Raw genomic sequence first — 72,089 nt, forward strand, 5'->3', positions numbered from 1 at the left:
TTGTCATTTATACTAGAAATTCATCAAATAGTTCAATAAATTATAGAAAGGCGTATAAAATATTAGAAATATAACAAAGTGTATAAGTGTTTCCTTCTTTTTTTAGTCATTTATTATTACAAAATGTATAACTATTAGTCATTCATTTTTGTAGCCATTTGATGATGGTTGTAAATGACGCACAATTCACTGTAAATAAATTTTTAGTCATTTATTTAACAAATTTTACCAAGTGTTTGATTCTTTTTTTAGTCATTCTTTTTATCGTTGATGCCTACTATTTCTTAGAATAATACTTTTTATATTATATTACTTACAATGGCACGATCAGAGGAGAAGCAGGCCCGATTGGACGAGGAATACCTAATGGACTTGATTACTCAAGGTCGCACGAACAATCAACCAAACGAAGAGGTCAATCACAGCCAGACTGACATCTACCTCAACATGTCTGGTGATGGCAATGAGAAGGAACCAATCACTGAGGGAGGCAATGATGGGCAACAAGGTGAGGTATAGCAATTAGTAGACGTAAACATGATTTGAGTTCTATACTTATCAAGATTATTGGGAATTAATAGTTTTTCGTTCTCAGCCAACTTGATCGAGCAGGCCTAAACGGAAAAGAGGCCCAAAGAAGAAGCTAGAGGGATGTATCATCATCACAAAAATTAATGAAGAGGGTGAACCAACTGCTCTAGACAATACTAAGACAAAATTAGTGAATCAGATTGGATTTCTTGTTAGGGATAACATCCCAATAAGCTTTCAAAATTGGAAAAGCTATAAAATTGATAAGAGCGTGGTCCCCATACTCGAGGTCCTCATAAGTATGATCCCTGATGGAGAGAAGGAAATGTTATGGGAGCAAATAAAAGAAAACTTCAGGTTCGAAGGTGTAGACGTAGAAAAAATGAAAGATTAAGTCTTTCGGAAGGGTGCAGTTGCAAGAATACGTAGCTTTGACAGAGGCAAGAATGGAGGAAGCAATCAACCATCATGTGGCTCTAGCTCTTCGCAAACAAGCTAGTGAACAAGCAACTGCATCATCAGGGGCTAATGTTGATGTAAGCCCCTCTCATCATCGCTTCCACGGAAGCCCCAACTGGAGGATCTTTTGACATGTTTGAGGACAACCAATGCCACCCCATGGATGACATCACTGGGAGAGCCCCTTGTGAGCTTGTTACTGTTGGAGGTATGCCCTAGAGGCAATCATAGAGATGATGATATTCCATGTGTATCCATGATTTGTATATTGTGTTCATTGAATATCCATTAAAGGCTACTTGAATTGATTTGCAATTATGTGAATTGTATGTGAAACTCTTTACTTGTATGGTTATTCTAAAGTTGTCCCTAGTCGGAGTTCATGTGAGGACACACATGAATATTAGACTAGCACATGTGTTAGTTGACGACTATGTTTCACAAGTCATGGACATGGAGATGTTGAACTAATAGTGTGGACACATGTGGAGACATGTGCTAGGACTGACCCAACACGAGAAGTAGTTCTCTCTTTAAACAACATATACGCTTTGTCCTTAGACCTGAGATTGTCGCATGTATTCAAGATGTGGATCGGCCTACTTAGGGGCTATCAAACGCTACGCCGTAACAGGGTAGTTATAAAGGTAGCTTTCGGGTTTGTCAAGAAGCATGCTATGAGATATGGTCAATCAAGATGGGATTTGCCCCTCTCTGATTGAGAGTGATATCTCTGGGCCCCTCGAGTGATCGGATCCGAAAATGCATGGCCATGCTACGTACGGTTAAGAGTTAACCTACAAAGGGATTCCGAATCACAGGATCGAGAAAGAGCGGTCGGCTTAAAGCTAGACCAAATATCGTGAGGCAAAGGGAATAGCATGTATATTATGTTGTGATGGTTCGTCTGATATGATCTTCGTGTGCGTATAGGAGTTGGCACGTCTTGCTAGAGGCCGCTACCGACTATTGGGCCGAGTAGGAGTACTCGGGCCATGTCTATACGTATCCGAACCCATAGGGTCACACACTTAAGGGGCTGGAAGCCCAATTCGGATCTGATCCGAGTTGGATTAGGTTTAAAAGTACTAATGGGCCTCGGACCTAGAGGCCCGTTAGGAACCTCTATAAATAGAGGGGTAGGGGCGCCCTAGGGTTTACACCTTTTTGGTGAAACACACCTGCCGCGCCTCCCACGCCCTCGCCTGTTGCAACTCGCGGATCTAGCAGTCCGGCTTGCGACGCTTCCTCCCTGCACGTGTGGATACCTTGGAGGTGTTGCGCCTGCAGCACTTGGACGAGCCGCCGACGAGCTACGACGAGCCGCGGCACGAGGGCGATCTTGCTGCACGTGGACGAGCTGCTGAGGAGCTGCTGGACGTTGACGTGATCGACTACGTACGACTACGTTGATCGACTGCGTACGACTACGTGATCGTCTTCACTGCATCGACGCATATCTACATCTTCCGCACCAGTAGTGCGTCGAGTGGTAATCCCGTGATCCTTATAGGGCAGCTCTTCCTGGTTTTACGCGGTAGAAATTTTGATTTGCGCTAGTGTAGCCTACCTCGTATCCCTACAGTTACTCCCGTGAAAAACAAGCTCATTGTGGTAGCTTATGGTGTGGAGATTCCAGCTCGTGGTTACGCCAAAGTTCTTAGGGACTAAGTGGTTGACGGTTGGGATGACCTAGAACTAAAGATCTCTGGAGGTGACGGGGAAAAGAATCTAGGAGAAGCCATCCATGGTTGGATTCTATGCCCCAAGCACTACATAAGGATTACGCAGCCAAATCCCCTGATCTTGGGATCATCTCCTCAAGGTTCAAGGGTAAGATCACCTACGTCATCTGCTAAGGCACCCTCTCCACTATCAGATAAGGATCCTTGCATGAGTTCACTAGCTGACATGTATCCTATTATTATTTCTTCGTAACTGCTACTTGTTCATATGATCTGTAGGCTCTTTCAAATTTCAGCTTAGGAGAGAAGTTTGCGGAAGACATGGCACACTATACAAAATCTGTAAGATTCCTGATGCTGGTGATGAGCTGAGCAGGCAAAGCATTCATCCCGTCTCAGACTGTACGGTGATTAAGTGCCCCCTGGCATCCTTACCTTTTTTGTCGTCTTTCCATTGCACGTGGTGCACGCGCAGCAGCAACTTAACCCAGGACAGAGCTATGCCATTTGCCGTTGCCACGAGACAGGGGGGACAGACAGAGAATTGAAATCCCACAAATAAAAGCCTACAGTACTCACATATTGATTAACACGCCTAACACGCTTACACGCCTAAGGGGGTGTTTGGATACGAGATACTGAACTTTAGAACGTCACATCGGATATTCGAACACTAATTATGAGGACTAAACATGAGCTAATTATAAAACTAACTGCAGAACTCCTATACTAATCCACGAGACGAATCTATTAAGCCTAATTAATCCATCATTAGCAAATGGTTACTGTAGCACCACATTATCAAATCATGGACTAATTAGGCTTAATAGATTCGTCTCACGAATTAGACTCTATCTGTGCAATTAGTTTTATAATTAGACTATATTTAATACTCCTAATTAGTACCAAACATCCGATGTGACAGGTACTAAAGTTTATGAGTGTGTTGCCAAACAGGACCTTACACGCCTGAACAACCCGCTACTACCTAAAGGATTTGTAGGAGTGTCCTCTTCTTTTTAAGAGGGTGTCAAAAGAACACCTGCCTCTACAACATTATGAGTACACTGTAGCATTTAGCTCGACTAAAAATCGATCTGCAGAGGCGGTTGAAGGGGTGGTCCGCTCCTGGAAATCAGCTCCATTTCAAGAGGCGGCTCATCCTATCTAGGCGCAGGGCAGCTGTGCGGCGGTGGCTAGCCCGATGGTCCAGGGGCGCAGGGCAGCGGCCAGCCCGATGGCCCAAGGACATAGGAAAGTAGCGCGACGGCGGCAGCTTCGGGAAGCGATACGCCGGTGGCCAAGGACGTGCGGCATGGGCGCGAGCGGTGGCTGCCTTGGAGTGCGGGACAGCTGCACGCCGACAGCCGGCACGGGCTGCTGGACACCAGCACGCTGGCATGCGCAGGGCCCGACAATGTGGGACCGGCGGCTAGGCCCCTCGGGCGGGGTGGCCATGGCGGGAACCGACGGCGGCGCCTCGAGGCTCTAGCTAGGGTGGGGTGCTGGGGAGGGGGGGGGCGCACGCCCACAGCAGCGGCCCGCAGTGGCAGTAGTAGCCTCCGGTGCGACCCGCGACGGTGACAACCACCTCGCGCGGGATCTTGTGTGGCCAGCCTTAGGCCCCTAGGGGATCCCTCGTGGCAGCCGGCAGGTGTGGCAGTCGGCCCTAGCGAGGTCACGACAAGCGGGGTGCGGGACAGACGGCTGCCCCGCAGCGGCCGGTGGGGCAACTATTCTCTGTTTTTTGGTTTTTTGTTTTTTAAATCGGTTTTCAGGATGCTATTTTACCGCTCCTACAAATGATTTATGTAGTAGTAATCCAAAATAAACTGGTAGCCCGTGAAGCCGGTTTACTTTTTTCCCTTCACCAGATGCTATCATTCTCGTCTTCCAGGAAAAACTCAGTACCCAAATGATTGTAAAAGGCTAATCAATATACAACGTTATTTTTTTTAGTTCTATCAAAAAGTTATGGACAAATCTGTAACAAATGTGCATGCAAATCACGATAAGTGACGTAAGCTATCCCGATACTTTTTATATGAGCGCTTATCCTTCCATTTATTTCTTTCTTTTTTATAGGGCTATCAGCCCAGCCTTCTTCCTATTCCGGCCGAAAGTTTACTTCCCTCCTAGCTAGGTTCCCCTTATATTTATTTACATCTCCTCCATTTTTCTTATTGGGCCTCTTTGAAGCGCAAGCAGCTGCTTTTCGACCCAGCCCACCAATAGTTTTTGGCCCAGCCCACCAATAGTTTTGTTGATAGTCGATCTCTCTCATGTCAGCATGTGGGCTTGCATTTGTTTGGTTTAGTCTACATCAAGCTAGTGTCGGTTTGGTTTCTTGTAAATGACTTAATTATAACTTTCGAGCAACAATATACTTTTTATAATTTAAAGATTTAGATACATCATTAATGCACCTGGTTGACGAAGCGTTAATTTAAACACACCATTTCCCTATTTGCTTGTTTAGCAGTAACAACTTTTGCATGTGGGTGCAAATGGGTCATTGACCTGGGGTGCATGTTGGCAAAAGTCACCATGTTGGTAGCCAACATGTTAGCTGGTGCGTTTTTAATAACTCAGTCCATCTCAAAATATAGCTATATCTAATTGTTTTTAAAGTAAAATCTTTTTAATTAGATCAATAATATCTTTAAAAATATTTTATTTCAAATAGAAAAAGTTACATATTATAATAGTATAATAGTTGGTTTTATGGTAAATCTACTAACATCATTTTTATGTTATTAGCCTCTATGATTATTTTACTAATCCTAGTCAAAATTTAAAAAGTTTGACTTTAAAAAAGTCTCAATGTAGCTATGGGGATGTTTGGATACGAGCTACTAAACTTTAAGAGGGTCACATCGGATGTTCGGACGCTAATTAGAAGGACTAAACATGAGCTAATTATAAAACTAACTGCAGAACCCCTATACTAATTTACGAGATGAATCTATTAAGCCTAATTAATCCATCATTAGCAAATGTTTACTGTAGCACCACATTATCAAATCGTGGACTAATTAGGCTTAATAGATTCGTCTCGCGAATTAGACTCCATTTGTACAATTAGTTTTATAATTAGACTATATTTAATACTCTTAATTAGTATCCAAACATTCTATGTGACAGGTACTAAAGTTTAGACCTATATTCTGTAGGGATGGCAATGGGTCGGGCACGAGTAAAGCAAATACCCATTCGCGAGAATACTTGAAACCCTAAGTTCTACCCTTACCCTTGAAACGTAGCGGATAAGATTTCGTACCCGTGCCCGTACCTTGGGTCACTACGGAATAGACAGATATGGCCAGAACACAAACGTTGCTGTTGCCACCCTCGGCATCCACTAGGTGCTTGGCGACACAGAGCGCAAACGCACCGAACGAAGCTACCCCTCGTGTTTCCACCTTCTCTTCCGTTGCCTCCGGATCATGCCCTCGGATTGATGGAATTGAGTGACTGCAAAACTCGCAAGGATCAAAGTTTGTGTCTAGCCGACTAGCCGTGTCCCGAGCTGCTGGTACGCGGGTCTAGTCATGATGATAGCACAAAATATATATCATCATATGTATAAAAATGAGTATAATTCGATTCTACCGCCCACACAAAGTTAATGTAAATAGTAATAAAAATAGAAGAACTAAACATTTTATTTTCTATTGTGTTGTCTTCATTTCATGATCTACTTTCTACTTGGATGAAAACAATTGCATTCAATTTCGAGTTAAGTATTTCCAAATTTCCTCTTGAGAAATTGCAACAATTAATGGTACTATAAAATAAAATCTCACACTCATATTTTAAAGTTTGTGCAATCTTACATATTGATTCGAGTTCATGGGTTTACAAGGTCACAATACTTGTATAAAGTCTATATTTCTACATGGCTAAAAAATATAAAATAAGGCAAAAACAAAGTCTATATTTCTCGTTGACCATGGGCATTGTATAAACACAAAAACATTGACATTTTTATTGGTAGATCGAAAAGAGGATTAGAGATCCTATGGTTACGTTAATGTTGAGCCTTCCGCGCCTCAGATGTGGGGCTAGTCGAGATTGTGGCGGCAGCTCCGGATATTCCATGGTGCATCAGATCAAGCGTCGGATGAAATATCGGAGTAATTTTGGGAAGGGGATCCAACGGCTATATGCTTCAGGGGGCACCGGATGATCCTATACCTACCTAAAGTAACCATCAGATCATCCGATGCTCACAGTTTTTATTAGCCGTTGGAGCAACAGCTCTTTGAGGTCATTGGGCTATTTATACCCCATCTAGCCGTCCATTTAAAGTTGCTGAAGTGTCCAGGTGTCCATTCAAGACCAAGACACATTAAGAATACGCCCATGCCACCAAAAGTGATAAAGTGGTAATCCAAGGCTTAGCACAACCTTAGAGAGTAATTAGTGCTAGGATAGGCCTAGGGGGAGTGAGTGCAATGTGTTGCTACCTTATGATTGGTTCAAGCAGTGAACCACCATTTGTAAGCTTGGTGCGCCGACACCTTAGAGCCTTGGTGGCTCACCGGCAAGTCTTCAACCCTCCAACTTAGTGTGGAGCGGCAATGATGACCGTGTGTGGGATAGGAGGAGACCCCTTCCTTCATGGAGAAGCTCCATAGTGGAGATGACATCAAGGTGACTAGAAGAGAGGGAGTGATGAGCCTTGCCTTTGTGCCAAGCTTCTCATCCGGATTAGCGGGAGCCTTTGTAGTGAGTCTGGAGAGACTTAGTAACTGGGAGCATATCCTTGTTGGAGCTCCAACGTGGACTAAGGGTGGCATTTGCCTACTGATACCATGGGATAAATCATTGTGCCGAGTTTGCATCCCCCAACTCACTCCATTGCATTTTCACATTTCATCTTGCAATAGTGTGCCGAGTTCTTGCTAGGATTGGCTATAGGTTGCAAAACTCTTTGTGGGTGGAAGGGCTGCGCCGCGTTCAACCTCCCAGAATAGAGTGACAGTGTGTTCCCAGTCAAAAATAGTTTGGAAAATTATTTTGTTATGAAGGGAGAGTGAGAATTGCTGCAAAAAAATAGTTTGGTTGGACAATGACATCATTTGTTGTGGGTCCACCAACCTGTTAGGACTGAGAACTAATATGGTATTAAGACTGGCTACATGAAAATTGATAAGATGTGTACATTTCATCTCGAAGCACATTCGTTTTTTAGAAGCGCTAAAAACTGTTGGTCGAAGTCAACTTTTAGACTTCCTTTACACTTAAGTCTTCACTTTTCTTAGTTTTGAGGTAGCATTCATCTGGCATGACAGTACCGTCATGCCCACATGTTGGAAAATCCACAGGCGGTGCAGGGAGGGATGTGTCCACCGTTGGACCATCCTCTACGATAAACACTGCCGCCAAGCCCATTGATAAATGAAAATCAAAGTGGTAATGGATGAACCATACTCCTGTGAAACATAAAAGATATGGCCTCAGATGTAAGGTGATCCTAGCTTGTTCATTTGTATGTACATATGTAAAATTTAAAATTATTAGTTTTAGAATTTTTATGCTCATGTATATTTGAGGCACTGACATTAGCCAAGTGAAAATAAAATTCATGGATATGAACAGGTCTCTAGCTGTGAATGAGGCCATCACATGTTGTAGGATAGCTATTCATAGATCAACCAGTTAAATAGAGAGGGGATTTCTTGTTTAATTCAATTTCTATCTTTACCGAAAAATCTTATAAGCACCTGGATTATCTGTGACAAATCGGATGGCGACCCATCCGAGCCTTGGGACTATTGACACAGTTTTTGACCAGAGTCAGGATAAGGTTCTGACAGCCGATGAAGGGGAGAGAAAAGGGCCGCTGATGAAGCCACGTTGACCAAGACTGATTGCTGTTGACCACGATTCCGGGAACCGATGGAACACCAGGCGGGCCCAGTCCGAAGCAAAATCGACTCCACCAAATAAGGGAAAGCGTGGAGACAAACAAGATTATTGCTTCAATGTAGGCACACATCCATCCTCTATTGTCGAGTGGTGTAGAATCTTCATCTTTCTTGGTTGTTGGGGTCATCATCAGGGTGAGGTAGATTGGAGAATAGCAAGCAACAAGGTAGCAAAGAAACTTGAGTAGGGCCTTCTTTTCTTCATCTTGCTTCAATCCAGACGGTGGTGGTGATGATAGCATCTGCTTGTTCAAGTTGGTGTTGCCCTCACTTTCTTTCTTTATGTCCTCCATTGGAGTAGGGAGATAGAAAGAAAGATGATAAGGATATGGGAGGTACAAAAGAAGAACCCCACTAGGCAACTGATGTCATCGTAGGTAGAAGACCCACAATACACCAATAATCACTACAAAGAAACAAATCAGACAAATTCATAAAGACAAGCATCATCATGCAAACACAAAACTCCACCACTCAACACACAGCTAAGGAGCGATGCTAAACGTTGTTAATAAGGATGTAAGAGGATACTTCCTACGCATGGGTCATCTCTTCCAGCTTCAGCATTCTTGAGTGAGGCATCCTTCAACTTGTCCAGCATTGACTCCAGCTTTTTTGATTGTAGTGGCGGTGAAGGGGCATAGTTCTCCTACTGTTGAGCTTAACTTCTCTGGTGGTGAGCTGGTAGCCCATTCTTTAAATGACTTGGACAGGCATTAGGATAGGTGGCACAGATGATCTAAATATTTTGAATAAAAGGAGAGTAGAAAATCACTCTAGAATAAAGAGCCAAGGGAAAGAATCCAAAGTGACAATACATGAGAAGCAAAGAGAGGTACAATGAGGCAGATTGACATATTGAAATGAGTTCAAGGAGGAGAAGGGATTATAAGTATAAGTAGGTAGGAAAGGGAAAATATAAGGGAGATAAGTGAACAACAAATAAGGGATTTAGCAATATCACCAACAAATCAAGAGGGTGAGATGCTTGAGATAGGAAACTCATTCATCAAAGGAGATGTATGATCAAGATCAAGATGTCATCAAGGAGACAGAAAATGAATAAACAAGGATTGAGGGTTTAGCAAAAACAAGAAAGGGTAATTGACCAAAGGTCAAGTAGCAAAAATAAGTTATCAAGGAGAGAGTAAGTCAATGGACAAAGATTGAGGGTTTTATATTTGCAAAATGAGGAAGTGCAAATGAAAAGGGGGTCAAGTGGGAAAGGTGAATTATCAAGGAGGACTGAGAAAAATAAATGATAAAAGAGTGAGAATATTCCTAAGAGAGGTCAAGGATAAGGTAGGAATTGTTTTTATAGTAAAATAGACCTTAGAAAGTGACAATTGCTATCTAGGCTTACGTCCTACAGTCGATACAGCTCTGATACCACTTCTATCACACCCGGTTTTAAAACAAAACCAAGTGCTACCTATATGTATGCCAGGATCTAGTTTCATACATATAGTGACATTATTAGAGAATAAAAACAACAATATCATGTAAAGGAATATAAATAAAGACTTACGAGTCTATCAAAGTTATATAGCTTAATTTTGAAAATAGAGGCTCCAAACTTCACAGGCAATCGACTAGGGGCTGCGTACACCTAGAACTCAGCGTCATCTTTAGAAAACTTCACACATCTTTCTCTTCTGAGCAGCAGTAAGCAAGGGTGAGTACACTTATGGTTGGTACTCAGCAAGGCCACAAGAAATAACCAGAATAACGATTTAAGTCTATCTTCAAGTTCAATTAATCATGTAGGGTCCAGGCCACTCTTGACCGTGAGCACGGCTGATATATCAGTTTTACACTCTGCAGAGGTTGTACACTTTCACCATAAGTCACATAAAAGTTCAGAAGAACTTTAGACCCAACCATATTGTGCTGATCAGGCACTCATCACACTACCGAGGTGTGACTACATAGGGACGCTACGAGATCTTTACAAAGATTCTCTAGTAAGTAGTAACCCACTAAGGTTTCAAGTCGAAGCAGAGCATAAACCTCCCTAGTGGGCATAGTATCTTTGCAAAGCTCACTTCCCAAGAGGACCGGGTTATACCCCATCAATGCCTTCCCTCTTGCCCTTTCGGTAAGATTACCCCAGACTAGAGTCTCTAATTAATTAGCCAAGACCAGAGCCATATAGTTCTTGTGGTTGTACTATTTTCCCAGGTGGTCACTCCATGTTCCAATTGAAATTATCATGATATTATAAACAAAGCATAGGTAGAAGGATGGTTAGGGACACTTGCTTTTCTCTAAATAAAAGTTACTCTTACTACTCTTTAGCTCTTGCTCTCTTGAAACTCTTAATCTTCAAATCTTTCGAACAACAATCCTTCTACTCGAAGCAATCACCGGTACAAACATACACAGCAAACAAACAAGTACAACTAAAAACAATATACCAAACAAACGAAAAGTTGTAAAAGAGCGTACTAAAGGATAGGGCTCGATTCTAGGATCATGCAAACGTATGAAATGTTGAGAACGGAACTATGGCCGACAAGGCAAAACTATCGAGAGGTTTGATTTATAAAAGAAATAACAAGACTATATGCTTGATCCATTTTAATTAAATAAAACATGCACATAGGTTATTTCAGAGAAATACCCTATTTGGAATTAAGAAAGTTATATTTAATCATTGAAAACATGATAAACTTAATCATATTTTATTTGTAAATATTTAAGTACAAGTTATGCAAATTTAACTTTAGAAACACAGAGTATGTACAAGACATCTAATCGAAGAACTTTGTATTTCGTGTTCAACTAAAACATATTAATATTGAAAATGCATTTATAATATTATTAAGCATATTAACTTTATTTATGAAAAACGATGTATAACACTAGATATCTTTTATTTAGAAAAGCTGGTTATAAATAGGAATTAATCAATTAAACCTTAGTTTATGAAAACCGGGATAGAACCTAATCAACTTTTATTTAGAAACTAATTGAATAAGAATTAGTCAAGTTCACATTTAACTTTGATGTTCAAAATAAGCAACATGTAAACACACACTGCTAACGCATAAGTTAAGGTGAAACGAATGAGAACAACGAAAACAGACTACTGTAGAGCGTTGAAGAACGGCGTAAACTACGGCTTAGGAAAGACTAGTCTATGGAGACAACAACTAGGCTACGGAGACAACAAACTAGTTAAAGCTAAACTGAACTAGTTGACGGATAAACAAACTAACAAGATTGCCTCTAAAGAAATGGTTGCGAAAGCTTTGGCATAAAGAACATAGCTAACTCAGAAGGAGACAACTAGGATATAGGACAGCTATGAACTGGATATAGGATTATAAGAAAAATAGGGACAAGCATGATCAGACTACTAGGCACAACAGAAACTCTAAGATAAACTATTTGGATCACTAAAGCACACAAACTATGCTTGAAAAGGAAAAGTTTGGTTAGATTCATGAAAGAAACAAGGTCTGAGCTGGAACTAGAACTAGAAAGATCTAAAACTTTGCAGAAGACTAGATCTTCAGAAGAAACACTGAGCTAAAGCTGACAAAGAACGACTATCGAACGATTTATGTTTATGAGAGCACAAAAGACTATATGCTAGATTTATTTTATTCAACAAAACATATGTAAAGGATATTTCAGAAAGGAAATACCCTAAATTAGAATTAATACAGATTATACTTTACTTGCAAAGACCGAGGTAAATCCTAGTCAAGTTTTATTCATAAATGTTTATTTATAAATTATACCAATTACACACTTAACTTTAGAAAGGTGAGAACAACTAATCGAATAAACACATATGTCGTGTTGGCTAAACAAACCTAACTAAGGAAACACATTTAATATTGACATTAGTCATTTTATCAATACTTAAGCAAAACCGAGATATAACTTAACCATATTTTAATTACAAATATTGAAGTATAGATTATACCATTTAACATTTGACTTTAGAAAGGCTAAACTATATGAAAGAGCTAAACATATGATTTATGATTCAAGTGGATCAAATTATTATTGAAAACATATTCACATTGGTATTAATCATGTTAAGATTTATTTATAAAAGCCGATGTAAAAACCTAATCATCTTTTATTTAGGAAAGTTGATTTGAACATTAATCAAATTAAGTGTGATTATGAAAAGTTGAGATACATTCTATTTTGATTTTATTAAGAAAACTCAATTAAATAGTATTAGTCAAGTTAATATTGTTTATGAAAAACCGATGTAAACCCTACTTAAATTGTCATTAAGAAAAGGCATTCAAATAGGCATTAATAAAATTAATATTAAATTTATTTTTAAAGATATGCATGATGAAAAACATCACCACTATCGAGGAGCATTATGCTTACAACAAAGGTGTACTCGACAGTGTCTGCCATGACCGCTATCGGAGCCATGTCGGAGAGGAAGAAGATGGCAGCTGCGACAATTGTTGCAACTGTTGCAGGGACCACTAGTAGAGAAACGAGCATTAGTCTTGGTTGGGAAACCTCATAGATCTCAGTTTTCCCAACCGGGACTAATCATTCGGAACTAAATGTCCCAGCCTTTACTCCCGAGTCTTTCACCCAGGACTAAAGCCATATCTTTTCCCAACCGGGACTAAAGGGTTTTGCACAAAAAAAATAGAAATTCCCGGGAGGCCCCCCCACACGCGTACATCGCAAGACACTAGTCACACAATTTTTCACGCGAAATATGCTCGTGTGCGGTGCATGGGATTCGAACCCACGACCTGAAGCCTCGCACGACGCTTCCTTACCATCTCACCTACACAACAGATCTGACTGAGTAGGGAATGCAATCCTTCTGTAGTAACTCATGGGGGACCCTTTAGTCCTGGTTAGTAACACCAACCGGACTAAAGGTGTCTTCATGGAACTGCGTGTGGGCACGCAGGCCACGACAAGCCAAATCGAAGCCTACATCCAAATGTCATGCATGCTCAGCTCAGCCATAGTCAATGACCGAAATTTTGCAATGCCATCGCATACCTCCAACCAAACGCGCCCTATATCCTTGCCATGTCCTGACAAAACATTGCGAAGCAAACAGAACTATTCGCAAAAGTTGTGCTAGCCACTAGAGTTATAGAAATGGTAATCCCAGTCGATGGCTTGTGTCATACCCGGTTTTAAAACAAAACCAAGTGCTACATATGTGTATGCCAGGATCTAGTTTCATACATATAGTGACATCATCAGTGAATAACAATAACAGTATCACGTAAAGGAATATAAATTATGATTTACGAGTTTATTAGAGATATGTAGCTCAATCCTGGAAACGGAGGCTCCAAACTTCACAGGCAATTGACTAGGGGCTGCGTACGCCTAGAACTCAGCATCTCTTCAGAAAACTTCACACACCTTATTCTTCTGAGCAGCAATAAGCAAGGGTGAGTACACTTATGGTTGGTACTTAGCAAGGCCACGAGAAATAACCAGAATAACGATTTAAGTCCATCTTCAAGTTCAATTATCATGTGAGGATCAAGGCCGCTCTTAACCGTGAGCACGACTGATATATCAGTTTTACACTCTGCAGAGGTTGTACATCTTTACCCACAAGTTGCGTAAAAGTTTAGAAGAACTTTAGACCCAACCATGTTGTGTTGATCAGGCACTCATCACACTACTGAGGTGTGACTGCATAGGGACGCTACGAGGCCTTTATAAAGATTCCGAAGTAGCCCACTAAGGTTTCCGGATCGTAGCAGAGCATAAACCTCTCTCAGGACTATGAAGCTACCATAGAGCATATCAGTCTAAGGGCTAGGTTATACCCCATTTGCCGCCGCCCCTCTTGCCCTTTCGGTAAGACCGCTTCAAACTAGAGTCTCTAATTAATTAGCTAAGACTAGAGCTATATAGTTCTTGTAGTTGTACTATTTTCCTAGGTGGTTCTCCATGTTCTAATTAATACAAGGTATTCTTGTAAATAAGCATAGATAGAAGGATGGCTAGGGACACCAGCCTTTCTCCAAAGATATACCTGCTCAGATTATCTTCAGCTCTTGTTCTTAAAAGCTCTCGACGACATTCCTTTTACTCGCAACAATCATCGGCACAAGCATATAAAGAAATAGCAATCCCAACTAAGAACAATACATCAATCATAGGAAAGGTTTAAAAGAGCGCACTAAAAGATAAGGCTCGAATCTAAGGTTACGCGAATGCAAGAAACGCTGGGAACGAAACTATGGTTGAAAAGACAAAGCTATCGAGAGATTTGAATTATAAAAGAAAGAGAAAAGCCTACGTGCTTCATATATTTTAATAAAGAAAACAATGTAAAGATATTTTAGAGAAACATCCATAGCAAGTTATATTTATATATGAAAATATGATGTAGAACTTAGTCAAATTTTATTTACAAACATTCAAGTACAATTTATGTAAATTAAGCATTTAATTTGAAAATAAGGTATATGTAAACATCTAAGCGCATAGCTTTATGATTCAGGTTGAACTAACCAAATATAATTAAAAACACATTTATATTCATATTAGTCAAATTAATATTTATTAAAGAAAAATCGAGATACAACCGATGTAGCTTTTATTCATAAAACAAATAAATAAACATTAATCAAATTAAGTTTAATTTATAAAAAAGCTAAAGTATATCTCTAATTAGCTTTTAATTGGAAGAGTTGTTTAAATAAGAATTAACCAAATTTACAATAGTTATGGAAACGCGGGGTTGGACTCTAATTAGATTTTAATTAGAAAAGCAAATATATAAGTATTTGATCATATTAATATTTTGAATAAATTACAAAATAGAGAATATGATCAGCTGCTTCTAATGCGTAATTTAAGTTGATATGAATCTAACGCAACAAGAAACTATTGAAACGGAACTAAAACATAGTAGAATCTATGAGCTAAACAAGGTTGCAAGGACCTAGTCATGATTAACCCTAGACAACATGGAATAGAGCTCGCCATTAGGTCAAAGCATAGGGTTAGATCTGTTAAAGTGCTCAGGTTGGACTTGGTTCACGGATCCAATCTAATCAGGGACATGGATGAAAATGAAATAAGACACAAGGAAATACTAACTATTTATGGAGCTTCTAGGGGCCAATGCGCAAAAGCACCAGAGCTCAGCATCCATGACAGACGGGCTCCTGGATGGCTGGATAGCAAAATCCTCAGCGCTCCGGCGGCTAGGATCAGCGGCGAGGACGGGGATTGGAACAGGAGATCGAGGGGACTTTATGGAGGTGCTCACCGGCTGTGGGGTGGACGGATTTTAGCCAGAATTTGGCTGGCGGCAGTCGACGGCGGTCGGCGCGATCTCCTTGCCGATGCCGGCGCTCAAGCCATGGATGGGGGACGATGAGATGCGGTGGAGCTGCAGCTTGTCCTGGCGAAACTCGTGGTACCGGCGACTTGCTCCGATGGGAAGCGACACCGGTGAAATCAGGCAGAGGGGCCAGTGGCAGCGCTCTGCTCCGGCGGTGCCTGGTGGCAGTGCTGCGCATGCGAGGAAAGGCAGCGGGCGAGCAGCAGGGCACGCGAGGCCTGTAACACAACTATTTGTAGGGGCACGGGACATTCGTTGGCACGCACGCCAAAGCAAGGTCTCGCAGCGGCGCACTGCAACTCACAAGAGCTATGGTCGTTGGCCCAGATGGGCCTCGACTGGGCCAGCTGGCAGGCCTAAGCGGCTGGTAGGTCGGGCCCACGGCTCGGCCCTATAGGCCTATAGGGAAGTTTTCTCTTTTTTTAGAATTAATTTCCGACGTAAATAAAAATCCAGAAAATCTAGATAATTCATTTAAGCCACGAAAAATACTCTGAAAATCCCAAAAATTCTAGGAAAATTCCTAGAGATTGGGACACCAGGAATCCAAATAAAATACTTGGAGCTCATGAAAAGGATTGTAGAGCCCTCTAATAAATAGATTTAACTCTGGAAAAAATAAGAATAATTGCCAAAAAAATCTGGAAAATTTTCAGAAGAACCTGATTCTCTAAACACATTTTTAAACTTTTGCGCTCATGAAACACCGGAATGCATTGGCATGAATGCACCGTGCCCAGGTCGCGCCACCCGCACCCTGTATGTCGACTCGTCCCTTCTGGATCTGGGGTTGGGTTCCTTGCTGGCGCACGCGGATCGCGAGAAATGTTGCTTCTTTCAGCGATATTGTAGTGATGCGGATCCGGGATCGTTCGATAGGTAGGAAGTTCTGAATTTTGAGCTGGTTCTACATTAGATACGGGAAACTTGGCCAATGTAGTGGATTTTTTTCTGTAATTGACACCAATTCCCCAGACATCAAACAATTCCTTGACTTTGAAATTTCAACCATGGGACAGAGGAATTTCTAGTGTATAGCTATGTAACAGTAATGCTAATGCACTTTGTTCAGGTCAAGGAACTATTGGTGTCTGTTCACTAACTAGCTTGGATGTACCTTGGCTGTCAAGAAATTGCCAGGTTGCTAGAGTAGAATGAAACAACTTTGCTGCCTACGGTTTGGACATACTACATTAATTTGCTGGTATTCTTCTAGTCCAGATAGTTTTTTTTTAAATATGTCTTCCTCAAAGCGTGCTGCAGTCCAATATGTCAGAATTCTTGATATGGTTTTCTCCCTCGGAGGTTTTAGTCCGGGTTTGTAATACTAACCTGGACTAAAGGTATCTCCACAAACGAGTTTTTTATTGAAGATAACCTTTAGTCCCGGTTGGTAACACCAACCGGGACTAAATCCGGCTTTAGTCCCGGATCCAAAAATAACCAAGCTTTTCATTGAGGTTGGAAAGTTGTTTTTCTACTAGTGGATGCTCCTGTAGCACTTCGTCATTGTTGGTAGCTTTGTTTGGCTTGACTTGCTATGTGATGTGCTGTGTGTAGTAGTGCAGTATTAGGTTCTTGAATCCTGTTAGGTTGCAAGTGGGATGTGGCTGCATTGACTTAGCACAAGATGCCAGAGATCCGATCTACTGATCTGTTTCTGATAGTTCTTTAATAACGTCTTAATCCAAAAGCTCTCCTTCGCCCACGCATCTGCCATGTGCTTACATCTTCTAGCATTGACATAGACGCGCGCGCGCATGCACCATAACTATTTTTGTATTGGAGCAATAAAAGAAATCTATAAATAAACCTGACATTGACAGTGAATGCACCAGAAAAAAATGATTAAGGAAGGAACCATCCGTCATGTTCCTTTTCTACTTCAGAAATGATTTTTCAAAACAGACCCCTGCATTTCCATAGGTGACTCAAATTGTCATCCGCCTATCACTGCTGTAGAAACATTCATCCATGTCGTCCAATCCGTGCCGGCCCAACAAGAACACTCTATTGTCGAAGGCCCATCTATCCCGGCCTATTCACCGACACTGCAAGGATGTGCTGTGTCCTTCATAAGAGTTTCATGCACAATAAATGTAGTGCCACATCAGCTAATATGGTGACATGGCAGTAAATTTAAGAGAGAAGAGAAGGAACAAGTTTCATCTAGATGAAACTCTCTTAGCACGAAAACCAACTCTGAATGTGTCATGAAATTAATATTATGTGATGTCTATGAAACAACAACATGAAATTATGCATTGGAGGGGTAGTTTCAAACATAATTTTATTTTCTTCTTGATGATACGTGGCTATCTTGAAAACATCGAAATGAAATTCTCCACTAGGATTAGCCTTAGGGCCTGTTTGGGAGGGGGCCTTGGGCTAAACTTTAGCCCACTCAAATGAAGGGGCTAAAGTTTAGCATCTAGGGTGTTTGGATGGGTGGTTAAAATTTAGCACCTAATGAGCAAAATGACTCCAATACCCCTCCTTTCCTCCTCCCGCACTGTCCCTCCGGAGATTTTTATGCACCCGTGGCCCTCCGTGCTCGCATGCATGCACTGGTCGCTGGCTCCCTTTCTTGTACATATCGATTCCTCTATTCTCCTCTCTCTCTTCTTCTCTTTCTCTTTCACTCTTGATTCAAACAGAGAAGAAAATACTATGTCTATTACAATGTCCAATAACCATGAAATGAAACTAAAAATATATTATCATTACAACACTTAAATCAATTTTTATGACCTATTGTACAAGGCATGAGCTATTTCATCTCGAAATGCATTCATGTTGCTATCTTCGTCTCCTCCTTGGTTACTCATCCCATCTCCTCCACAGTTTGATGTTCCGGGCATTGGAATAAAATTTTCATCATGATCGCACAAATCAAATACCCTATCGGCAATACCATTATCTCGAATAAAATTGTGAATTGCCTTGCATGCTACAATAATTTTTGCTTTCCTTGTGCATTGAAAAACTTGGTATACCCAACAGTATCCTCCACTTCATCTTCAAAACCCCAAAGGACCTCTCAATAACATTTCTAAGGTACGAATGTGCATAATTAAAGGGCTCTTTCATACCTTTGGGCATTGGACCATTACGAAACTTCGGTAGATGGTACTTCGTACCCTTGTAAGGTGCTAGGTAACCGGGACGGTTAGGATATCCTGAGTCAACTAGGTAAAACTTGCCTACAAATGAAGACAAAATTGTTAGGTAAATGAACTAGACAACATGTATGCACAAATATAAGTTGTATTGTATAGAAGCTAGTGTACCTGTAAGAGGATGTGGAAACTTGTCACCGTATTTTTTATGCCATCACTGAACATTCTCATATCATGGACCGATCCAGGCCATCCACTAACAACAAATGTAAACCTCATATCGAAGTCACAAATAGCTAGCACATTCTGTGTGGTATATCCATGTCTCCCTATATATTGAACCACCTTATCACTTGGCACCGCAACAGGTACATGTGTGCCATCTATAGCTCCTATACAGTTGTTGAAATATGGAGCAAACCGAGGGTTTTGTAATCTTTTGTGCACCGTCTTAAATTCAGGGTCGACTGGCCTAATATTATCTATTGCTAGCTTAAGAACAGTGTATAACACTTTGTCGAATGTACGGCTTATTGTTTCCAATGACCTTACAAATCGATCCTCAACTTGCCTAAGTGAGTGTGGTGCACCAAGTATCCATAGGAATATTCCTAAGGCCTCCACTGCTGACATATCTCTAGTTGCCCTCAAACCATATGACTCAACCAATAAATCATGGAGTTGATGAAATAATGGGCAACTCATCCTAAACATGCTATAACAGAGGTCATACTTGACAGTGTTTCATTTACCCATTCAATGCCCGTCACAGTTGCAACCCTCCTTGGAGCTTTGTGTATGGAAGATTTGTAGTACATACCGAACATTAACAGCAAATTGGTGAACTTCCGATTCCTCTTACGACAGTGCATTATGAACTCCATAGTTTCATCTTCACTGGAGAAATCTTCCATAGTATGATTATCCTCATCATCACTTGAACACTCAGTTGAAGAATTAGCTTCCTAAATCATAAATAGTGCAACGGTTAGTATTGTTAGAGCATCAGGTTAGCACATATCAATCAATAAGACACCAACACACTATTCATTTCATTCAAATAGTTCTTAGCAGCAAACAACTCAGTTCATGATAAAACTAACATTACGACACCTCCAACAATGATCAACATAGCTAAACTAATACATCTTGTGTTCCTCGCACCATCTTTTTAAGAAAATCAGCCTAGCTTCAGGACTTGGTATATTGTAGAAAAACTCTTTGTGCAATCCCTCTTTAAAAATGGTCAGACAAGCATACTACTCAACGCTATCAGGAGCAGCACCACATTCTAAGGCCAATTCTTGACACTTCTTCAACTCTGCCCTTCCCTTCAACTCCTTGGTAGCTTTCTCGTCCACCTTCTTCTTCAACATCTTGTGATGTCTATCATCACATTTAACCCATTTACTCACTACCTTGTCCATAACCTAAACCATAGGGCTCTTGGACTTCTTTCCAGGACTTGTGGCAGTGGACCTAGTGCTAGTACTACTAACCCTCTTCCTGCTTTTTGTACTAATTGGGCTGTCATCACAATCAAAAGGGAACCCCTGATCTCCATCAAGTTCTTCATCTCCTTCTTCCTCTTCTTCCTCTTCTGCTTCAGGTATGAAGGAGGTAGACCCATCTACTACAACCTCATAGAATATCTCCTCTAGCTGATCAATATACTCTGGAGGACCATACTTGAATTTTTTACATTTTGATTTGGAGCCCTGCAAAACAAGTACATGTTCAGGTTACAAAACTCCATAAGGCAGCAACAAATAGACAACACTGAAATGGTACTTACCTTTGTGTTTTGATCCCACCACCAATCTGGAGCAGTGACAGTACCATTTGGAGCCCTACCCAAGCCACTATCTTTCTGCAAGCCCCTCCAGAAAGTGTACAAAGTTTTCAATCCATGTAGCCTATTCCTGAACTGCCTCCTTTCATGCTTCAATCGAGTTGCTAAGAAATATTTTTCTGCAATTGTTTTGTAACCTCTTGCGGACATGGTAGCTTTGTAACAATTTCCTTCCCTAATTTGCTCAACGCACAAATTACAGAACAAAAGTGTATTTGGTTCTAACCAAGATGCCTTGTCACCTTTAATCTAGTGCATACACACAAGGATATAAAAAAGTCATACAAGACATCTTAGCTACTCTTACTAGCATCAACACATAAACATCGCATAGTACTGCTGGAACATTGCATACCACCTTCAGTATCAATTGAAGCATGAGTATCAATTTGAGTACAACAATCAGCACATAACATGTTTAGATTAGTATCAATTGAAGCATCAGCACAACAATCAGAAACATTGCCTACCATCAATTCATCAACACAGCAATCAGAACATTGCCTACCATCAATTGAAGCATCAACACAGCAATGAAAACATTGACTACCATCAATCCAAGCATCAACACAACATAATTGCATACACATATAAGCTGCATCTCAAGTTTAGATCAGTACCTTAGAGCAAGGAAAGATCATTTCGACACCATCAGCAACATCTGGAGCGTTTCCTTCGTCAACGTCGAAGAAACCTTCTTCATCAACAATGGCTCCACCTTGACGATGCCCACCGGCACGTACACCACCGCGTCCACCACCGCTGGCACCACCATCAGACATGGATCCAATGAACAGGGACCTAGTCGCGCGCCCACCACCTCTGCTGGAGCCACTACCGCCGCCACGGATTGCGCCGCCACCTCTGCTTCCCCCGGTGCCACCTCCTCTACTCCCCCGGCGCCGCGAACCTTGCTCCCCCCGGTGCTGCCTCCTCTGCTAGCCCCTGCGCTGCCACCTCTCGTGCCGCCGCCTCCTCTGCTGCCTCCGCCGCCATTGCGAGGCACGCGAAGCCCGAGGGTGTGAGCGCCGCACCCTGGAGCAACTCCGCCGCCATCACCCCGGAGGAAGTTGGAGTACGAGGTGATGCCGGGGAACTCGTCGACTTGCGAGTTCAGATCCAAGGCCTGCATGCCAGACCGTGGCCCTTGGTACGACTCCGCCTGAGAGAAAAAGTTGATGGAGCTGGCGGGGAAGGGCGGATCTGGCTGCGAGAAGGCGTCGTCGTCGTGGCTGTCCATGAGCACGCGCGAGTAGCTCCGTGGCGCTCTTCGAGGGGGAGGGGGCCTCTGGATCTGGATCGGCGTGAGGTGGGGAGGACGCCGCTGCGCATGGTGGGGAGGGATGGACGGAGGCGGGGTGGCAACGCAAGGAAGGCGGCGGGGTGGGGAAGAAAAGGACGGCAGCGGTTAGGGGAAGGAAGAGGACGGCGGAGGCGCACCGGCGGAGGGGGCGCGGTGAGGGAAGCAGAGGTGCGAGATCCAGACAGGATGTGGAACGGGAGTGGGGGAGAAGATGGTGGCGCGCGTGCTGCTGGAGAAAAGGGATGAGGAACGGGAGACGGGATGAGAACGGGAGTGAGGGAACGCGCGTGCCGGGCGGAGGAGAGAGAAGGGGGTATGGGAGGGCAAGGGGTGGAATTTTGGACAAGGGGACCACTTTTAGCCTCTTTAGTTCATTTTAGCACCTCTTGGAGGGGCTAATGGATTATGGGGGGCTAAAGTTTAGCCCCTCCATTTTAGCCCTAATGTGTGGATGAGAAGGGTTAAAATCTGGCTAAAAGGAGGAGGCTAAAGTTTAGCCCCCCTCCCAAACAGGCCCTTAGTATCTGTGCTGGAGGTTCAGCAAACGAAAGTATCCGTGCAAGCAATCAATTAATGTCCGCACAAGTACCTATCGCATGTATTTTGACTTTAATTGCGCAATGGCATGGTTTTCAGTAAGGCCTTTGACTTTACTATACGAAATCGCGCTAGCAGGCACCACGGTGAGCGGCCTCCTTCAACAAGACCATGTCGATCACCTAGAGATAATCCATGTCATTAATTATCCTATGTGGAGGAGAGATGAAGAGGAGAGATACAAGAGCCATATCTCGTTACTACATGGCAAGCTTTGTTCCGTTCTTGGGTGCACACGTCTGATTGACTGATTCTGGTAGGAGAATAATTGGGCATCCATCCACTACTGGAAAATTCACCTTTAGTCCCGGTTGGTAAGGGATATAACCAGGACTAACTGTTCAGAACAAAAGGGGCTCTATTTACTCCCAGGTCATTCACACAGGACTAAAGACCTCCTTTAGTCCTGGTTAAATGTTCAAAAAAAATTAAAAAATGGACCCGGCCGCGCGGCGCGCCGCTCGCAGCCGCCTGTGCGCCGTCCGCTCTGCCTGTAAGAAAGGAAGAGGAGAAGAGAAATAAGGAAGAAGAGAGACTGCTACGCGAGATAAGGGAGAGGAGATAAGGGAGGGGAGAGGATAAGGTGGAGAGAGGGGGGACTAAAGGCTCTGGTTGGCGAGGCGAGACTTTTATCCCGGTTAGAATTACAAACCGGAACAAGGGGGGACTAAAGCTCCCCCGTTGTCGGTAGCCTTCGGTGACTCATTTTTGATCCGAGATTAAAATCACTTTAGTTTCGGATCAAAGTCAACCGAGATAAAAAGGGTTGGATGGAAGATGAATTCTCTAGTAGTGATCGTCGGCACTTGGCAGTGTGCTTGGTGGTCATGATCCGCCAAACCTGTCCGTGACCACACCACTCCACCAGCCCAGTTGCATCCATGCAGATGCAGTCACACAGGCTAGCTGTGCTACATCCAGCCTACAGGGACACTCCGTCGGAGATGAGCAGGATCGTACCCGCGGTGGCATTCAACTGTTGTCGCGGCGCGGCGCGTGCATGTTCGATGCTCGTCTTTCATTCCTGCGCACGCGGTCCACTGGGGGCGCCTTTTCTTTTCAATTTTGACATAAAAAAAGCTCTTCCTACCTGTTTTATATTAAAAGAAAACAAAAACCGGTACGTAAAAGAGTCCCAGATAAGAAAATACATGGTGGCAATAGACACCCAACGATGGCAAGCGCGTTCTCAACCTCCATAAGATCAGAGTTGTGTACACTCAGGTTTCTGCATAAACTCTCTTAGCTGTGCAAGATCGACCAGCTAATTAATCCAAAGTTTTTTAATTGCCTAAACATTTAGTATACAGCCATGCTTGAGCCACTTACTAGATAACAAGTAACAATGCTTTATAATTAGTGCTTAAATAATAAAGTCTACTGGCGATCAGATCAGATCAGATCAGATCACACATGTAGCCAAAAATAAAACAACATGCATGAAGCAGGCGTGGTAACAAGAAACACTGACCGAATTTTTTTCCCAATTAACCGACTTACCCATGGTGCATCACAACTGGTTTGTAACAAAAACCGTAAGAGTTTAATCTCTTGAGGGTCTTATTCCGTTTGAACCACGAAACGGCTGCAGTGGTTATTCCAAAACTAAATTGCTTCCAAATCACAGATCTAAAATTGCAGCATTCACTAGTGAACCTACCGAAAAATATTAGCAAGTGCCTACATACATGGTGATGGTGTGTATGTTCATGTGTGCAGTAAACCACTGCACTAATGTAAATCAATGGTGGGAGATCTAACCTTCGAGGCCACGGAATGCTAATGGTCAACGGTCCTTTCAATATCTTCCCTTGGGAAGTGTCATGTGGAGAAATAAAGAAACCATTAGATGTTTCTCCTCCTGATTAGTGATTCCATCGTCCAAGATCTTGATCCAGAATGAGCCTGTCATATCTTTGTGTACTGTGTGTTTGTTGTCATCTTGCTTCGGATCCCTAAGTGGAATGCCAGACGAATGTGGACGCACATGCTCTTTGGATGACAACTGATAATACTTTAATGTTTAAATAACAAAGTCTACTACTGATGATCAGATCGGATCACACATGTAGCGAAATAACAAAAAAACACGAAGCAGGCATGCTGAATTATTCTTCCAAACCATCATTTAGCTAAATTATTCTTCCAAAGGATGTGTCAGCTTCTTCAACGCTGACACGATCTGCATCCTATTCTTCGTCAACACCCAACCATTGGATGGCAAAAGATCTATATATATGTTATCTAACATATACTCATAGAAGTGCAAACGAAGAGAAAGCCAGATCAACAAAGATGCAGACCATGGAGAGGCGGAGCTTCCCTGCGTTGGTGGCCGCCACCGTCATCTTATTCCTCTCTGCGACGGCTCAACCAGCAGCCGGGGCCATCGTCGAGCACACATTCATTGTAAGCCTGATGCTCTTTCTATCAATTGATCCATTCCTCATACTGCTAACAAGCATTCATTGTGGATTTGAACAAGGCAACAAGAACATATAAATGCGCCCAATAATTTGATGGAACTTGTATGTATATATGTAGGTGGGCCAGATGAATATGACACATTTGTGCAAGGAGATGCTGGTCACCGTTGTGAACGGGCAGCTCCCAGGGCCGGTGATAGAGGTTACTGAAGGAGACACTGTCGTTGTTCATGTCGTCAACAAGTCACCCTACAACATAACGATCCATTGGTAAACAATTACTCTCTTCTGTCCATTAATACAATATGCTTATAATTTTTAGTAGGCTTAATTTGTGTGTGAACATCAGAGATCGGCACAAATGTGTTGTTTATGAGTGGGACTTGAGGGTGAATGTAAGGGCACAATACTTGGAGTACAACAAGCTTCTTAGCCATGAGATGAAAATAGGGATCTAAATACTAACAATACATATCATATGTAGGGTGTGGATAGTTGGGGTATGATATCCACAAAATACTAGAGAGCATCTCATCCATACCGTGGCTGGCACCATGAAGCTGACACGGATACGCAAAATGCATGCAGTTTCCTTTTGATCCTTTTTGTCTAAAAATTTGATCCATTATTTGGGTAACTAAATGACTTAAAATCAAAAAGTTTTCAGACATATATAGGTTAGTTTTCAGCAATAATTGAGAAACAGAAAAATTGATTTGTTTGCTACTCAATCTTTACTTTCTGTGTCTTCTTATATAGGCATGGAGTGAAGCAGCAGCTGAACTGTTGGGCCGATGGGGTTCCAATGATTACCCAATGCCCGATCGGGCCAAACAACAACTTTACCTACACGTTCAACGTCACTGGACAAGAAGGCACCCTGTGGTGGCATGCTCATGTTGCGTACCTCCGAGGAACCTTGCATGGCGCCATCATCATCCGGCCAAGACATGGGGTCAGCTCGTATCCATTTCCAGAGCCTCATAGGGAAATTCCCATCGTTCTAGGTGTGTGAATTGTTTGGAAAAAATTTCGACGTTTGCACTGTCAACAACAAGCTACCTGGTTCGTGATGTTTTTCCAGCAATTTGTGAGCTGAAGTGTTGTTGTGATTGATCTTGATTTGGCAGGGGAGTGGTGGCAAATGGATCTTCAAAAGGCATCGATGGACATCAAGTACAGTACGGCTGATGATGACCCCAGTGCAGCCACAATCAATGGCAAGCTTGGGGATCTCTACAACTGCTCTGGTAATGAACTATTCTACATGCATGCATAATTTTATAAGAAATGAAGCTTTACTTTTGTTGAATACTAATAGAGTGTTAGCTTCATCTCTGAAGGTGTCAAGGAAGATGGCTTCGTGCTGGACGTGGAGGCAGGCAAGACCTACCTGCTGCGGATAATCAACGCTGCACTCTTCTACGAGTACTACATCAGGATTGCAGGCCACAAGTTCACGGTGGTCGCTGCCGACGCAAACTATGTCAGCCCCCTCACCACAGACCTCCTCGCAGTCGCGCCTGGCCAGACGTTGGATGCCTTGGTGGTCGCCAACGCCGCCCCAGGCAGGTACTACATGGTCGCTTCGCCCAACCAGCCTCCTAAGCCCGATTTCCAGCACCCAACGTTCACCACGAGAGGCATAGTTCAGTATACCAACGAGAACCATAGCAATGGAGGTAGCTCAGGTCCAGGAGCCGAAGGACCTCTATCCCGGAATCTTTCAGTAGTGGCACCTGAGATGCCGGATGAGCACGACACGATGACATCGTACTACTTCCACGGCAAACTAACCGCCCTGCATCCCTCACGGTCCCTGCCGGTGCCGGCACGGGTCGATGAGCACCTGCTCATCGCGCTTGGCCTGGGCTCCGTGTGCAAGCGAGGCCAGTCTTGCAACAGGGGGGAGAGCGAGGAGACATTCACCCTGGCAACCATGAACAACATCTCCTTCGAGCTTCCTGCGGCTACGGCGGCGGGACCGCTCCTAGAAGCGCACTATTACAACACCGGAAGCTTGGACATGCTGCGAGAGCTTCCCGACCGACCACCGAGGATGTACAACTTCACCGACCCCTCGTTGATACCATCAGGACCCCGGGAGGCAAGCCTAGAGGCGACGTCAAAGGCGACGATCGTGCGTCGGTTCCGGCATGGCACCGTGGTGGAGGTGGTGTTCCAAAGCACGGCGATGTGGCAGAGTGACTCCAACCCGATGCACTTGCACGGGCACGACATGTTCGTGCTCGCGCAAGGGCTCGGCAACTACAATGCAGCAACGGACGTGGCGAAGTACAACCTCGTGGATCCACCGGTGAGGAACACCGTCCTCGTCCCAAGGCTCGGGTGGGTTGCTGTCAGATTCGTCGCCAACAATCCAGGTACATGCGTACAAGATTTCATGACCTGTCTATTTGGTTATTATGTAGTTAGTAAAGCTACAAATTTAGTAGAAACTACCGGAAAACTTTTTAATTCTGTCTTGTGAATTTTACAGGGGCATGGTTCGTGCATTGCCACTTTTCATTCCACCTGTCGATGGGAATGGCCGCGGTGTTTGTAGTAGAGGATGGGCCAACAGTCAACACGTCACTCCCTCCACCACCAGCGGATTTTTTGACATGTTACCGTAAAAACAATCCTGTGGCGGATGAATTTGACATCCGATCTACAAAAAGCGAAATCCCGGACGTAACTGGAGCCTAAAAAGATGATTCCGGCCATCATTGTTGTGTCACAAACAGAGCCAGGAGCTAGCTTTGTACTACATTTTTCTGCATGTTGGGTATCTACCTATCCATGCATGCATGAAATGCATTCTTGCAATAAAACTTCCGGTATTACTTTATAAATAAGGATATTATCTTGTTGTATATGTTGTCTACACATTCATGCCCACATCAAGTGTATTTAACCAACGTATAAATTGGCTCTTGGAAACTAACGGTACAATATAAATATGCGACTATATAGCATATTGCTATGTAGGGCATATGTAATATATTCGATGATATTGCCTGAACATTAATAAAGGGTCAATCAATCCGCTCAGACATCTATGCCACCAACTCACAAGTCTGCGTGCTGTGCCTCTACCACCCAACACCGGCGGCTCCAGTGTCACCATCCCTACTTCTTGGAGCCCCTATTGACATCCTTCCACAATTCAACCACTTCTATCCCGCTAGGCGGCTGCATCGTCACCAACCCAAACTCCAGCCTCCCCTCGGGCTTCACTGCCACAACAAAGGTGCAGAGGAGAGGTTTGCATTGCGCTGGGGAGCATGAAGACATCTTTCTGTTGCAAAAGATTGCTCTCCATTTCCTTGAAGACTTCCTTTTGTTGGCCTAGCTTTCCTGTGGGGTGGACACGACAATGGTGAGGTGGGACATTGGCGGCACCGCCTAATGAGGTGGTAGGAGATGCTGGTTGGGAAGGGATTGAGGCAGGTATGTCAACCTTTAGCGATGTCTATGTTGGGCTGAAGTGGACCCAACACACTTCCAAAGCTGTGCAGGGTAGGATGTCTGGGTAAGGAGGAGCATTGGTTAGGAAGGTCAAGGTCGAGGAGCAGTCGCGAGCGCCGCCAACCACCAGTGGTGGTGGAGATGGGCGGTGGCATGGCTGCATGGAGCGGTTATGTCGAGTAAGAAGTAGATAGGAGCTCTCGAGAAAGTAGAAGAGAAGATGATAAGGTGAGAAAAGAGGTGAACTCTATCCATGTTTGTGGTGGTAAACCACTCCCCCTGCCACGAGAGATGTAAGTCTGATTTACCATGAGTGCAAAAATTTGTGCAACCGAGGTTATTGATCAGGGCTCGCCAAAAACTCGGCATACTTGATTGTGCCTAACATTAGCTAGCATTTGCCTCTTGACAAACTAGCGGCATGCTGCATAGGCATCCACTTAGATTAATTATGGGACGTTTGGATGCATGTCAGGGGCGTGCCCTACCAAAGGTATTGGCCAGTTAAAATTTGGAGGATGGATCGGCCACGTAAGATCTGATCATGATTGTCTAAAAAAATGAACTGCGTGTGGGCATGCAGGCCAGGATGAGCCAAATCGGAGCCTGCATCCAAATGTCATGCATGCTCAGCTCAGCCACTGTCAACGACCGAAATTTTGCAATGCCATCGTATACCTCCAACCAAACACATCCTATATCCTTGCCATGTCCTGACAAAACATTGCGAAGCAAATAGAACTATTCGCAACAGCTGTACTAGCCACCAGAGAGTTATAGAAATGGTAATCCAAGTCGACGGCTTGGAGCAAAAAAAAAAAGTTAAACTTCCGTTATTGTGGGCGGGTAATAAATGTATAAATGAGTTCAAATCATAGGCAAAATAAAATAAAAAAAGAGCGCAAAAGGTGTTGGTGAACAAAATGGTTTAAAAAAAAAGTCTTCCACACAAGAAAACAATAGAGGTTAAAAAAGAACATAAAATCAAATTGATGTTGGCGAACAAACGGACTGTCCTACACACAAGAATAGTAAAAGAACAAAAGGACTTTGTTTAGTAAAAGAACACAGAAAGGTTAGAAAAACAAAATAAAATAGAATTTGCTGGCTGTGGGGTTCGAACCCACGCGCACTTATTGTGCAGAAGATCTTAAGTCTTCCCCCTTAACCACTCGGGCAAACCAGCTGTTTTGAAGACTTTTACCCATAAGGTGTTAATTATTTCAATATTTGATACAGAAGTACCCTCCAACACCGAGAATTCACCAATCAAGTCCTCGTAGTAGCTAAAATTGAGGTTTCCACATACCTTGAGGACTAAACCGAAAACCACCGCCAAATACGTTACCGCGCGAGCACGCTTGCCTCGCGACTCTTCCACCGCGCCCCCTCCAATTCCTCGAAACCTCACTCCACACCCTCGCCCACCGCTTCCCCAATTCCTGTCCTGATCCCCCCACACCGGCCGGCATCGCCCGCCCCCCGCCGGCGATGCGGGGCGCCGACCTCATCAACCCGGCGCTCCCCGACGAGATCCTCGACGACGTGATCCGCCGCGTAGGCGCGGGCCCCGGTGGCGGCAAGCGCGACCTCGACGCCTGCGCGCTTGTCTGCCGCCGCTGGCGCCGCCTGGAGCGCGCCTCCCGCCGCTCCGCGAGGCTCGCGGCGTCCGGGGAGCACGCCGACGAGGTGCTGCGCCTCGTCGCCGAGCGGTTCCCGGCGCTCGCCGACGTGTCGGTGGACGAGCGCCTCACCTCGGCGGGAGTCGTCGGCGCCGTGCCCAGGTCGCGCCGCCCGCGCCAGGTACGTCGACTCGTCCCTTCTGGATCTGGTGCCGGGTTCCTTGCTGCCGCACGCGGATCGCGAGAAATGTTGCGTCTTTTGGCGATATTGTAGTGATGCGGATCCGGGATCGTTCGATATGTAGGAAGTTCTGAATTTTGAGCTGGTTCTACATTAGAGCAAGTATAATAAGGGGCTGTAAGCTGGCTGAATGCTGACGTGGAGGAGAGAGAAGAGGTGAGAGAGGAGAAGCGGGCTATAAGCTTACAGCCGACTTGAGCACAGGAACCAAGAAACTTTGTGAGAATGGCTTGTGGGTCATGTATTAATGGTGAAGAGCTAACCATTGTACGAGTGGGCTAGGAAAAGGCTGAGAGAAACCTTGCAGCCCGCTTGCTAGCTGCGTTATTAAACTTGCTCTTAGATATGGGAAACTTGGCCAATGTAGTGGATTTTTGCTTTAATTGACACCAATTCCCCAGACATCAAACAATTCCTTGACTTTAAAATTTCAACCATGGGACAGAGGAATTTTGTAGTGTATAGCTATGCAACAGTAATGCTAATGCACTTTGTTCAGGTCAAGGAACTATTGGTGTCTGTTCACTAACTAGCTTGAATGTACCTTGGCTGTCAAGAAATTGCCAGGTTGCTAGAGTAGAAACAACTTAGCTGCATATGGTTGGGACATACTACATTAATTTGCTGGCATTCTTCTAGTCCAGATAGTTTTTTTTTTTAAATATGTCTTTCTCAAAGCCTGCTGCAGTCCAATTTGAAAGAATTCTTAATATAGTTTTCTCAAAGCCTTGTGCAGTCCAATTTGCCAGGAATGTATAATACAGTCTTTCTCGAAGCTATTTAACTCCTGTGTTATATGATACACATAGTGCTTGTCTTGAATGCAGGCGCCTACTAGTAGCCCATTTCGGCGCCGGAGGAGGCTGCCCCTTGCTTCAAATTCCGTTCATATAGCCCCATTCCCATTGGACCAACCAGCTGGTGATGATGGATCAGAACACAGCTGTTTGACTGATGTTGGCTTGACTCATCTCTCAAGGGGTTGCAGAGGCCTTGAGAAATTAAGTCTAATATGGTGTTCTGCCATATCCTCAACAGGCTTGGTGAGGATAGCAGAGAACTGCAAGAATTTGACTTCTTTGGATCTCCAGGTAATTCAGTGTTCTCTATTCTTCAGATTTTGCTGTGTATCCAGGTCTTATCTTTTTTTTTCTTTTGGGTACTTATAGAGGATCCATGTAATAGGGTATATGTAATGCAACAGTATGGAAAATTTTGGTTGAAGTTTTTGTTCCTGGTGAATTGCAGATTATTGCTTTTCCTTATTTAATAGTTAAAAGAAAAGACTTATCTGAATGACACATTTTTCAATCTGATACAAATGTCCTTTTGTCTAGTTCCATCCACAATTCTCCATTTATCTCAATCCATATATCTCTTCTTAAGTGGACCTAGTATATATTTTTGGTTGAAACTTGAGTAAAAATTTAATTGCAGGCTTGCTATATTGGAGATCCAGGACTCATTGCTGTCGGGGAAGGATGCAAGCAACTTAAGAATTTAAATTTGCGATTTGTTGAAGGCACCACAGATGAAGGCTTGATTGGATTGGTAAAAGGCTGTGGGCAATCATTGGTCTCTCTTGCAGTTGCAACTTGTGTTTGGTTGACTGATGCATCTTTGCGTGCTGTTGGATCCCACTGCCCTAACCTAGAAATTCTGTCTGTGGAATCAGATCGTGTTCAAGATGAGGGAGTAATATCTATTTCTAAAGGATGCCGACAGTTAAAAACTTTAAAGCTACAGTGTATTAGTGCTGGGGATGAGGCCTTAGATTCTATTGGCTTATTTTGTTCGCTTTTAGAAAGCCTGTCACTCAACAACTTTGAACGATTTACAGACAGGTAGTCAGTTTAGTTGCACTCTCTAATCAAATATTACAATTTATAAATGGCTGAAGTCCAGTTTTATATTCCAGTATCAGTTTTGATTGGTCTCTATGTGCTAGGATAAAGAAATTTGTATATTGTCATATTTCCCATCTTAACTAGGATGTTATGTATCCCTATTTATGCTTGTCATGGAATCAAGTATTCTTGTACCATGTGCTTCAACTAGTTTGTGAGTTTCCTTAATGATTTGATGACCAACTTTTGTAACTGCAGGAGCCTTTCTTCCATTGCCAAAGGGTGCAAGAACCTCACAGATCTTGTTCTCAATGATTGCCAGTTACTAACTGATAGCAGCCTTGAATTTGTAGCTCGTAGCTGCAAAAAGTTAGCACGGTTGAAGGTCAATGGTTGTCAGAACATGGAAACTGCTGCACTGGAGCACATTGGGCGATGGTGTCCGTAAGTTCCTTGGTGATAACTTGATATATTGAAATTTCCTTAGTTCAGTTAACACTTCGTAGGCATTTATTCTCCTTTTCTGGAACAGTTCTATATTAATAAATTTTGCTTTAGTTCAAGTAAGTGGTCCGCAAGTTTGTTGGTGACAATGTAAATTTCCTTAAGTTAACAGTCCTAGGCATTCATTATCCTTTTCTGGAACAGTTTCTCTTATATTAATAAGATGTGCTGTAGTTCAAATAAGTGGAACTGTATTTTGGGCAGAAGGGACTGATTAAAAAAATATGTTCGCAGAATGAATGCATAAAATAACCACAGTTTTCCTGCCTATCATGTTTTGAACAATGTAGGCTTCCATACTTTATATATGTGTGTGAAAATGCAATTGTTTTGCTTGTACAGTTCTTTCATTTGTTTAGAGGTTTTTTAGCAGTATTGATAACTTTTGTTACAACAACGGTATATGATGCGGGGTCCTATTCAAACAGGGGCCTTTTGGAGCTCTCTCTAATTTTTTGCCCAAGGATCCAAAATAGTGCATTTCTGGAGATTGGGAGAGGCTGCTCCCTTCTCAGGACTCTTTATTTGGTTGACTGTTCAAGCATAAGTGACAGTGCCTTGTGCCACATAGCTCAAGGCTGTAAGAACTTAACAGAACTTTCTATCCGGCGTGGTTATGAGGTATTTTCCAAGTTTCCATTGACTTGACACTAGCCTAGCATGCATAGTGACATATAACAATATTTTCTTTGCAGTCTTTATTTGGTTCTGTCCAGTTTGGAACTTTGAATGGTGTTCTGTTTGTATGCTTAAATTTTATGCATTTGGTATGCAGATAGGAGACCAAGCATTGATATCTATTGCTGAGAATTGTAAATCGCTTAAAGAGTTAACACTCCAGTTTTGTGAGAGGTAAATCTAATCATGAATGTATGATGTGCCATGTCTTATTTATTTGGCATTCCCATGTGTATCGTCCCTTTATTTTGAGTTTTGAATCTTCAACATCCTTTTCAGGGTATCTGATACAGGGATGTCTGCAATTGCAGAAAACTGCTCTCTGCATAAGTTAAACTTGTGCGGGTGCACCCTAATTACTGATAGTGGGCTGACTGCAATTGCCAGAGGATGCCCTGAACTAGTCTACCTGGATATAAGTGTTCTCCGGGTATGTCCTTTAGCTATGTCACTGTATTCCTTATTTGAAAAGTGTCCAAAATTGATTAAAAAAAAAGAATCCCCTCCTTCAGTTTACTCTGAGTAAACTGTGTATACTGCAACGGCAACAGAACAAGCTGTTTGGATTTCAAATTAGAAAGTTACCTCCATTTTGCCCCGAAGAACACTTGAAGCACATTTCACGGTACTAAACCTGGTAAAAACCCACAAGTTTTATACCTTGGCTCTGCTTACACTATAGTAAACCACAAATATTGTAACTTGAAAAAGTTACCTGTACATCTATAGGGGATTAATAAGTGCAATTGAAACATGAAAATAACGAATAAGACGATTAAGGAAACACAAATGGATTTCTGTCCCTGTAAAACTACAACAGTCTTGAGACAATATAACAGCTATGCAAATACAATTTTTTTCAAGAAATGATTTCTTCTGCATCACCCAACAAGCAAATCTTGCATTGGACTAAACAATTTCATGCAAGGGATCAGCAATATCATCAGCAAGTCTAGGTGTTAAAAACTTGTAGCTCGTTTGAAAAGAACCTGTTCACCTCAACCTCCATGATAGATCCCCCTTATATTTTTTAAACTGTACCAGTTCTTCAGTTGCTTTAGTAGACAGTTCTTTTTTAATAATCCAGACAGCAGAATAGGAATCATGCTTTTGTTCTATATATACAGCAATGTGTTCATAAACAGTTGTATGCTATCCATACATATAGCAACGTGAGCATGCTTATTCCATCCTTTCTCTGATGACATGTAATCTTGCTTCAACATGCAGATCATAGGTGACATAGCACTTGCTGAGATAGGTGAAGGCTGCCCAATGCTCAAAGAAATCGCGTTCTCCCACTGCCCAGAGGTGACTGACGTCGGTCTGAACCATCTCGTCAGAGGGTGCCTGCAGCTGGAGTCATGCCAGATGGTCTACTGCCGGCAGATCACCAGCGCCGGTGTGGCGACCATCATCTCGGGCTGCTCCAGGCTGAAGAAGCTCCTAGTCGAGGAGTCGAAGGTGAGCGAGAGGACCCGGCGAAGAGCGGGGCCCGTGTTGTCATTCCTCTGCACAGGCCTTTAGGTTCAGAAGGGAAATAAATCTGTGCGCAGTATCAACTCCTTTGTTACCCAGAAAGCTTCTGTTGTGTGTGTGTTGCTGTGTTGTATACCATAGCATCTTTACCTCAAAAGTCTTAAGTGTTGTATGGACTATTTACCCCCAAAGTGTTGCACAGAACAAAAATGTTGTACCAACTATTTACCAAAAAGGCATGAATAATAAAATCAGATGAATAAAATGGCATGACCTCCATTGTACACTCAATAGTTATATAAACATTTTGAAAGTTTGATGGGATTTTTACCTAAAATGTCGAGTACTTTTCACCGGAGGTGCTTGTTGCCGTATTCCAGTGGCCAACGACATACCTTCCTTCTACTTTGTGTCGCTTTGGCCTGCAATATTCCAAACGGATGGCCGTCTATGGCATCTGGAATCGCTTGCTGTCTTTTGCCTCCTGAAGACTCATCAGGTAACATCAGACGGCTCTGGTTACAGCAGGTGCAAGAAACGCATGGATTCTTTGCTGCTGTGCTCACGGCCTGCTTCGTCCCTACGCTACCTGTCGGTTACTTTGTTGCTCCCTATCCGAACGCAAACATGTCGAGGCATCTATAAAGTGTACGTCCTCCGTCTTCGCATCAAGGATCACACAAGAAGAAGCAATGGAGAAAGGCGGCGGCGGAGGCGGCGACGACCCGGCGACGAGGGCGGCCGGTGGCATGTGCGACCGGTTCCTGACGTTCCTGACCAGGAACTTGACGATGAGCAGGGTGAAGAGCATCGCCGATGGCCCGAAGAATGGCGCCGGCGCCGGCCAACCTGCGATGGAGAGGGCAGAGGAGGGCGAGGAGGAAGACGAGTTCGCCATTCCAATCGAGAGGGCCGAGTTCGACTACGAGTTCGGCGGCGGCCATGGCGACGGAGGGTACAGCAGCGTGGCGACCATCCTTGAGGAGAGCGCCGCAATGACGACGACGACGACAAGGGACGTTCCTGAGCCGAAGACGGGAGCCGCCGCTGCCGACGACGGTCCGGTGGGGCCAGCGCCGGCGGCGATGGCGGTGGAGGAGACGAAGGTGAGGAAGTCGGTGACGATCAAGGAAGACCGGCTGCCCGAGCAGGAGGGCGGCACCCCGGCAGCGCCGCTGGAGCGGAAGAGGTCTCTGTTCAAGAAGCGGCAGGCGTCGTCGGTCGGCGGCGGAGGAGATGACGAGCAGCGGGTGCCGAGGCGGAGCGGGCTCCGGCCGCGGATACCGCCCGTGCTGCGGGTGCCGTCCAACATCAACGAGCGCTCCTCCACCTTCATCGAGGAGCGCAAGAAGAGCTTCGTCGGCCGCGGCGGCGGCGCCAAGCCGGCGCCGGACAAGTGAATTGAACGACCTCATCGCCGTCGGTGCAATGCATATAACGATTTGTATGTTCGTGTGGGTTTGGATGATGTACTATGATTGCTCACTGATCGTGTCCAAAGTTTGGGCTCGCTCGATCGATCGTGATCAACTAACTGTGAACACGTAACGACATCTCGTCTGGTTTGGATCGATCACCAAATGTTCTGCGTGTTGCGTTAGTTTTCGACGTTGCTGTCCACGCGAGGCTCTCATTTTGTAATAAAAGGCGATCGTAACACTAACCTTCTTCCTACCAAAAAACCTACTCGATATATAATGTTACGTGAACGTGCATCGCAGAGCAGAGCAAAAACCAGAGAAATGATCAAGTTGCAAACTATGAAGAGCCGCCGGAATCTCCCCGCTGCTGTCATCGCCGCTGCTGCCTTCGTCTTCTTCTTCTCCGTTGCGGCTGCGGAGCTGGTCGAGCACACCTTCGTTGTAATCACACGATGCCCTATCTCTTTCATGAATTTGTTACATCACAGTCTCATCGTATTTCTCTTGATTTGAAGAACACACAAGGCACAATCACTATATGCATGTGTATATTCAGGTGAGCGAGATGAAGATGACGCACACAGCAAGGAGACGCTGGTCACCGTGGTGAACGGGCAGCTGCCGGGGCCGGCGATCGAGGTCACCGAGGGAGACTCCGTCGCCGTTCGTGTCGTCAACAAGTCGCCCCACAACATCACAATTCATTGGTAACCTACACAAGTGTTGATCCAGACTTGACTAGGATATGGTCACCGAAAGACTTGTAGTAACTTAATGCCGGCAATTCAGAAATATGTTCCGAAATGAATTTCAATTTTTTTTTTGTCTTTTCATGACGCGGGCATGGAGTGAAGCAGCGGTTCAGCTGCTGGGTCGACGGGGTGCCGATGATCACGCAGTGCCCCATCAGGCCTGGTCGTAGCTTCACCTACCGGTTCGACGTCGCCGGGCAGGAAGGCACTCTGTGGTGGCACGCTCACGTCTCCTGCCTCCGGGGAACCCTGCACGGCGCCCTCATCATCCGACCGAGACATGGCGCCGGTTCGTATCCGTTTCCTAAGCCACACAGAGAGGTCCCCATCATCATAGGTTGTGAACTAGTATCACGAAAGCAGGTGTGCAATGTCTCTTGGCACCATGGTTCTCAGCTCAACTTGTTGTTGTGAATGGTGTCAACGATGCCAGGGGACTGGTGGGACATGGACCTTGATCAGCTGGACCGGAACATGATGGACGGTTGATAACCAGAAGGGAAGCACAATCAATGGCAAGCTTGGAGATCTCTACAACTGCTCAGGTAAGATCATACTATACACTACGTACGCATTTCCTCTGATCGATGAGCATTTTACGGTCTATCAAGAGGTAAAATCCATATCTGCTGATGGACTGTAAAAAAGGTTGTTCTTTGGTAATGGAAACGGAACTTTTTTTTTTTGCTATGAAATGCTTTAACTCTGAAGGTGCCGTGGAAGATAGCTACGCGCTGGACATGGAGCCTGGCAGGACCTACCTTCTACGATTAATCAACGCTGCGCTCTACTCCGAATACTACCTCGAGATCGTGTTGGAAAATTAGACAATCGCAAGAGTAAATTCCGAACTAGATTTATCATAACAAAAATAAAGCTTAGCGTACAAATCTCTAACATACTATACAACATCAAGCACACCAATATAATCTCAGAAAGCATGCTAAAATAGCAGATCAGATCACGGTGTACGTACTCAGTTGTGATGACAAGTGGTGCTGATGGAACGACGACGGTGTTGCAGATGGAGCGCAGCAGATGACATCAAAGACGATGGCACGCCGCAACGCTGGACTTGGATGGAAGACGAGCCGTGACAAAAATCCGGAGCAGTCGTGCGGAGCGCTTCCCAAAAACCTTATTTGCCCTCTCTCGGTGCAGGATCACAAGAGCAAGAGGTTCCGGAGACATACTCTCCCATTTGCCGGTGCACGCCGGTGCTCAAGATGAAGTAGACTACGGTGGCAGCACAGCAACGAGAAGAAGCAAAAACCCTACCTCGATTAGATGTGTTTTCGGTAGAGGCCGATAGGTCGTATATATAGGAGAACCCACGATCTCACGTCGCGATCGTGATCTAAACCGATTAGACTTCTATATATCTCGCTAACTTGAAGGTCTCGCCGGTGCACGTCGGTGCTCAAGATGGAGTAGACTACGGTGGCGGCGCAGCAGCGAGAAGAGGTAAAAACCTTAGCTTGATTAGATGTGTTTTCGGTCGAGGCCGATAGGTCGTATATATAGGAGAACCCACGATTTCACGTCATGATCGTGATCTAAACTGATTAGACTTCCATATATCTCACTAACTTGAAGGCCAAGTAACAAAAAAAATAAAATGGCAAAAGGAAACCGCACCACCGCAAGGTCGGATTTCAGTGGACCATTCATGCAGGTGTAGCACGCCGTACGCCCTGCCCCGCCCCGCCCGGCCCAGCGAGGCCTAGAGAGCGAGCGTGCGCGTGTGGAGCTTTCCTTCTCTCCTCACACACATAGCTTGGAGGAGTGGAGACAACCTCCATATTTATATTGATCATCCTTCTCCTCCACTAACAGTGTGAGACTAAAGGTTTGCACCACTCCAACTACTTACTCATACTCACATGGGCTTTTGAATGTGGGCATTTGAGATTTATTTGGAAATTACCAAGCCCATTATTTCATCGCCGGCCACAGGTTCACGGCGGTCGCCTCTGACACCAACTATGTCAACCCCTTCACCACGGACGCCTGCGCCCAGCGAGACTGTGGACGTCCTGGTCGTCGCCGACGCGGCTCCCGGCAGGTACTACAAGGTCGCCCTGGCCACTCAGCCGCCCGAGCCCGATCACCAGCTCCCGGTGGCGATCACGTACGAGAGCGATGGTCCGGTACAGGAGCAGCAACGAAAGTGAAGCTATCGTCGCGGTGGTGCCTGACATGCCTAACCAGCACGACAACGTCACCACCTTCTACTTCCACGGCAACCTTACTCGCCTGCGCCGCCGGTGCTGGCGCGCGCCGACGAGCACATGTTCATCACGCTCAGCCTGGGCTCCGTCTGCCGGCGCGGCGAGTCCTGCGAGAGGAGCGGTAGCAACGAGTCCATAGTTGGCGCGACCATGAACGACGTCTCCTTCCAACTGCCAACGGCCGTGGCGGCGTCGTTGCTAGAGGCGCACTACTACAACGGCAACGACACGGCCGCCGCCGTCGGCGTGGAGCTCCGCACGCTCCCGGACATGCCGCTGAAGGCGTTCAACTTCACCGACCGCGCGCATTTATCCCGTGGGGACCCAACGAGGCGTGGCTGGAGTCGACGGAGAGGGAGACGGCGGTGCGGCGGTTGCAGCACGGCGCGGTGGTGGATGTGGTGTTCCAGAGCACGTCGGTGATGCAGAGCGGCTCCAACCCGATGCACCTCCACGGGCACGACATGTTGGTGCTCGCCCAGGGGTTCGGTGGCTACGACGCCGCGCGGGACGTGGCGAGGTACAACCTGGTGGATCCGCCGGTGGAGAACACTGTGGTCGTCCCGAGGCTCGGCTGGGTTGCCATCCGATTTGTTGCAGATAATCCAGGTTCGTACAAAAATTTACTTATGTCCATGTATATACATCATCAGTGGACACCTCCCTGCCTCCACCTCCGGCGGACTTTCCGAAGTGTGACCCTGGAGAAGAAACTCTCTTGTACCAGACGAATCCTACCTCAAAATAATCTGAAAAAAAGTAGCATCCCCGTCTTGCGGCGGTGCTGTGGAGGAAGAGCTTCGGTGGCAGCTGCAAGCTGGCGGTGTGTGAGAGTACGAACACCGTTTGTTTCTTGAGTATTGACATGTTTGCTTGTCCAAGGGCTGGAATAATTTACGGTTTGTTTGGACTTTGGACCAACTAGCTCTGTTTGGCTCAAAACTTAGCATTTATCCTGTAAGAATAACAGGTGCGGAAAGTAGAGTAGAACGTCGGCCTTCCTACGAAGATCACGACGGTTTCATAGATGGCGCAGCAAATAGCCACGAGTTTGGTACAAATATATAGATGGGTTGTTTGGCATGGACTCCACTAGATTCTTACAACAAACTTATCTCTATAAAACAAAATATACAAGTATCTAACAACCTGATGAGTCCCAGGCTCCCAGCGCCACAATAGCCATCTACAATTACACCTGTTTGCACCGACGAGCTGAAATTATCATACAGTAATAGTAGATGCATTTGGCGAGATTTTTTTTCCCTACGAGGAGTTAGGAGTTAGAAGAGGCACGTGTTGTGGGAGGGCCAACCCCTCCTAACTCTTCGAAGAGACACGGGAAAAGGAGAGACGTGGTCACTACATCGGCCTCCACGACGAAGCCCATCCACGTCCCCGGTCATCTACTCGGCAGGTCGCATGAATGGAGGCCCTGGTCATCATCTTTGCCGCGCACATCCTCTCCTCGACCTTCTCCCCTGGCCCACTACGGGAGTAGTGAGCATTCATCCATGACGTTAGTACCGGTGGATTTTTGATTTGGTACTAACACGCAGAATTAGTACCGGGTTCAAATTTTCAGTCCTCGGAGGCCTTTTAGTACCGGGTCGCAACACCACCCGGTACTAATAGGTAGCTTTTAGTACCAGGTGGTGTTGTGATCTGGTACTAAAGCCATGGTAGAAGGTTGGTGTTATTGTCCGGTACTAAAAGTCTCTCCACGGATTACTTGAAAAGGAAAACATATCTAACTCCATCACATGTACTGTGTAAGTGAGATGGTGAGGAAAGTTCGAGTGAGGCTTGAGGTCGTGGCCATTTCGAATCCCACGGACGTTGCACGTGTGCGAGCCTCCGAGGGTTTGTAGATTTTTCCCCTTCTACCCTCCTTCCCTTTCATGTTTGGAGGAGTAACATCCCTGATGAGATGTGCGGTCATCAATGTGGGCAGTGTTAGTTCAAGGTGCTTGCAGAGATAGAGGAAAACTACAGGCTGGAATCAACGTGGACAGTGTGTTAGCACTATGACTGTGGCTAAAACAGCTTCGGCTATGCTTCTCTGATGGAGCGGCTTTTTTAGCTCTCTGGCTTGTCCGATTGGAAAAACGTTTGGCAAAACGGCTTCTCCTGCTTGTTTAAAATGGGTAATAGTGTGAAATGTCCATACTACCCTTAGCTTTTTTTCTTTATTTTTTCTCTTCTTTTCCTATATTTCTTTTCTTTTCTTTCCTTTTCCTTCCTCTTTTATTTTGCTTTCCCATTCTCTCTTTCTCCGCTCGTTCGGTCCCCATGCCAGCACTGCCGTCTGCTCCATGCCACACCGCCGCCCCTACCTCTCCTGCTCCCCCGCGCCACTTGTGCAGTCCAACCTCACTGCGCCCATGCTTGCGCCCTTCGGCCCTGCTCCGCTGCACCCGCTCCGCTGCACCCGCTCCGCTGCACCCGCTCCAATTTCCCTACTGCCGGCACCCTCCGACCTTGCTTCCTCCACACACCGCTGGCGCTCACCGCGTGCGCTTGCTCCCCCGTTGCCGGCACCCTCCAGCCGCGCCTCCTCCCCTACGCTGGCACCCTCCGGCCGCACCTCCCCCTACGTCGGTGCATGCTCCGTGATGCCTCCAGGCCTGTCTGTTCCCTCGCCGTGGAGGGGGCAAATCGGGGACTTAGGCCCAGCGAGTGTGATGAAGCCGCGGGGAGCCGGTTTTTTTGCTCCCACGGCACCGATCTACTCTAGAGAGTGGGGATTCCGGGGCTCCTTTGGTGGAGCTATTTTGCTCATGACCCTTTGGCAGGGCTTCACCTGAAGCTGATGGTGAAGCCGGTTAGGGCCCCGCAAATTGTGACCTTAGTCGTGCGGACAGGTCTCCACGGGTACACAGCAATGATGATGCAGAGATGTGGACCATCGCAATGACAATCACGTTGTCATAGTTGACAGGTCTCCACGAGTACACAGGGAGGACAATCACGTTGCCATATTTGACGATGGGGACAGCTCTGCCACTGCTGCTTCGTCTGTGCAGACTCAAGAAGCAAAGATACATGTACGGCATGAGTATCATGAGTTCCATCTTCTAAACAAGATAAGAAAAGTTTTTTTTGGGCAAAAAGAGATAAGAAGAGTTACAGAAAGCTCTCTAGCAATGATTTGATGTTACGGAAGTATTTTTTTCTTAAGTAACACTAAAGAAATTATTTTCCAAAAATTCTTCGCACTGCTGCACTATGGGTTTGATATTTCTAAAAATTTGATCATTTCTTGACGTCCACATGCTCCAGCTTATCAAGATTTTTTTAAGCACAAAATATTTTAGTACGGGGTGAATGATCCGATACTAAAAGATGAGCACGTTTAGTACCGGATTCGTGGTGCCAGTACTAAAGGCGGGTTGTACAACCCTTTTACCCGGTACTAATTCTTGGATCTGCAGTAGTGCTTGTATGCTAATTATTACTTTGGATATGTGTTTGATTCTTTTTTCCAAATTGGTGCACAGTTTATGACACGAGTCTCAAAAGTATGGATGTAAAAAATTTTCAGTTCTGTATAAAGTTTCGATACTAATTAGACTCAAAAGTGGGAATGCAGAAATTAAAGGTTTCTAACTATGGATCTTGACCTGTTTAAATTTCAGTGCAATGTTTTGGAATTTGGATATGGACCCATAAAGTCTGGATGTTGACAATTTTCTTCTTGTGACTTCAAAGTGTTTTTAATTTAAGTTGAAAGTTCGACTATACGTAAGTCTACAGTTAGGAAACTGAAAGTAAGGTGCTTTTGATATTTGAAACTTTTTTGTGCTTTTGATATTTGAAAGCTTTTCAAAAATATAGAATGGAGTTTTGTAAATATGATATAAAGTTGACACGAAGAGAGAGTTCTGCATGTGGTTTGGAAGTTGCTCTAAATTTAGTGCAAAACTTTATGTAATTCTAAGATTAGGGATGTCGAAAAGTTTTGTGGTTGGGATTTCAATGTTTGTTTAACTTTAACCCATTTTTAGTTTAGGATCTTTGATTCGAATTTTATTGAATGTTGGAAGTTGGATGGACATTAGGAAATCTAGCTTGCTAGGTGTGCATTAAATAGTCAGCGCCCAGGAAATCCTCGACTTTCTCCATGGCTTTGCTCCTAGATGTCCTCCACTTTCCCCATCGTCTGAAGATCAGCATCGTCGTCAAGCTGCAGCTGCTTGCAAAGGAAAACTGAGGTGACGACAATAGGCGGGAGCATCAATGGAGGCGTTTGGTCATCAACGTGGACATATATTGTATTTGTCGTGCATCGTGGTCAAGTGTTAGTTCCCCCTTTTCCCAACTTTGGTACTATGCAAAAAGAAGATTCCCCATCACATCAAACTTCACTACCGGACACAGGTTTTATGCCGAGTGCCAGGGGCACTCGGCGAAACCCAAAATACCTTCGGCAACAAATTTGCCGAGTGTTACACTCGGCATTTGGCACTCGGGAAAATTTGAGTCGGCAAAGTAGCATTCGCTGAGTGTTTTTGGTCGGGCACTCGGCAAAGCTTTCGCCGAGTGCCCAGAAAACACTCGGCAAACCATTTTTCCGAAAAGAATAAAAAAAAGGCACGCGGACACCGTCGGCCGCACCACCAGCACGTCGCCACCATCCACGCCGCCGCCGCCGCCACCACCACCACCACAGCCGGCCACCATCCATGCCCGCCGCCACCATCCACGCCTGCCGCCACCATCCACACCGCCGCCGCTGCCGCCGCCACCACAGCCTGCCACCATCCATGCCCGCCGCCGCCGCCGCCACCACCACAACTAGCCACCATCCACGCCCGCCGCCACCATCCACGCCCGCCGCCGCCGCTGCCACCACCACAGCCGGCCACCACCATAGCCCGCCGACCACCACGAGCTGCCTCCCGCCGGCCACCACGAGCTGCCTCCTGCCGGCCACCACCACCACCACATCTCCACGCCGCCGCTCTCGGGGCCCCTGACGGGAGTTCCCGCCGGATCCGGGGCCCCCGACGCGAGTCCCCGCCGGATCCGGGGAGGAGGGACGGTGCGGCGGCCAGATCTGGTTGGATCTGGGGAGAGGGCGGGGCGGCGGTCGGAGACGCCGCCGGAGAGAGGGGCCAGCCGCGCGAGGGAGGTAGGAGGGGAGAGGAGGGGGAGGGGCACCGGTAGGAGAGGGAGAGGGAGGGAGGGAGGGAGGGAAGGGGTGGTGGCGGCGGCGGTGGCTAGCCGGCGGCAGGGAGAGGGAGGTGGGGGGCCGGTGTTGCGCGGAGGAAGAGGAGGGGGGCGTCGGGCGGTGTTGCGCGGAGGAAGCTAAGGAGTCGGGCGGGTGGGGTGCTGGGTAGGGGGCCGGGGAAGAGATATATTTTTGACATTTGCCGAGTGTCCTGATCTGGACACTCGGCAAAGTTTTTTTTTTCATGTTTTTTTTACCGAGTGTCAAAAGTAAAACACTCGGCAAAGAGGGCTTTGCCGAGTGTTTTATTTTTGACACTCGGCAAAGCCCCTCTTTGCCGAGTGTTTTTAGCTCGGCACTTGGCAAAGAAAAAACACTCGGCAAATTTACGGTTTCCCGTAGTGCTTGCGGTACATGCATGGAGTACTACATGTAGACGAAATCAAAACCTAATTGCACAATTTTGTTGTACTTTGCGAGACGAATCTTTTGAGCCTAATTAGTCAATGTTTGGATAATAATTTACAAATACAAACGAAATACTATAGTTGCGCATTTATGGCAAAATGCAAACTTTGCCACTCCTAATTTGAGAACTAAACAAGACCATGTTTGGTCATCAAGGACAATACAGAGGTGTGGACCGTCACAAGGACAATACAGGGAGGACAATATGAATTTGACTGCCGAGGAGCATTTGGCATGTTTGATTCGAATTTTATTGGATGTTGGAAGAAGTTTGATGGGCATTAGGAAATCTAGCATGATTCGTGTGCATTAAATGGTCAGGGCCCAGGCTCGTTGCTGCTGCTTCATTTCGTACGTACGATCACCATGATTACATCTGGACGATCTGCCGCTTTGATGATCCTAGCTGGCTGTCGTCCTCTTGCCAGTGCAATGTTTATCGCGTGTTTTTCGATCCTATATATCCCCAGTGGGCTATCTCCTCTACCAAGATTTGTCATTTATAATACCACATAGAAGCACGGATTGGAGCAAAACTAAACAAAAACTGCAAGCTCTCAAGAGCTGGAGCGTCCCAATGGCGGCTACCGCTGCCATCGTCTTCTTCTCCGCCATGGCCCTCTCAGTCGGCGCTTCTGTTGTCGTGCACACCTTCGTTGTAAGCACCTCTTCCCTGTTTATGATCAATGAATTTGAACAATGCAACGATGATGTATGTATGCATATATCTGCAAGCTTGATTGGTTTGCACATTCATATGTAGGTGAGCCAGGTGAATATGACACACTTGTGCAAGGATACACTGGCCACCGTGGTGAATGGGCAGCTCCCAGGGCCAGCGATAGAGGTCACAGAGGGAGACTCGGTAACTGTTCATGTCGTCAACAAGTCACCCTACAACATAACAATCCACTGGTATTTAGTTTTAAGCACCTGCTTAACTGATTCCAATTTTTTATCAAGTGCCTGGTGATCGGAAAAACTAATTGGTTTCCAGCACTTTGAAGTCAATTCTTTTTTTTTCACAATTCTACAATATATATATTGTTGTGTTGTTTGGACATAGGCATGGAGTGAAGCAATGGCTGAATTGTTGGGCTGATGGCGTGCCAATGGTCACCCAATGCCCCATCCTGCCCAACCACAATTTCACCTACCGGTTCAACGTCACTGGGCAAGAAGGAACCCTTTGGTGGCATGCTCACGTTACCTGCCTCCGGGCAACCTTGCACGGTGCCATCATCATCCGGCCAAGAGACGGTGCCAGGTCTCGTATCCATTTCCCAATCCTGATAAGTATGTTCCCATCATTATAGGTTTGTGAATTATTCCACTTTTGGATCGTTTAAGACATACTCTCTCCGTTCTTTGTTTTTTGAATCGAGCCAAAAGACAGAGCTACCAATGATATTAAAAAGAAGAATAAAACCTAGACTGGCGAATAAAAAATAGAAAAAAAAGAGAGAACTGCAACAACAGCTGCAACAACCTCTTATTAGCATCTTCCATAACAACTTACATTGGAAACAACACACAAACCGCCACTCCATAAGGTCTACTAGCCGGTTAACAAAAAGCACCACCATCACTGGACATGTATATGTGTATGTCAAATTATAGGTCAATCATTTTGTCTGTTCTGGATACGTAGTTTTTACTATGTATCTAGACATATGTGTACAGCAAAAGTTATATAAAAGACAAAACGACTTATAATTTGGGTTGGAGGGAGTAGCACCTAGCAAAGTTATGTTGAGCTTATTTCTGAGTTGATGTCCTGTTGTGGCAGGGGAGTGGTGGGAGATGGATCTTGATGAATTGGACAGAAGAATGCGGGACAGTTTGTTTGATGATAACCCTAGTGGAGCCACAATGAACGGCAAGTTTGGAGATCTCTACAACTGCTCCGGTAACCATTCATAGGATACTTGTTGATGTACAAAAAAAATGAAACTTTCTTCTATACGACTAATTCCTTGATTTTTAAGGTGTTGTTCAGGGTTCCCTACCCCATTCAACATTTTGCATTTTGGCACAGTATAGTATACCCCTTCCTTGGGGTACGGTACCATATCAAATTCACTAGGGCCTCTTTCCTCTCTTTTTGTTGGCAACCCCTGTCAATGTATGTTTGATTTGGGAGGCTACCAATTCTGGAATTTCTTCTCGAGACATCCCCGTCAGTCAACTTCTCTTCGGGATGGGTCGTTGGTCTTTGTGGAGATAATGTGTCAGCCGTGGTAGAAGTAGCTCCCTGAGTAGGACTTAAACTTCATAATACTTCCCATTTTCAGGAAGCGGCGTACTCCGGGGGAATATTAGGCTCTATTATATCTATTTGCACAAATACCTCGACGGTTTCCAATCGTTAATACATAAAGTCCGATAAGCATGTCTTGGGTTGGCACGCAAATAGGATCTCCAATAGCGGGAGACAGGAGATTCATATGAGAAAACATAAGTAAACGGGCTTCTGCCTGAGCTTCCAAGGATAAAGGTAGATGAACAGCCATTTGATCCCCATCAAAGTCCGCATTGAAACCCCATTGACACAATTATGAGTTTGATTGAGTTTCCGTTACTTGACCAAACAAGTTCCAATTCCGTTATTTCAACTACACCAAACGAATTATTTTATTTTGTCTTACTCGTTATCAGTGGGATCCGGGATACTTTCCGCAATAAATATATCGCAGAGTTAGCGATGGATTGATTGAAAAGAGGTAGGGACTGGTCTCGCTGCTAAGGGAGAAGGAGACCTCTATCGGAGCCTCTTTCGTTTCGGGATAAGGCCTGGAAGAAGCAGGGATATCGATCAGGCAGGGGCGGGCTATATGAAAAGGTTAGGGGTGAAATGAAGGGGCAAAGGAAGACGGCTATGTGCTGAACGTGGAGCCCGGAAAGACCTACCTGCTTCGAATAATCAACGCTGTTCTCTTCTCCGAGTACTACCTCAAGATCGCCGGGCACAAGTTCACGGTGGTTGCCACCGACGCAAACTACGTCAACCCTTATACCACGGACATCATTTCGATCGCCCCCGGTGAGACTATTGATGCCCTCGTGGTTGCCGACGCGCCACCCGGTGGATACTACATCACAGCCCTCGCCAACCAATCGCCAAAGCCCGACCCCCAGATACCAAAGTTGGTCACAAGAGGCACTGTGTGGTACAGCACCGGGCACGTCTCCAGCAATGGCACCGCACCTCCAGTGGCACCTGAGATGCCCGACCAGCATGACACGATGGCCTCCTTCTACTTCCATGGTAACTTGACCAGTTTGAACGACACACAACGGCTGCTGGTGCCGGAGCGTGCCGATGAGTCCCTGTTCATTACCGTTGGCCTGGGCTCTATCTGCCGGCGAGGCCAGACCTGCAAGAGAAGTGGGAGTAACGAGTCCATCCTTGTCGCGACCATGAACAACGTCTCATTTCAGCTCCCTGACACGAGCATGCCACTGCTAGAAGCGCACTACTACCACACCGGTGACATGGACATGCTGCAAGAGCTTCCCGATAGGCCGCCGATGGTGTTCAACTTCACCGACCGGGGCTTGATTCCATGGGGCCCGAAGGAGGGGCAGCTAGAACCTACGTCTAGGGGTAGCTTGGTGCGGCGTTTTCAGCATGGTGCTGTGGTGGATATCGTGTTCCAAGGCACGGCGGTGATGCAAAGCGACTCCAACCCGATGCACCTGCATGGTCACAACATGTTTGTGCTTGCGCAGGGTGTCGGTAACTATGACGCGGCGAGGGATGTGGCCAAGTACAACCTCGTTGATCCACCAGTGAGGAATTCCGTGCTCGTCCCGAGGATCGGCTGGGCTGCCATCCGGTTTGTGGCAGACAATCCAGGTGCGTATAGGATTTCCATGTCTAGTGGTACATGTGACATGGCCTTATGCATGTGAAGGTTAAGTCTCACTCACAGCATCATAATGCTTTGCCTTGTATTTGTACAGGGGTATGGCTCATGCATTGCCACTATGAGTTCCATTTTTCGATGGGCATGGCGGCGATATTCATTGTAGAGGATGGGCCGACAGTGCGAACATCTCTCCCACCACCACCTTTAGAGCTTTTGGCATGTAACCATGTCCATCATGTTGTGCCAAATGAGCTCTACCTCAAAACTACAGAAACAGAGTTTGCCGGTGTCAACGAAGTCTGAAAGATAAATTCTACCATGCATCAGTTCTTAAATAAAGAAAGTATTATTATGAATTATGAACATTGTTTCAACATGAAATAAGATTCTCGAATAGAGTTTCCAGTGTGCTTCAGAGTTAAGAGTGAATCCAGCATGCCTCCCCTTGGTCGGACCAGGCGATCCTCGAGTCCGATTGCCTGATGATGCTGGAAATGTTTTGAGCTCATCTTCCTTGCCGCTCCTTTGTGGTGCCTGTTATTCGTGAAGCTCAACTACTGGGAAGGATGGCAGCTGAAAAGCTGAGTTAGTGCATTTAGGAGAAAGCAGAACCAAACCATGCACGAGCTGAGTTAGCGTATTTTAGCCACTACATCATGTGAGTGTTGTGTTATGTGTTTCTGAGTCGCTCTAAATTTAGTGCAAAACTTTATGTAATTGTAAGATTAGGGATGTCGAAAAGTTTTGTGGTTGGGATTTCAATGTTTGTTTAACTTTAACCCATTTTTAATTTAGGATCTTTGATTCGAATTTTATTGACACTAAATAGAGAATTGGCCTTTAGTCCCGGTTGGTAGGGTGCATATCTCCCGAAAATCCATCCGGGATAAACCAACCGGGACAAAAGGGGGGTCTTTAGTCCCGGGTCTTTCAACCGGGAGTAAAGGTCACCCTTTAGTCCTGGTTGGTGTCACCAACCGGACTAAAGGGCCTGCCACGCCAGGCGTGGGACAGGCCCTTTAGTCCCAGTTGAGTTTCCAACTGGGAGTAAAGGGTTACCCTTTAGGGCGCCCTGCATGGCACCCTGCCTGGTGCCTGAAATTTTCATGCATGCATCACGTACGTAGTACCGCAGCCCTTTTGTTAACCTTTAGTAGTTGAGATTTTTTTTAGAATGAAATCAACTAGTATTTAAACGAATGGGATTTTTAATTATACAATTACTATATATATACACAATTCATATACACAATTCAACTAGTACAAATCGATCATAATTAGCGCGTATTATATATACAAATAAATCAAAGTATCTATCTACAATCTTCCCGTCGAGGTGTTGCTGATCGGAGTGTCTAATTGTCGTCCATCGTAATAAAATTCTCCTTTTGGATTTACCACCTCGTCCATTAGGAATCCAATGAGACCTTCACATATTGCCGCTACTCTTTCTTCCTTCAAGAGTCCTTGTTGAATATTTAATATCTATAATTTGGAAATTTGTGAATGTTACACGAACAAATACATATAAGGAGCTAGAAAATAATTAACTAGTAATAGTTTGATTTTACGTACTTTAAAGTTGTGCGGCGTCATCTTTAGTCCCTTGGGTCCCATAAAACTGTGCATGTGCTCACAGATGTAGTAGCCACATAGATTATTCCCGGGTTCCTGTCTTAAGCACTTCAGTGCGGAAAAAAATAAGTTATGAAATATTCATGTTATACAATGTAATAAATGTGCAGACTTCATACGTACCGGAAAGTCTGTGTTCCATGTAAGTTTTTCTTTGAATGGACCTTTGTGTGTCCTTATGAATTGTTTCCATGCGCTGCGGATTAGAATAATGAATGATATAGTGTAACAGGGATAAAATTTAGGAAATAAACTTTTGCATAGAGGTAAAGGTCCAGAATTATTACAAGCCTAGCATGTCTTGCATGTCTTGGTACTCCACCGGATCTTTCCTCAACGAATCGAAGACAGTGACATGGCTTGTTTCAGGCTCAATTATAATAAGGATCCAGTGGAAGCAGTGTACGTAAAATGTTCATGCATATTAGAGCTAACTAACATGTAGAGATAAGGAAAAAGACATCAAAAGTAGACGGTATACACACAGTTATTTGAAGTTGTATGGAAGTAGTATGATATCCTTGAATGTTTGTTTGTCTAGGAAATTGTATACTTCCACCAAGGTTTTTTCGGCGCTAATTATATCTGCTGTTGGTTAACTACAGATGGATCCATGAAGCCTATATGTAGGTACGTCTTTCGGCGGCATGTCTGAATTAGCATCCTACATAAAATGGAAGACGAAGTTAGTACGGTGACGCACGCCAAAATTTACATGTAGAGATAAACGGACACTTACAGAACCCAAGCGCTAATCAGAGAGACGTCCAGGGCATCATGATGGTACACTTCGTATATATCCTTGAAGTCTAGCCACAGCACTTTCTCGCCTTCACCGTAAAAATCTATCGGTTTTACCTTCAGGCCGAGCATCTCCCTCGAGTCGGCGGATGCCATCATGTACCATTGATGGAATGCGTACATCTTTGTTGATAGCTTCCGTACCAATGAAGGCTTTACTAGAGGTTTGCCTAACTCATAAGGCCATCTCGGCTCAGGGGGCGATGCAGTTGGCATCTCAACTTGCCCTAAGCATTCATCAAGTCCCAGACCTGTTTCTTGCATGAACTTCAATACTTCTGCTTGTTGATCCAAGGGCATTGCTGCTACCCTTTGAGCGTCTTTTTTTGATAAATGGCTGAGGTCAGGGACAGCACCACTGGAAGATGACTTTCCTTTCCTTTTATCCTTTTCATCAGCCTTTACTAAAGCCCGTTCATAGTTTGATAAGAGTGGTATCCTTTTCTTGGCTCCTTCTTCCATCCTGATAAAAAAGATTAAATATCTTCGATTTACTGGCGGTGGCTCCATCTCCCTTACTTTTTTTTGTCGGGTTGTTTCTTGAACCACTCACTAGCCTCTCGTTGGATTTCTGCCCACTGTTCCGCATGAGTCATTGCCTCCCAGCATTCCATTTGGGAATTGTTGTGCCATAATGTAACGACCCTGGTTAAATCAGCCGAGTTAATCCTAATCCGAGTCCCTAATCCCGCTAACTCAGCACCCCTGAGCTTAAGCGCTCAACCTCCAGTTCCCGGTCTCGACCCCTGAAACCCAACCAAAACCGCCGGTTCTCTCTAAGTCCAAAAGCCAGTGTTCCTTCAACCTTTGGAGCTGTGGGAGAGCCAGAGTCTGGAAGTTGGACCCACAACCAGATCCCACGAATCTCTCGGGTCAAGTGCGCCAGAGCAAGCGTGCGCCCTGCGTCAGAATCTCTCCGCCGCATGGCTTAACCTCCCCGACAAGCCCCGCCTCGCCCAGTCGCCGGCCATGACTAGACGGATCAGCGCGCCTCCTTCCAATCGCGCGCAGAAGCGCCCAGCAGACTCTCTGCCTCGCCTCATCTCGCTCGCAACCTCGCCGGCCATGCCAGGCGCCCTATCGCTGCTGCGACCAGAGATTGGCCGCTGCTGCGCCAGACCGCCTCGCCTCCCACGCTCATCATCTCACCTAGATCCCCGGCCGCGCGCGCCCCTTGTCGATGCCGCCTTCGCCAACCACGGATCTAGCAGTGACAAGTCCTTTTCCCGCCTCGCCAGTAGTATGCCCCGGCAAAGCCGCTGGTCTGCGCCTGCTAGCATCACCACTCGCCCTATCACCTCGCATGCAGCGCTCTCGCCTGCAGTGCCCCTTCCTTCTTTCCTGTCACAAGCTAGCCCCCACCAATCCTTTTCTTCGGCAAAACCGCACCTGCATAAGCCTTGTCTCCAGTGCCCAATGGCCGAAGACGCTATCCCCGAAGCTCTGTTCCGCCGCCCATCGCCGCTTAATCGCCGCCATGGCAGCACACTCCATCTTTTTATTCCCGATCTTCCTGCTGATCAACTCTCTCTCTTCCACACAGCTATAAGAAGGAGTACCAGAGCCCTACCGGAGTTCCCTTCGCCATCGTTGCCTTGCCGCATCTTCCTCTGTTTCGTGCTCAAGCGCTGCCACCTAAGTTCTTGAGGAACTCTCCTCTCCGCTCAACACCCGCCTTTCCCAACCCACCGGCCGCTTGTCTCCTCCGCACGGTGCTAGAGCTTACTTGTATCAACAAGAAGCATCGCCACCGCCGGAGCACCGCTGGACATTGCCGCCGCCCAAGCCTTAGCACCTTTCATCGCTCCGCCTGAGCCTGTTCTTTCTGACCCGAAGACTTCACTAGTAGGTCTAAAGGTAAATTGCCGACCCCCTTCCCGGTTCACCCAACCCCTTTTTCCGTCTCGACCGACCCTGTCTGTTTCGCCCGACTTTGTCTGTTTCGCCCGACCCCTTTTTCCGTCTCACCCGACCCTGTCTGTTTCACCGACCCTTATCCGCCTCGCCCGAGGGCTCGGCTGAATCTTTTTCTTTGACCCAAAGGTATCTGTGTCAAATTTTGGGGACTTCTCTGTGATAAGTCTGAGGACCCCGGTACAGTATTCCTTAGGTTGGAGGGTCAGATCATAAGTTTCTCCCAATCCGACCCTTTGTCTTGTTCTCTATCAACTGAAGCTTGAACCTTCACAGTTTTTCCGTAGCTTTGCTACAAGTTTCTGGGCTAAAGCTTGCAAGTGTTGTTGAAATAACCGTCTAAGTGTTAACTCCTGCTTTTGCATTTGTGTAGAGCTAAAGCTGGCAGACAGCACATACGAGCTGCATCCGGTGCCAGAAGATGGAGTAGTAGCTGAGCCGCCGACCGCAGGAGCTGAAGCAGAACCCTCAGAGGACCAGTTCGCCTCCACCCTGCTCGAAGGCAAGCCCTGGAGCATGAACCCAACTTTCTAAACTTACACATGCCTTCCTTCGCTTGTATGTGCATTTACGTTACAGGAGTTGTTTGAAACCATAGATGCATGACTTAGTTCCCTTGATCTGAACACTAGTCTGATGAGTCCGAGTAGTTGCATTGCTTAATAGGACTCGGTAAAAGTCGAGTGATTTCCTGTCACTCGCGAGTTATAGGAGTTGGTTGTTCTCCTTCTGGTTACAACTATAAGGACGATGGACGGGGCAGGGCCTGGTAAACTCTTTTGGTGGTCGGTAGATCGGCCTGTCTGTCTATATGAAATTGCTTAAGGTCGGAAAGTGTTGGTGTTCATGATCAAGTGTTTGAAAGTACTAATCTCATACCTAGTATGGGATGGGGAAGCCTAGTACCTGATTGAACTAGGGCGTGGCTTATACCCCTGCTGTCCCTGGAACGAGGTTCCCATGGTGCATCATGTGGGTGCAAGTGCGGTCACAGTACGACGAGAGGTTGGGACTGTGGAGCATTGCATACCAAGGGAAGTTTGGACCTGACACGTGCCTGGGAATTGATGGGGACGGCTGACATAGGAAGCGACCCTTTGAGGTGTGCGGATGTCGGGAGATTAGGTTCACCATGCATGGTTAAGAAACTCGAATCAATTCGTCTGCCTCTCACAGTTTGAGACTGCTTGATCGCTATGCTACACTGAGTAAAGATGGAACATGATGATGATATGAACTCGATGCTTGTTCTATATATTGTTGTTGGAAACTGTGGTTGTTTAGCATAAGTTGCCAACATAGACTGGTTAATGAACTTAGAATCTGAGCTAAAATATTGAAAGTAAGGACTTACTGTGGTCGCTTTTGGCAAAACAAACCCCTTAGCCAAAGAGCCTTGCATGTCTAGAAGTGGTGGAGTAGTCCTTCCCACCGGTCGGTTAAGTCTTGTTGAGCTTAGAAGCTCAGCCTTGTTTGTGGCTCTCTTTTCAGGTGAAGTTGCAGCTTCTGAGTTTGCTGCTGTTGGCACTTGGCCGCCCCAGCTTCCTCCTGGGTGGACGGTCGAGTGGGATCCCTCCTCGGACGGCGAGGAAAGGGATCACTGATGTCCTGATCGGCCTCATCAGGGACATCCGACTCCGGCGCTAGCTTCCGCTATTTTATCTTTCCGCTGCTTTCGAATCTTGTAAAACTCTGAATTTTGAACCAATGTTGAAATAAATCGTCGAACTTGTTTAACTTTGTTGATCTGTTGTATTCTCTAGAACCACTCACCTTCGTGTGGGTTATGCTAACTCGGTCCTGTTAAGTGGTTAAATCGGATGAAATCCGACGGCACTTCGAGTTAACTTGACTAAGGCATGAGTATCGCGTGTCAAGCGGCTTAACCGTGCTTTAATTAAGTTAATCCAAGGTGGTTCCGCCACACATAACCACCTCGCCCCAGATGATGATGGTAGCCCTTCTGACTAGCATTTGTAGTGTTGGTCATGATCTTTTTCACACCGTCTTCACTTCTCTTATATTCAACAAATGCCTCCCAGTGGTCCCTCAACTTTGGCCACGCGTTGAAGTCTGGAGTTCGGCCCTTCTTAATGTAGTGGGCATCTAGCATCTTCTTGAATGTCTGGAATTGTGTAGCCATCTTCTTCAGCGTCCACGCTTTCACATCTTTTTCAATATATCCTTCGGGGAATGTGAAATGTCTCTTGACGTCTTCCGACAGCATATTCTTTTCTGTCTCCGGGAGGGCGTACGGATTAGTGCTTCTGCCCATCCATTCTCTGATGCTGATAGGCACGTTGTCCCGTACGATTGCCCCGATCTGATTCACGTACTTCTTTGCTACTTTCTCGGTAGCAACCGGCCTACCCTCTTCTGTCACTTCCGTGATGACAAGCCTCCCTTCCATCACCTTTGTACGACCTTGGGTCTTCTGCCCTTGTGTCGATCCAGAGGGCTAACAGTTCAAGATTCATTAATTAGTACATAGTAGTAACGGTGGTGTGAAACAATACAAGATTCGTTATATATACCTCGACGGAACCTTCCGCCACGGCAAGGTGTTGCTGGGGCTCATGCTCTTCATTCCCATCGGCGGACATGTTGAGGAACATGTCCGCCTGGGTGCCCTCTTCATCGGTGTACGATAGTGGAAGGTTGTCGCCACTACCATCACCAGCGATTATCTGCTCCATGAGATACCTTGCGGTCTCGTCGTCTGCTATTTCAACTATTGATTGAAACATACATGGAATCATACATGACAGTCATAGAAATCACCTTAGTTATATGTACATAAGGGTATATACATGAAATCATAAAATAACATGAATCCCACAAAGTCCGGAATGTTTATATAAATTTCAACAAATTAGTAGTACTTTGTACGAATTTCTACCAAATTTCTACTAATTTGTCCATATTTATTGGAATTTCTAGCAATAACATGAATGTGTACGAATTTCTAGCAATAACATGAATTTATACGAATTTCTAGCAATAACATGAATTTTGTACGAATTTCTAGCAATAACATGAATTTGTACGAATTTCGCGCGGTCGACGGTGCCTAGGTTGGGACGGTGACGGCCGGGGTGGCGGGACGGCGGAGGCGGGGATGGAGCGAGGTGGCTGCGGCGACGATTAATTTCTACTAATTTGTCCATATTTATTGGAATTTCTAGCAATAACATGAATTTGTACGAATTTCTAGCAATAACATGAATTTGTACGAATTTCGCGCGGTCGACAGTGCCTAGGTTGGGACGGCGGCGGCCGGGGCGGCGGAGGCGGGGACGGAACCATGACGAAACACGATTAATTTCTAACCTAGGCAGAGCGACTAACATAATTACTACTAATTTCCACTAATTTGATTTTCTAACACATATACAAATATCTATTGATTTTCTAACTAATTACTACTCATTTCTATTTTTTTTAACTAAAAAAAAGGGCCTTGCTGATGCAAGCTGGTGGGCTTGCGTCAGCAAGAGCGGTACTCCTGGCGCCAGTGCAGGCGGACCTCGCGCGGTCGACGGTGGTCGGGGCGACGAGGTGGCCGGGGCAGTGGGACGGCGGCGGCTGGGGCGGCGGGACGGCGGACGCGAGGACGGAGCGAAGCAAACGTCGGGGCGGAGACGGCCAGCAATGAGGGGCGACAAGGCGGCGTGCGTGCAGAGGCGGCAACCGGTGGAGGCGGCGACGAGGACGGAGGTGGCGATGAGGGCGGAGGCGGTGACAAGGATGGAGGCGGCGACGAGGCCCCACGATGGAGGTGGCCGGCGTCGACGAGGTTGAGGGGCCAGGGCACGACAGAGGAGGATCGAGGTGGGCCGGGGCGATGGAGAAGGAGGCTGTCTGGGCGCGGGCGAGGCGGTCGGGCGGTGGGACGACGATGGCCGGGGCAATGGGGGACGACGATGACGGCAGCCGGCGAGGGAGGCGGACGGGCGGCGACTGAGCAGAGCGCGGGATCTTGGCAAAATTTTGGCTAAGTGTAACTGGTGTGGGGGGTAGAAGAGGCTACAGTGCCTTTCAAACCCCCCCCCCTTTATCCCGGTTCGTAATGGCACCCGGGACTAAAGCGAATTTTGTCCCGGGTCCCATTACCAACCGGGACAAAAGGCCCCCCCCCTTTTATCCCGGTTGGTGACGGGACCCGGGACAAAAGGGTGCGTCACCAGGTGGGGCTGGGACTCTACCCTTTTATCCCGGGTGCCACCACCAACCGGGATAAAAGGGCCCCCCTTTTATCCTGGTTGCCAACTGCAACCGGGATAAAAGAGTACGTCCCGGCGGGAGTCGAAAACTTCCCTTTTATCCCGGTTGCAGTTTGCAACCAGGATAAAAGGGGGGGCCTTCTGTCCCGGTTGCTGTTGGCACCCAGGACAAAAGGTCCTTTTCCCATTTTTCTTCTCCCGCCTGTTTTTTGGAAATGGATTTTATTTATGTTTTCACTGCATTTTAGGATGAAAAACAAAAACCTTCACATATTTTGTACATGCAAAAATATATTTAATTAGCGAGTATATTAACAATAAGTGTGATTTAGTCATTAATTCTATATCAGTTCATTTAGCCTCTAAAATATTTTTCTTACTGCATCGCTGTGATCAAGAAATTATTCAATTAAATAATTTCAATGCGCAAAAAAATCCTTGTATGTATGTGGTTAACATTGTTCATGTTTATCTAATAAATCTTCACCTAACAAATTAAGAACACATGAAATCATACATAGGGTAAATTAAAAATTGTATCAAGTACTACACAAAGGTCATGTAAATTTAGCGCATTACAATACAACGTTGTAAAATTTCTTCTTCACGAAAGTTCCTTGATCATGATCGCGGTGTAAGTACGGAGCCTCTTCTTTGGTTAGCAGGATGCTTGGATCAACTTCAACGGTGAATGGAGGCATGCCATCAAACTGATCATAATCATCTGATTGGTCTGTTTTATCCTCGACTCCCACGATTTTTCTTTTACCTGGAAGAACTATGTGGCACTTTGGCTCCCATGTCTCTTCTAGATTTCTCTTGGGTTTGCTACACATGTCCTTCACATAGAACACCTGATGCACATCATTGGCAAGTACGAATGGGTCATCACTGTATCCAGTCTTGCTCAGATCTACTATTGTCATTCCATACTGATCTTTGGTTACGGCAGTTAGCTTCACCCATTTGCAAAGAAATAGAGGGATGTACAGCGGTTCGTATTCGAGTTCCCATATCTCCTGTATGAAACCATAATACGACTCCTTGCTATTATTTCTGTCCATGCATCTATGCGGACACCACTATTCTGGTTCGTGCTTTTCTAGTCCTGGGCTCTCATGTAAAATGTATAACCATTTATCTCATAGCCTTGGAATTTTACGATTGTGCTAGCAGGTCCCCTGGCTAACCAGGCAAGCTGTGGGTGAATCTCAGAGTTACCCATAAGTTATTGGCGCAACCAGGAGGGAAAAGTTTCCATGTGATGACAGGTAAGCCAAGCATCGGATTTGGTTGGGTTTTTGGAAACTACCATCTGCCCGTGCTGCTCGATATACGGAGACACAAAGGATGACTGTTGTAGAACAGTGTAGTGTGCCTTGTCGAACAAATCAGTATCATTGCTGAAACTTGATTTCCTTCCAAGGGTGCCCATTCCTCGGAGCCTCCCCTCGTGGCGTGAAGTTGGAACCCCAATCGAGTCAATTGAATCAATAAAATCAACACAAAACTCGATCACCTCCTCTGTTCCATATCCCTTGGCGATGCTTCCTTCTGAACGGGCACAATTAAGAACATAGTTTTTTAGGACTGCCATGAACCTCTCGAAAGGCCACATATTGTGTAGGTATACAGGTCCGAGAATACCAATCTCTTTTACTAGGTGAACCAGTAAGTGCGTCATAATATTGAAGAAGGATGATGGAAATAACAACTCAAAACTGACAAAACATTGCACCACATCGTTCTGTAGCTTTGATAGCTTGGATGGATCGATTGCCTTCTGTGAAATCACATTGAGAAACGCGCATAGCTTTACGAGCGGCAACCGGACATTTTCTCGTAGAACACCCCTCAGTGCAACCGGAAGCAACTAGGTCATCAACATGTGGCAGTCATGGGCCTTGAGATTTGTAAATTTCTTTTGTTTCATATTTATTATTCCCTTTATATTCGAGGAGTACCCAGACGGGACCTTCATACTATTCAGGCATTCAAACATGCTATCCTTCTCTTCCTTGCTGAGAGTGTAACTGGCAGGACGTAAGTAGTGCTGTCCATTATCTCTCTTTTCCGGATGTAGGTCATCTCGTTGCCCCATGGCTTTCAGGTCCTGTCATGCTTCCAATGTATCTTTCGAGGTCCCATAAACACCCATGAAGCCTAGCATGTTCACGCAAAGATTCTTCATCAGGTGCATCACGTCTATTGCGTTGCGAACCTCTAGGATTTTCCAATAAGGTAGCTCCCAAAATATTGACTTTTTTTTCCACATGGGTGCATGTCCGTTATCGTCATTTGGAACAGGTTGGCTACCAAGACCCTTTCCAAAGACTACATTTACATCCTTCATCATCTCGAAGACACGCTTTCCATTACGTGTGTGCATGTTTTTTACGATGGTCTGGCGCCCCTTTGAAATGCATCCCGCTCTTTCTCAGCTGGTGGTGAGCAGGGAGAAATCGACGATGACCCATATAGATGACCTTCTTACAATGCTTCAAATACATGCTGTCTGTGTCGTCTAAACAGTGGGTGCATGCCCGATATCCCTTATTTGTCTATCCCGAAAGGTTACTCAGTGCAGGCCAATCATTGATGGTTACGAACAACAATGCTCATAGATTAAAGATCTCTTGTCTATCCTCATCCCACACACGTACACCTTCTTCCTTCTAGAGCTGTAAAAGGTCATCAACCAATGGTCTTAGGTACACGTCAATGTCGTTGCCGGGTTGTTTTGGGCCTTGGATAAGAGCCAGCATCATAATGAACTTCTACTTCATGCACAGCCAAGGAGGAAGGTTGAACATACATAGGGTCACAGGCCAAGTACTATGGTCACTACTCAACTCACCGAATGGATTGAATCCATCAGTACTTAAACCAAACCTTATGTTCCTTGCTTCACTTTAAAAGTCCGGGAATGCTCTATCAATTGATCTCCACTGGGCCCCATCTGCGGGGTGTCTCAGCATCTCATCTTCCTTACGGTCTTCTTTGTGCCATCGCATCAACTTAGCATTCGCCTTGTTCCTCAACAAGCGCTTCAAGCGTGGTATTATAGGGAAATACCACATCACCTTCGCGGGAACTCTCTTCTTGGGAGACTACCCCTCGACATCACCAGAATCATCTTGCCTGATCTTATACCGCAGGGCTTCGCAGACAGGATAAGCATCCAATTTCTCGTATTCATCACCACGATAGAGGATACAGTCATTAGGGCATGCGTGTATCTTCTGAACATCAAATCCGAGAGGGCAAATAATCTGTTTAGCTTCATATGTTGTGGACGCTAATTCATTATTCTCGGGGAGAATCTTCTTGACAATGTTCAACATCCCCTGAAATGCCTTATCGGACACACCATTTTTTGCCTTCCATTGCACAAATTCTAGTGTCGTACCTAGTTTTTTATGGCCCTGCTGGCAACCTGGGTACAACAATTTTTGGTGATCATCTATCATGCACTGCAACTTTGCTGCTTCCTTCTTAGTTTCACAATCTCTGTATGCATCTCGTATCACCTGACCAAGGTCATCAGTAGGGCCATTTTCTGCAAACTCATCTTCATCAGCCTCGCCCATTGGAGTACCGGCAAAAGCTTGGCCTGCAACCCAGTCCAGAATGGTGTCATCTTCCTCCTCCTCCTCGCCATCTTCCATTACGACCCCTCGTTCACCGTGCTTTGTCCAAACCAAATAGTTAGGCATGAAACCGTATTTAAACAAGTGGCTGTGAATAGTACCCCAAGAATCCTTTGAATACTCCTCCTTGTTATTGCATTGGAAGCATGGACAACATACTGTTGACACCAGATTTTGACACGTATGAAATTGGTGTCAAGAAGGGAAGAAATCAGGAGATGTGGCAAAACACGGAGGTCATAATTGGGAATCGGCCGATTGGTGCTACAGTTGAGGACTGGCCGATTGGTGCTACAGTTGAGGATCGGTCGATTGGTGCTACAGTTAGATCGGCCCATGAGAGCGCAATGATCAATTCCGATACGAATCATACTTGTAAATATTTGTTTTCGTTTAAAATTAGAGATAGAGTCCTAGTCGGTTAAGAGATTGGTTGTAACAGGCTATAAATAGCCGCCTTCATAGATCTGTAATCATCATCAAATCAATACAACAAACTACTATTTCCTCACACTTACTTTCGAGCAGGCGGCTTCGCCAATACTTTTCTTCTTTCCACGAGTTCGTACGGGTTGGCTGGGCTGCATCAGCTTGATCTCCGGCCGATTCTGTAAGTTCCGTTTATCGAGTAACATCTAAGCTTTAACTTCGGGTGCATCGCTGTCGTTTCATTTAGATTTATTCACTAGTTATCGATATTTATCAGAATTCTAGGTTTTACCTGTTGTTCTAGTTTTATCAGCAGTTATCCAGCCTGGAATTAGAACTTTTGGCTTATTTATATCTTATTGCTTGAATCTATTACTCTTGGCATAGCCGATTAGGTCTGTTCCTGGTGTTGCTACCGTAGCGTTGCTTGATTTACTTTAATAGTATTTTTCGCCAACGATATTTGGTAATCGGCTGTATTATAGCCGATTCCTTTATTACAGCAAATCGGCCTATTCGCCGATAAGCTTTCTCAAGATCGGAACCTTAGCCGATCGCGACCTCTGGGATCTGACACGTTTCTTTCCTTGCCAATCAACAGGTCAGATTGGCTGGCACGCTGCGCGAATCGCACCAGGGCGATCACCCGAACAGGAGTTAAGCAGATTCTCCCGGATCGTGTGTCCAACGCTAGAGATCCGATCGGCCGATTTCTAGCGCCAACACACTTTTGGCACGCCCGGTGGGACCAATACAACTGCCACTATGTCGAAAGCTGCCGAAGTCTCGGAAGACAACGTCATCGAGATGACGGAAGCAGACCTCAAGGACGACCAGAAGGAAGAGTTGGAAAAGCAGATGGCATACTACCGGAAGACGTGTCTACAATCCTTCAGTCATACCAGGAGCGGGGAAACTGTCGAAAAGACTCCGTTTCCAACTCCCCGCCAGATCACAATCGCCGAGGAATCGGGCAAGATGTCCGAGATGGTTCAACAATCTGTCTATCAAGCTTTCATTGATCAATCCCCGGTGATTTCTAATACGGTATACAATGCCATCATCAGCTCCTTGCCCAACGGCGTGTCCCAAGGATACCAGGGGCCGGCATACGCCTCACCTATCACGGCCCCGACCAGGAGTTATTCAAGTATACCCTACTCGGCTCCTCAGCCGATCCAGGCTCCAACTGGAGGTCCCAGCGCCTCCTCATTGTCAATCCCTCTGGGGCCTAACAGCGCGCCATATCTCCAGCCGCAATCCATTCAGTTATCCTCCGTACAATTGTCTCCTTTGAATTCAGTGCCCTGGGGGGCACCATCGGCGACGGCCGTCCAGGATCAATCGGCCAGCCATTGAGGCTCTCCAATCCAGGCACCTTTCCAATCGGCCGCGCGGCCGATGATGCCACAATATTAGCCAATCGCGCCAGAGATGAGCAAGGGGCAGAAGCAACGGAAGCACTTCGGGGCGCTGCGCCGATCGTACTATATGATGAAACGGCCGGTTCACTGAGACAACCGATCCCGACTACGCAGCCGGCCACGACACATTAGGCGCCGCATGCTTTCGTCCACCACCCGATCATCCCGCCGCAGGTCTACCAACACATGCCGATTCCCCAGCCGATAGTCCATCAACAACAACCAGACTGGATGGCATGCATAGCGGAGGTGATTCAAGAGCAATTTGGTTTAAAACCGAAGATGCAAACCTACACATACAGGACACCATACCCACCTACTTATGACTTACTGCCGTTTCCCCATCGGTACAAAGTGCCTGATTTCACAAAGTTTTCAGGACTGGATGATACCTCAACTGTAGAACACGTGAACAGATTCATCATCCAATGCGGGGAGGCAGTTGCACAAGATGCTCTACGGGTGCGCCTTTTCTCGTCATCCCTGTCCGGGTCGGCCTTCCAATGGTTCACTACACTGCCACCCAACTCGATAATTACATGGACTGACCTAGAAAGGCAGTTTCACAAATACTTCTACGCGGGGGTACACGAGATGAAACTTTCAGATTTAACCAACCTCAGACACAGAAGTGATGAATCGGTGTCCTCGTACGTGCAGAGGTTCAGGGAGATCAGGAACAAATGCTACACCCTAGCCCTGACTGATGCACAGTTGGCCGACATAGCCTTCCAGGGTCTCCTGCCTCATATCAAAGAGAAATATGCTTCACAGGAGTTTGAGAGCCTAAGCCAAATCATGCATCGATTGTTTGGTCAGGAAGTGCGCCCCTTTGATCCGCGAAGGAATTTCCAGAAGAAGGTGGCATACTTAGAAGAGGCTGAATTCGATGAAGAAACAGAAATCGGCCTGGCAGAATGGGTTAAAGGAAAAAAGCCGATATCATGTCCGTTCGGGAAAAAGGAGCCAGAAGCATTCGGTTTTGACACATCAAAGGCCGATAAAATTTTCGATTTTCTCCTCCAGGAAGGACAGATCAAACTCTCTCCATACCATACGATCCCGTCGGCCGAGCAGCTGAAGAAGATGAAATACTGCAAGTGGCATAATGCTACCTCTCACGATACAAATGAATGCAAAATCTTCCAACAGCAGATACAATCAGCCATCGAACAAGGCAGGCTCAAATTTGAAATCCCAACAAAACCAGCCAAGCCGATGAAGATCGACCAGCACCCCTTCCCCACCAACATGGTCGACACAGGAAAGAATTCACTCCAGACCAAGGTGCTAACATCTGAATCGGCTAAAAAGAGCGGTGCCGTAGACCCCAGAAATCAAGCGGCGCCCGAAGACATCAAGGGGAAACGATGGATCGAGGATGAAGGCGAAGGATCGGGAGAACCACGCAGGCCCATCACCTCCCAATTTCTGCTCAACAAGTATCAACGACAACAAGAAAGTTCAAGAATATGGGAGGAGATGATGCGACGACATGAAGACCACTGGCGATGCCCGTTCTTCATCCACTTTTGGGAGAGTAACCTTAGGTTGCCATCGGCCAATAATTGCCCTGAGTGCAACGGCCCATATCGTAACAATCGGTCATTCAGGAGGTCTCGTTCCAGAGATGGAAGGCTAGAGCCGATCGGCAAGAACTGGCGCGAACAAGAGGACCGGCGCCCTTCAGTGCATGATCGGCTGGGGGGCAGAAGTGACCGATATGGCCGGTCGGAAGACAGGCGCGAGCGAAACGACAGGCTGGGGGGTAGATTCGATCGGCGCAATCAACCAGAAGATAGAGTCAGCGCTCATGATCGGCTAGAAGAGATGGGCGACGCTCGGGTATCAGACGAGAACCCCTTGGGACGCGAACCAGAATGGAAACGCGCCAAACCATTGACTAAACCTGTAAACCCGAGGTGGTGCCCTGACGGATTGACTAAATCTTAGAAACGAAGAATCCAACGTCTCCGCCAATGGGAACTACAAGAAGAAGAGCAACAACATATGATGGACAAGAAGAACGACAGGCCTCGGATTTGGCGCCCCAAAAGAAACGATAGAGGAGACGACGACAACCAGGAATCGGCAGCTGATGTCAGCATGGTTTTTATTCTGCCGATGGAATTCATGACTCCTGCCGACCGACAGAACATGTCGGCAGTAGAAGAACAGATGGCACAATTGGATTTAGAGCCAATGGCAGCCACATTCGAGAAACCCGAAGACGACAAACGGCAACACCTAAAGGCATTGTTCCTCAAGGGGCATGTCAACGGCCGACCCATCACCAGATTACTAGTAGACGGAGGAGCTGCTGTTAACATCATGCCGTACACCATGTTCCGGAAGCTAGGAAAGAGTGATGACGACCTGACCAAGACAGACATGATGCTCAAGGACTTCGAAGGCAACGTGTCTCCCGCCCGCGGTGCGCTCTGCGTCGACCTCACCATCGGTAGTAAGACCCTTCCCACTACTTTCTTTATTATTAATGGCAAAGGGTCCTACAACATGCTACTCGGCCGAGACTGGATACATGCAAATTGCTGCATCCCGTCTACAATGCACCAATGCCTCGTGCAGTGGGTCGGCGACAACATCGAAGTGATCGCCGCCGATTCCGCATACAGCGTCGCGGCAGCCGATACACAGCAATGGAGCTGCAAGAATGTCAAGTGCATATCCGGGAGGATATGGGACACTGATTTCCTGAAGGTGTCCGATTTTGTTCTACAGCCGATCTGAGCAGTCGGCTCCGAAGATTCCGATTAAATGTATCAGTTCGTCTGGGAAGATGGACAGCTAGGGCACGGGTTCACGTCGGCCGATTCACTAGAGATGATAGATTTAGGCGATGGCACCAAGCCAAGGCCGACGTACATCAGTGCTAATTTGCATCCAGAATACAAATGTAAATTGACAAGTTTATTAAAAGAGTTTAAAGATTGCTTTTCTTGGGAATACCATGAGATGCCCGGATTAGACCGGTCCATTGTCGAACACCGGTTACCCATAAAGCCGGGATATCAGCCATATCCGCAACCCGCACGGTGATGTAATCCTAAAATCCTGCCCGATATAAAGGCCGAAATCACGAGGCTAATCAAAGCAAAATTTATTCGGCAATGCCGTTATACCGAATGGATCTCCAACATTGTACCCGTGTACAAAAAGAATGGGAAGCTCCGCGTGTGCATCGATTTCAGGAATCTCAATCAGGCCACGCCGATGGACGGGTACCCAATGCCGACGGCCGATGTGCTGATAGATGCCACCGCGGGACACAAAGTTATTAGTTTCATGGATGGAAACGCTGGATATAATCAGATACTAATGGCCGAAGAGGACATATCCAAAACGGCCTTCAGGTGCCCGGGTCACCTTGGTTTATTCAAGTGGGTGGTAATGACTTTCGGTTTGAAGAACGCGGTGCTACGTATCAGCGAGCCATGAATTACATATTTCACAAACTTATCAGCATTCTGGTGGAAATTTACATCGACGATGTCGTAGTCAAATCGAAAGGACACCAGGAACATCTGGCCGATTTGTGGTAGGTACTGGAATGCACGAGAAAACACGGGCTGAAGATGAACCCGAACAAGTGTGCTTTCAGCGTATCCGCCGGACAATTCTTGGGATTCATGGTTCACGAACGTGGGATAGAAATCAACCGGAAGACCATAGCGGCCATCAATAAAGTCCTGGCCCCACAGAATAAAACTGAGTTGCAGTCCTTAATCGGCAAGGTCAATTTCATCAGAAGATTCATATCTAATCTATCCGGACATATCCAGGCCTTCACACCATTGTTAAAGTTAAAACCCGACCAAGAGTTCGTATGGGGAGAAGAGCAATGCAAGGCACTAGAAGACATCAAGAAGTACTTGGTCTCGCCACCAGTATTGGTTCCACCTCAAACTGGTAAGCCATTTAAGCTGTATTTATCAGCCGATGAATGAGCTATTGGGTCGGCTTTGGTTCAGGAGTTTGAAGGAAAGGAATGGGTAATATATTATGCTTCTGGACGCCGAAACAAGATATCCCCCGGTAGAGCGGCTATGCCTATGCCTTTACTTCTCATGCACCAAGCTCAGACATTATTTGTTATCGGCAGAATGTGTAGTCGTATGCAAAGATGACGTAGTAAAATACATGCTGTCATTGCCGATTTTGAAAGGACGAATCGGAAAATGGATCTTGGCTTTATCTGAGTTCGATTTACGATATGAATCAGCAAAAGCCATCAAAGGTCAGGTTATGGCCGATTTCGTTGCCCAGCACTGCGGACCAGAAATCGCCGTCGTGGAGCCAGTACCATGGACCTTATATTTTGTTGGTTCGTCATGTGGGGCCGGATCAGGAATCGGCATCGTTCTCATATCGCCTCGGGGGGCAAGCTATGATTTCTCTCTACCGATAGAAGCATCCGCCACTAATAACCAAACAGAGTACCGAGCTGTGTTAAAAGGACTACAATTGCTATGGGAGATCAAGGCCGACGCCGTTGAGATTTTTGGGGATTCCATGCTTATCGTGGACCAATTGACAGGAAGGTCCGAATGCAAGGATGACATATTAAGGATTTATTACGAAGATTGCCTCCAACTTCTGAAAGAATCCAAGCCCGCAGTTATTGAGCATATCCCTAGGGATCATAACGAAGAGGCCAACAGGCTTGCCCAGCACGCGTCCGGATATCGGCCGATTCAGGGCGCCATGGTTCTAGAGCTCGCGGCCGACGACTGGCGAAAAGAGATCGCCGATTATTTAAAAGATCCGTCTAAGAAAGTGGATCAGTGAATACGATTTCAGGCTACAAAATATGTGTTACTAGAAAATGACTTGTTCTACCGGACGATTGATGGTGTTCTACTCAAATGCCTAGGAACAGAGGAGGCAAAGACCCTGATGGGAGAAATCCACGAAGGAGTATGTGGAGCCCACCAATCAGCACATAAGATGAAGTGGATGATTAGGAATAATGGATACTACTGGCCGACAATCCTCGAAGACAGCTTCAAAAATTATAAAGGATGCCAAAATTGTCAGAAATACGGGAATGTGCAACGTGCTCCCGCATCCGCCATGAACCCAATCATCAAGCCATGGCCGTTCAGAGGTTGGGGAATAGACCTCATCGAACAAATTTATCCTCCATCAAGCAAAGGACATAAATTCATTCTAGTAGCCACAGATTATTTCACCAAATGGGTGAGGCGATTCCGTTAAAAGCCGTAACATCGGCTGCCATGGTCGACTTCGTAAGGGATCATATCGTCTATCGTTTCGGCATCACTCAGACTATCACGACCGATCAAGGAACGATGTTCACATCGGGAGAATTCGAAGAGTTCACGGCCGATATGGGGATCAAGCTGCTAAACTCCTCTCCGTACTATGCTCAAGCTAATGGTCAGGCCGAATCTTCCAATAAAGGGATAATCAAGTTGATCAAAAGGAAGATAGAAGAACAGCCCAAAAAATAGCATTTATGTCTGACCAAGGCACTATGGGCATACAGGATGGCCTGCCATGGGGCCACCTAGGTGTCTCCTTATCAGTTGGTGTACGGTCATGAGGTAGTACTGCCATGGGAGTTGAGAACAGGATCGAGACGCACGTCGCTCCAAGATCAGCTAACAGCCGATGATTACTCCTCGCTCATGAAAAGGGAACTTGATGACTTGGTAGGTCAACGATTGAGAGCTTTGATCAGTATCGAAGAAAACAAGAAGAAAGTGGCCAGATGGTATGACAAGAAGGTCAAAATTAAGCAGTTCTCCCCGGGGGACCTGGTATGGAAGTTAGTGCTGCCGATGGGGTCAAAGGATCCTAAATTCGGTAAGTGGTCTCCCACTTGGGAAGGGCCGTATAAAATCGGCTGATGTGCCCCGGGAAATGCTTACAATTTGGAAATAATCGAAGGAGAAGAGTTTACTAGGGCTTTGAACGGGAGATACTTGAAAAAGTATTACCCCAGTATATGGGTCGGAGCATAAGAATCGATCGCATAATATGACGGACAAACACGCAGCCGATACGAAAGAAAAATCTCCTAAAGGAAAAATATAATCGTCCAAATCGGCCGATATATCATTCGGTACGGACGATAGATTACACGGCCGACGCAGTACAAGTCGCCCTTAGAACAAAAAATAATCAACCACGCTTCTTCTTGAGTTCTCTCTCAATCCGGCCTAGTTCTATCAGAAGACGGATACTTCGTTCTTCTATGTCTTTCATCGCAGCCTCCGCTTCAACTTGACGAGGAAGGGGATGCCATCGCCGGGCGCGATGTCCCCGCCGCGGCATCTTCAAGGGCAACCGGACGAGGGAGTGGGTGGCTCCTGTCAACTTGGGGTCGCCTATTGTCGTTGCCGTCGATGAAGTCCCAGATCCATTGGATGTCGGCAGGGACATGATCTTGGAGTTCTTCACGATGAGCCCTAATCAGGTCCTTATCTTCTTGCGATAACGGTTCGTCAGAGTACACGAGCTCGATTGCTCGTTCGAGTTCAGGACTAAGGCGCCGTGGCTGGAAAAAGAAACAATATATAACCACCTAAGTTAGGGTGTTTTGGGGGAATCGAACTGAAAGAAGGCGGAGATGGATTTCCTACCTGGTTAACAAAGGAGAAAGAAGAGGATGAACAAGACATGGCTGTAAACGCTCCGACAGAAACAAATCGGAGAAAAAGGAATCAAGTGGAGCGGGTGTTCTCAAGAGCGAAACCAAGGCTGGCATTTATAAGTAGAGAAAGCATGAATGTTTGGTAAAGCGCGTCCCGTCAGAAGTAAAAAGGGCAATAAATAAGAGGGCGTCGCGAAGGACGGTCAAAAGGGCATTAATGTTCTTACAAAACGACCGGTACTTTTACAGATTGCCCAGAAGGGCGTTAATGGCCGCAATCGCTTGACGCCGGATCTGATCGGCCGAGTCCAAAACCCGTTGGTCGTCCTCTGCTGACCCTGGAACTTCTGACATGTGGCGATGGAGTCTAAGGGCTTCATGGGCCAGACGCTGCCTCTCCCTCTTCAAATCGGCGATAACGGAGGGGAGTTCCTGAAGTTTCTTCTCTTCAGTGGCTATTTCCTTGGTTACTTGCTCCATTTCCTTGGTGAGCTCTGCTCTTCGGCGTTTGAGGTGGTCTATTGTGCCGACGAGTCCAGGGCGGGAGTCCTCGAGAAAGTGAATTCGTTGGTGTACCTCCTGGGCCTGATGCTTGTACGAGTCTTCTTCTTCATGAGTCTTGGTCAGTTTGGCACGATCGGCCATGTGACGCAGAGCCCTGAAGATCGGGATCCGCATTGACTCAATGTAAGCGCCCGGCGCCAAGGCTTCTTCTGCTTCCTCTGGGACTCGCCCGCTGACGTCACCGAAGAGCTGCCGAATCGGCGAAGCGTCCTCTACCAATCGGCCGATGTCCTCTTGAAGAAGGGATCGTATGCTTTCGAGCTTGGCGCGGACATCATCAGGGACGGAGCTCAAAGTAACCTGACGGGAAACAACTTCCTCGTCATCAGAAAGCGCGACCGCAAACGAAAAGAGGCTGTTATTGGGAGTATCCTGTTCCTACAAAATGATAAATGAAAATAAAATAAGTCAACCGATGGTGGTAGCAAATCGGCCAATAAAGGTTGGGAAATTTCTTACTTCTTTAAAGCGGATTTCTTCCGTCGGCATTTGCGAGACCGCCACTCTCGACTCTGGAACGGGCACCATTGGCTCATCGGAAGAGGAGGACTCAACGATAATCGGCACTTTGCTCGGACTGGCCTCTTGAAGGGTGATCGATGGTTGATCGGGTAGCGTGGTTAGCGTACCGGTAACCTGCGTCGAAGCTAGTAAGATCATCATTCAATTATTAGAGGACTGGGTTGAAAGATCGTATACCTCAACGGGGGAAGGTGCCAGCATTTCAACAGCTGCTTGGGACGCTGCCGATTGCTGAGGGTTTACTAGGACAGTCTGTGCAGCCTAATATAGGAAAGGTCAATATTGAAATGGCGATCAAGAAAATCGGACGGTGAGTTTACCTGTATAGCTTCCACCAATAATGACGCGGCAGCTGCTCCGGCTTCTGTAGCGGCTTGAAGGTCAACTTCTTCAGCAACCGGAAGGGTTGGCGCAGCCGAAATTTCCGCCGATGCAATCATAGGTGGATCTGCCGATTCTGTGCGGGCACGCACTCGCCAACTTGTTTTCTTGGTGACCTTCTTCTGCACTTGCTTTGCCCGGTCGGCTATAACATCAACGGAGGGGGCGTGATAGCCGATGAGCGGGAATGCTGTGTATGGGTAACAGTACTCTATCGGCCGACCACTCCAGCTGCGTTTTGGGGGAGCGTGGCTCTCAGACTGAAATAATGATGAAAGTCAGTATACAAAAAGGAAAGGAGATGAAAATCAGCCAGAAAGAAAGAAATACCTCGGCGTTCGGGTCGATGTTGTCGGGATCCGGGAGATTGCAATATACCACCGCAGAAGCACAGAACAGGTGTTGTTTCCATTCGACCCACCATAGCTTGAACTGCTGAACGACGAAAGGAGCTACTATTCAATCGGTCAGATCTATGGTGCTGGAATCTGGGATCCGATCATGCAGCCGGTTGTAGTCAAGGCCCTTCGTTAGCTCATCTCTGAATTTAGCTCGGCCTGCGAAGTCTGCATAAATCGGCAGTTGACCCAGGCCGAATTGTCGTGCTGCGACGGATGGGTTGTAAAACTCATAAGTAGGGGCATTTTCCCCCGAGAAGAAGTTTGCCGGTAAGATCCCCGGCTTGATTAATTCATCCGTAAGGTCTTCATCGAATTTGCTAGTGGCCGAGTCAAAACAGGAGGGAAGTTCGAAGAGCGGCTCCTCCCTCTGATAAGGAAACCAGCTGGTTGTGTCTTCGCTGAAGCCATTATAGAAGCATCTGAAGTATTCGGCCACTTTGGTAGCAGAATATGCACAACCAGAAAAGGTCGATGCCGCTTCGCCGAAGGATGTACATCAGCGACGGATAGTGGG

The 72,089-nt window shown here is 46.0% G+C and overlaps 3 protein-coding genes, 1 non-coding gene and 2 pseudogenes across 4 annotated transcripts; 5 read left to right on the top strand and 1 right to left on the bottom strand.

Moving 5' to 3' along the window:
- The first annotated feature begins 25,081 nt into the window (after window positions 1-25,081).
- On the top strand, window positions 25,082-28,108 carry LOC101773206 (laccase-15). The gene is made up of 6 exons (XM_004979775.2): window positions 25,082-25,215; window positions 25,351-25,502; window positions 25,992-26,239; window positions 26,363-26,482; window positions 26,576-27,616; window positions 27,733-28,108. The coding sequence occupies exons 1-6, from the start codon at window positions 25,102-25,104 to the stop codon at window positions 27,939-27,941; spliced, it is 1,884 nt and encodes a 627-aa protein (XP_004979832.1). The 5' UTR covers window positions 25,082-25,101; the 3' UTR covers window positions 27,942-28,108.
- A 1,697-nt stretch (window positions 28,109-29,805) lies between these two features.
- TRNAL-UAA lies at window positions 29,806-29,889 on the bottom strand. The gene has a single exon. It is a non-coding gene; the product is annotated as a tRNA-Leu (tRNA).
- Window positions 29,890-30,089: 200 nt separating this feature from the next.
- LOC101773619 (F-box/LRR-repeat protein 4) lies at window positions 30,090-35,365 on the top strand. The gene is made up of 8 exons (XM_004979776.3): window positions 30,090-30,506; window positions 31,394-31,657; window positions 32,004-32,410; window positions 32,672-32,857; window positions 33,346-33,538; window positions 33,693-33,769; window positions 33,875-34,025; window positions 34,826-35,365. The coding sequence occupies exons 1-8, from the start codon at window positions 30,195-30,197 to the stop codon at window positions 35,120-35,122; spliced, it is 1,887 nt and encodes a 628-aa protein (XP_004979833.1). The 5' UTR covers window positions 30,090-30,194; the 3' UTR covers window positions 35,123-35,365.
- A 358-nt stretch (window positions 35,366-35,723) lies between these two features.
- Window positions 35,724-36,682, top strand: LOC101774023. The gene has a single exon (XM_004979777.3). The coding sequence runs from the start codon at window positions 35,767-35,769 to the stop codon at window positions 36,472-36,474; it is 708 nt and encodes a 235-aa protein (XP_004979834.1). The 5' UTR covers window positions 35,724-35,766; the 3' UTR covers window positions 36,475-36,682.
- Window positions 36,683-36,816: 134 nt separating this feature from the next.
- LOC101764032 lies at window positions 36,817-42,307 on the top strand (annotated as a pseudogene).
- A 3,317-nt stretch (window positions 42,308-45,624) lies between these two features.
- LOC101764440 lies at window positions 45,625-49,753 on the top strand (annotated as a pseudogene).
- The last annotated feature ends 22,336 nt before the right edge of the window (window positions 49,754-72,089 follow it).

The sequence above is a fragment of the Setaria italica genome, chromosome VIII (assembly GCF_000263155.2).
Source record: "Setaria italica strain Yugu1 chromosome VIII, Setaria_italica_v2.0, whole genome shotgun sequence".
Lineage (NCBI taxonomy): Eukaryota > Viridiplantae > Streptophyta > Magnoliopsida > Poales > Poaceae > Setaria > Setaria italica.

Excerpts from the sequence above, each read along its gene's own strand:
- LOC101773206 (XM_004979775.2), top strand. The coding sequence starts at position 25,102 with ATGCAGACCATGGAGAGGCGGAGCTTCCCTGCGTTGGTGGCCGCCACC. Across the intron at positions 25,503-25,991 it reads TACAACATAACGATCCATTG|GCATGGAGTGAAGCAGCAGC; the intron begins GTAAACAATTAC and ends CTTCTTATATAG. Across the intron at positions 27,617-27,732 it reads ATTCGTCGCCAACAATCCAG|GGGCATGGTTCGTGCATTGC; the intron begins GTACATGCGTAC and ends TGAATTTTACAG.
- LOC101773619 (XM_004979776.3), top strand. The coding sequence starts at position 30,195 with ATGCGGGGCGCCGACCTCATCAACCCGGCGCTCCCCGACGAGATCCTC. Across the intron at positions 32,411-32,671 it reads TTTGAACGATTTACAGACAG|GAGCCTTTCTTCCATTGCCA; the intron begins GTAGTCAGTTTA and ends TTGTAACTGCAG. Across the intron at positions 33,770-33,874 it reads ACACTCCAGTTTTGTGAGAG|GGTATCTGATACAGGGATGT; the intron begins GTAAATCTAATC and ends CATCCTTTTCAG.
- LOC101774023 (XM_004979777.3), top strand. The coding sequence starts at position 35,767 with ATGGAGAAAGGCGGCGGCGGAGGCGGCGACGACCCGGCGACGAGGGCG.